The 72089-nt window shown below is 43.2% G+C and overlaps 1 protein-coding gene across 4 annotated transcripts; it reads left to right on the top strand.

Annotated features, from left to right (window-relative positions):
- The first annotated feature begins 15277 nt into the window (after nt 1-15277).
- Nucleotides 15278-59168, top strand: KCNA1 (potassium voltage-gated channel subfamily A member 1). Of its 4 annotated transcripts, none has more exons than XR_016441919.1 (3): nt 15278-15407; nt 16193-20306; nt 59049-59168. XR_016441919.1 is itself a non-coding variant. In XM_090043884.1 (2 exons), exon 2 carries the CDS (start codon nt 16753-16755, stop codon nt 18232-18234), a length of 1482 nt encoding a protein of 493 aa, XP_089900010.1. In that variant the 5' UTR covers nt 15278-15407; nt 16193-16752; the 3' UTR covers nt 18235-24879. The 4 variants fall into 4 exon arrangements, 1 of the variants encoding a protein (XP_089900010.1); XR_016441918.1 differs by lacking the exon at nt 59049-59168 and adding an exon at nt 20415-24879; XR_016441917.1 differs by lacking the exon at nt 59049-59168 and adding an exon at nt 20773-24879 and having other exon boundaries at nt 16193-20570.
- Nucleotides 59169-72089: the final 12921 nt, after the last annotated feature.

Genomic DNA, 72089 nt, shown 5'->3' with positions numbered 1-72089 from the left:
GCTGAGATGAAATCCAGGTCAAGCCTTCTGTTATGAGTGACTAGAAATGTGGGAAGGGTAAGAGACAGTGGAAAATCAGACTCAGTCATAGGATGAGGAAGAGTCTAGCTACTTACTGGCTGAGGTCTCTGGACCAGGGGTGAGCCAGAAGTCAGTCAGCGCGGGCAGACTGAGCCTAGGCTACTAGAAGAGCAGTAACCAAGGCAGCCAGTATTTGCACAGCAACAGGTGCAATCTGTGAGCTGATGATGGTCTCTGAGGGACTTCTTGCTGCCTTCATTTTGGCTAAGACTGTGATATATTTTTGGAACCTAAAGAGCATCCAGGGTGGGGCTAAAAAACATCCAGACCTTTGACTTTGAGTCATATTAACTTCTCAGCATTTCTGTTTATTAAAGATTGGGTTCTCTATGTCTACTTAACCACCTCTACTTCATTTCTACAGTCTTTCGTTTATAAACTGAGCACTCTGGCCAGGCTTAGTCCCAAAAGGCCAAGTCTAATCCCAATGACTAGGGACAGACATTACACATAAACCAATTTAAGTAATCAGAAACTGGTTTAAACCTGTAACAGAACATAAGTTCATTGCACATAATCCAGTTTCAAAATGGCTGAAACTGATTTAAGATAAACCTGGCTGTCAATCTGTTCTCCCCCGGGCTTAGTTGGCTAATTGTATGGTATGTAACCTAGTCGCGTTCCCCTCCTCTCCCCCATCCCTTGATTGTTAGTCCCTCGCTCGGGCGCTTTGTATTTCCATCTCAACTTTGTCATTTTTTTCCTGGATTCCCCATCCAAAACATCTACTAATAAAAGTCAATCAGACTTAACTGATTTGGGTCAAACCAGTTTATGCAATGTCTGTCCCAGCCCCCTTCCTGGTTTAAGCTAAACCAGAGTCCCAAATACTTTGCAGCCCTGGGCTGTGCTGTCTGCTCCAGAGAACAGGGCTGGTCCCACCCCTCTGCTCCCTAGCCAGAGCTCCAGCAGAAACTGCAGGCACAGCAGTCCCCCTCCCCACCTATCTCGCTGCTCACTGCTCAAGCAGGGATCCCCCCTCCCTCTCTCCCATCTCCCACAGCATGGACCCAGGCCCCATGAACCCTAGGCATGTGGCATGATAGTTAATGCTGAGAGGGTGTGTGTGTGTGTGTGTGTGTGTGTGTGTGTGTGTGTCCCCAATTTCACTGGGACAGGCAGACAGAACAGTGTCCTCCTAGGGCTTTTTAGAGATAATCAACAGGTCAGCTGGTAATGTCCCTCCATTTCTTACTTGGAAAAAGCTGTTTAAGAAGAGCTTGAACTAATGAGAGAAGCTTTTGTTTATTGATGGGCTCATAAACACTGCTATCAGTCTCCCCGCTGGCTCCCTCACCTGTCAGGTTTGCAGACAGTATAAAGAAGCAGGGAGAAGGAGACTGAAAAGCTCAGTATCATCAACAGATGCATGACCCCACTGTGCCTCAGAGTGCTATTCTGGGCCTGGGAGCTGGCAACACTCCCACTGCTTGAGCAGTGTGTGGGGAAAAACTGAGTCGGTGAAGGCAGGGTGGGGGTTTACACCCCTCCCTAATCAAAGTGTCCTGCTGGGGCCTGGCCACACTCCCTCCCTCAGCTCAACATTGTGATAGGGAAGGGAGAGCTTCTCTAGCACCCGCCCCCCCCAGCTTCTAGCCTGAGCCACTGCAGGCATGTGACTCATTTCTTCAGTCCAGACAAAATGTCTGTGCAGTTGCAAACCGGTTCAATCTAGGCAGGTTAGACAAACCTGCAAATATTGAATTAATTCAGGCTCAGGTTTTTTTGTAGCTAGCCCAAAAGGGAATGCCAAGGTCCTAAAAAAGTAGGTACAACTTCGCTTTTGTCTTTAGAATAAAATACAAACTTAGATCCAAGTCCTGCAAACACTTATTGCTGGGTGTGTTAAATGACTGCTTCATATTCTGCTGTGTTGGTAACAATGTGAAGAGGATACCAGGTTTCTAACATTTAGTCACTTGGGAGAAGTATATACTGAGATGATGCAACAGGAGCTAGCATTCCAACCTTGTGTACTCAGACTGGCTTCTTGGTGCTTCCTCCAAACCACTAGTATCTCCTCATGCAACCTGCACTTCCTCCTCCAAGTGCCAAGTTGCTACTTCTTTAACAGTATTTGTTGTTAGCGGTGGTTTTTCTGACTAGTAGGGACCAGAGGTCAAAAGAGCTCACTGCCTATTCAAAGGAAGTGGCATTTATTACCTGCCTGCTGCAACCAGTTAGGGCTCATCTCCCTTCAGATATGCTACTCCCCAAACTAATCTCTCATTTTTTGTGTTGTTATTAGTGTTTGTGGATGGCTGGTTTCCATCCTGTAGCTGGCTTCATGTTGTTGTGAGATGTTCTCTCCCAGCCAAAGCTAACAGATGAAACTCTTTCTGTCTTCCTCATTCTGCTTTGGCCCATTTGCCCTAGAGTGCCAGCTGCCTACTAGGGCTGTGCGAAATGGCTGTGTTCTGTTTCAACCAGTGTTTCAATGTTTCAAAAGAACAGCGTTTCATTTTGAATTTTGTTTTGATTCAAAACAGTTGTTCCATTCTGTTCTGTTGAAACAGTTTCGTCATTTTGACCCTGTTTCTATGTTTTGCCCATAGGCTACAATGAGGAAGGTCAAAACAGCCTATAACTTTGTCATTTCTGGCCTGATTTGGATGAAACTTGTGGAAATGGTAGCTCCTTCTGAAGGCATGAAGCTTGCCACGTTTCAGGTGCAGGGGGTTCAGGGAAACTGCACCCCAAGATCTTGAAAGCAAAACTCATGTCATCTGTTAAGCCACAGTGGGGTCAAAGCTGCAGGCCTGCTAGCCCTTGCTGAGGCCACGAAGTCTGCCAAGCTTCAAGAAGATAGGTGCAGGGGTTTGGGGGAAACTGTACCTTAAGCTGCAGAGAAGCAAAACTCATGACATGGGTGACACTGTGTGTGTTAAGACGCAGCAGGGTGAAAACTGCAGGCCTGCTAGTCCCTGCTGAGACCACGAAGCCTGCCAGCTGTCAAGGAGATCAGTGCAGGGGGGTTCTGGGGCCCTGCGCCCCTAGCTGCTCACAGGCAAAACTCATGACATGGGTGCTTGTGCAACTCCTCTCATCAGGCAGCAGGACTGAAGATCCTCCATCACTTTCCACCATAGACCTGGAGGTAATAACTGACCACAGTATGAACATGAGCTGGCAGTGTGGTGCTGTAGCCAGCAGGGCCAACAATACCCTGGCATGCATCAATTGATGCATCTCCAGCAAAACCATTGCAAAGAAGTGATTCTCCTCCTTTACTTGGCACTGGTGAGACTGCAGCTGGGGTAGTGCATCCAGTTCTGGGCTCTGCACTTTAACAAGTGTTGAGAGCAAATTACGATGCTCATGGCTGGCTCATGTTAGGCTATGGGACCAGGACAGTTCAAGTTAGTAAGATCATTCACAGGTGAGACTGTAAGTAGGACAAATGACATCATGCTGGTCCTAAGTTTAGTAATTTTCAATACAACACCCTTAGATATAATGAATAGAGTTCTGTGCACACACCCAAGTGCTGTGTGCAGAGCCCTGGCATGCCAGGTGCACTACCGCTATAAAGGGCTTTGATTGACAGAAACTGAGTGAGTGAGTGGGGCTTGGAGTGTGTGTGTGCCTGGTGTTCTATGTGTTGGCGAGGGTACACTTGTGAGAGGGCCTGTAAGGATTGATGGAGAGACAGTGATTGAGGAGACCAAGAGAGAGTAATAGCTTGTGTGAATGGGTATATCTCCTCCACAGAATCTGGGTCCTCTGTGAGGAGCAAGGATCCCTGGAGCAGTCAGAGGACACTCCTCAGTGCACCACTATACTCAGTCAGAGGTTGGCTCCCTGACATTTTTCCCATCAGGTACATAAGGGCTTTGGTAGCGGCCTCACTGAGTAGTTGGTGAGTATTCCCCCATACCTTGGGAAGGGATACTTTCATGGGCTATACCCTTGTAAAAGACCAGTGACCAGTAATAGGGTAAGCTAAGCCCTGCCACTGGGTCTGAAGAGACAGACAGAGCTGCCAACAGTGGTGGTTCAATAAATATTTCTTGTGATTGCTGTCCCTTTGTTCTGGTTATAGGATTTATAGAATTTATACTTAGTGTTGTAACTGGTGTTACTCTTGTTCTTTATATGTACATTACTAACAAAGCAGTGGCTGTTTTGTGTTTCTTTAATAAACCATTTTATTCATGTACCACAAACCTTCCTCTTAGTGATTATGAATTAAACCGGTGACAGGTATGGACAGGGCCAAGATCCACCTTACCTTTTGGGGAGAAATCTGAGAAGCAGTTGTTCAGGCCAGCTTCAAGATTTGGTTTAAAAAGGCATGGTTTTTCCCCAACACAAGGACGTGGTAAAGCTTGAGAGAGTCCAGAGAAGGGCTACCCGTATGATCAGAGACTTGCATGGCAAGGCATATGAGGAAAGGCTGAGGGACCTGGGACTCTTCAGCCTGAAAAAAAGAAGGCTGATTTGGTAGCAGCTTACTGCTACATCAGAAGCATACATCTAGGGCTCGGTGAACAACTGTTCACCAGGACACCCTTGGGGAAAAGTAGGAGTAATGGTCACAGACTCCTGGAAGATTATTTCAGGTTCAACATTAGGAAACACTGCTTCACAACTAGGGTGTCCAGACTGTGAAATAAGCTCCCTCCAGAGGTGATGCGATCACCTATCCTGGAAATCTTCAAGAAGAGACTAGACAGTCACCTTGCTGGGGTCACCTGATCCCCACTTATCTTTCCTGCTTGGTGCAGGGGGCTGGACCGGATGCTCTTCTGAGGTCCCTTCTAGCCTTACAATCTATGAATCTATGAGTGTCTGGAGCCCCAGAACCCCCCTGCACCTATCTCCTTGACAGCTGGCAGTCTTCTTGGCCTCAGCAGGGGCTAGCAGGCCTGCAGTAGTTCTCCTCACCCCACGTGCCTCAAGACAGACACAGTTGTACAAGCACCCATGTCATGAGTTTTGCCTGTCAGCAGGTAGAGGTGCACAGCCCCAGAACCCAGAACCCCTGCACTGATTTCCTTGATAGCTGGCAGGCTTCATGCCTCAGCAGGGACTAGCACGCCCTGCTGCACCTTAACACACAGTGTCACCCACGTCACGAGTTTTGCTTCTTGGCAGCTAGAGGCAGTTTCCCTCAACCCTTGCACCTATCTCCTTGAAATGGCAGACTTTCTGGCCTCAGCAGGGGTTAGCATACCTGCAGTTTTGACCCTGCTGTGGCTTAACACATACACGTGACACGTTTTATTTTCAAGACTTTGGGGTGCAGTTTCCCCGAACCACTGCACCTATCTCCTTGAAACTTAGCAGGCGTCATGCCCTCTGAAGGGGATACCACTCCTGCAAGTTTCATCAAAATCAGGCCAGAAATGACGAAGTTATAGGCTGTTTTGGCCTCCCCTGTTATAGCATATGGGTGAAATGTTGAAACAGCGCCGAAAGTGAAACATTTTGACTTGCCTTGTTTTGTTTTGAGGCTGTTTCAAGATATCTGTTTTGTTTTGATTTAACTGCTTTGACCTTGAAACAAGTTGAAATAGCGTTGAAACAAAACTGGCGACGATATTTCGCACAGCCCTACCGGCTACTTTTCTGGAGCAGTCTCCAGTTTTTCTTCATCCCTGTCCTTGGTTTGTTACTATTGCATATGTGACCTGTATCTGGACAGCCTTTTGTAGTTGCTTGATGGTTGTATGCAGACCTGCTTACTTGCTACCTGGTCCCAAGTCCTTAGCTCTTCTGGTTGCATGGAGCTGCCTACTGAGCTTAGTGTTTTCTTAACTGCTCCAGTGTCTAGTCTGTTCAGTCTTCCATGGGGCTGCAATGTGGTTTGCACTAAGGGACACAAGTCTTGGTTCTGAAGCCCATCAGTTTCTGACCTGAACTACTCTCTGCCCCCTGAGAGGTGTCTTGCAACAGTCTGATATTACCAAGCAGGGATCCATTTTGTCTGCTTTGCTGTTTCCATCAGTACCTTGGCTGGTTTCACTACCACCTCTGCCTTTCCCTGAATTAATTGCTGAATGGCTTAAATTTTGCTGCAGTGTATTTTAGCCATGGGTAGAGCCTAGCATATCAGGTGCACTCTAGCTTAGGAAAAGTTATTCCTGATCCCTGATTGCAGGTTTTACCTGAATGTCCTCCTCATACCATATTTTTTCTTGACTTCTTTAGTGCATTAGGTGTTGGCTTGTGTTCAGGAGGTGGGTCAAGCAGTGCAGCAAGCACCATAGTTATATGGAACTCACTGGCCTGCATAACTAAGTAGGGACCTAAGGCGACTCAAGGAACTGCCCTTAGCCCCTTACCCTGCTTCAGAAACTACTTCACTGCTAGAGTCTGCATGGTGAGATTAGACAATGCCAGGATGCAAATTCACTTTCCAAACAGCTCAGCCAAAGGCATTTGCTATTTGGGGCCATTCCTCTTTGGGTAGATCTACTTTTTTCTTTTACCAGTCCCTTCTGTGAGTTGGGCTTGCATGCTGCACAAGCAGTCCTTTTCCATAACTGAGGAATCTTCTATGTTTTCAAAGTTGCCTGCAAATGCCAGACCAGTAGCATAACTAAAGGTGGGCAAATGGACTTAAGCCCTGTGTGCTGATGTAGAGGGGGTGCCAGAATGGTGGGCTCCAGAAAGCCTGTGTTGCTATAGCCACCTTGCGGTGACCTGGTGCTACCGCAGCACCAGCCACCATCGTGTAATTTCTGGGGTGAGGGAAGATGCACTGAAATACCCACCTAACTCCCCAGGATGCACGAATACCTAGTTATGCCTCTTTGCCACAGTTCTTGGCTCATGCAATGGATGGATCTATTCCTTCTGCTTCTGGCTTTTGGGTAAAAATACAGTGTCTCTGTACCGTCTGTCTGAAGTCAGTCTTCAACAAATCCCTTTACTAGTTAATCCAGTATTTCAGGCCTGATTCCAGGCAGCAGTCTCTCTCTCATTTCTCATCCTTTCCCACAAAGAGACTGTAAAATAACTTTACTTTGATTTTCCCTGTTTTGTCGCTGCATGGCCAACTTTGTATACATCCCCGCTTCTTGCTTCCACTGCTGCAGTGCTTGGGCAAGGTTTTGGGGCTTAGTGTAAAGAGCACAGAAAGTTAAAAATAAGAGCCTGGGAAGGAATATGTGTTGGTATGTAGGAATAGAGTCAGCTAGCGTAATTGCAAAAAGGAGCTGTTGTTGCAAACTCAGTCAGGGCCTGCCTCTCCAAACACTGCTTTCAGAGTGCAAACTCCTAGGAAGCAGAAACTATTTTTAATGAATCAGTGCATGGCTGGTGACCAAGGATGTTCTCTTTATTTCATAGGAACAATCAGCCTGCATGAGCAGGTTCTTCCATTAATAAAAGATCAGACAGATGAAGCTTCTCAGAAGGAACCTCTGGAGACAAGGAGGTTGAAAGGAGAGGCGGTGGCATTGATTTGCACGCTGTTATTATTTAAGTGGATATTCCTATGTTTAATTCTGCCTCTAAAGAGAAATAGGAGTGATTCCTAAGTGTGAACTTGTGCATGAGTTTGTGATTCTTACTACATTGCTAAATCAGGCAGGTGGATTGGGTTAGCACTTTGCAATCCAGTTCAGGTCAAGAGAAATGTGTGGCTGTGTTACCTGAGGAACAGAGCAAGAAATGGGTCTCTTGGAATTACAGTCTGGTCCCTGCTGCTTCCCCCTTTTCTCTGTGGGGGATGTGAACCGGCATGGCTCTTTTGACTGACACAGCAAACTTTAACTTGTGTGGTCTTAGTTGCATATCAAGACACACTGCAGCATCCATTCTCTATGCAGCAGGGTGAGTGGCAGCCTGGTAGCGTGCAGTCTTCTTCCCATACAGACTGTAATCATGTAGGTGGCTCTTACATGGGAATCAAGGCAGTTCCTAATGCTTTCTTAGCCTTTCACATGGGGGTACAGTCAGGCAATCATTTTAACTCCATGTATTACAATTCATTAAAATGAATGACAGTCTTCCCTCGGCTACTTGCTAATAGCAGATGCTTTAAAATAGTGATTCTCAACCAGAGTATTTCATATGAACCCAGAGGTCTTTCCTGGACTCAATGATCAGTAAGGTCCCTTCCAGCCCCTAACAGCTATGAAACTATGAATACCCTGGGGTACCTTGATATCTTTTCAAAGGTGCCATGAGGTACCATGAAATGTTAACATGGTTGGTGTGCAAACATAATTGATGAAATAGAGATTTCAGATAGTAATCTATGACGTTAAAACCATTCTGACCTCTTGTGTTCTTTCTGAATTCTTTGCAACAGAAGAATTACTCTATTATTTCTCTGTAGTCAAAAATGAGTGAAAACTAAGAAATGGCATTTTCTGAAGGCTGCCTTGAGCCAATTTACGGATACTTCAAGCCAAACAAAGGGTACCTTGAGTCTAAAAGCCTGAAAACCACTGCTTTAAAGGAAGGTAGGTGAATGGTGTGCAATGACAGGGGAAAAATTCACTCTTGGCTCCAACAGGCTATCAGTATGCTCTGAGCATGGGATTTGATTGTCCTTGTCATAACAGCCTCTAATAATATTGGAGGATAGTACAGTGAAATCTCTGTTATCCGGCATTTAACTAACCAGAAATTCTATTAACTGGAATTTCAGGGCAGCCGGCCAGACGCAGGGGGGATTGAGGGGGGAAGTTAGCACCCGGTGGCTGCTACTGCCACCCACCACCCTGTGCTGCTACTGCTTCATATGCAGCTGCCTCTACCTCCCCACCCCCCACTCCATGTTATCTGAAAGCCCCTGCCAGGCTTTTTCAGATAACCAGAATTTTTACATAGTGGGCAATCCCCTTACCTCAGGGATGCCAGATAAGAGAGATTTTACTGTAAAAAGGCACATAAATCAGTGTTACAAGATAAAAAAAAATCCTTGAAAAGTTTTTTTTTAAAGTAAATATGTATAATTTTTGCCCAACAAGCCACACTACAAGCTTACCCAGAGTTATGATAGTCAAGCTGGGTTCCTCCCATGCCAGAGATCATCAGCTGTGTTAGGGGTTAAACTTGCTAAATTAGACTCTTAGCATCTCCCGTACAAAGTCCCTACTGGCGTTTAATATTACAGTTAGGTCTCCCTGCCACACTTGCCCATCCTCTTCATAGACATACACAGGGGTTGCTGAGGCCATGTCCACTCTTACCCAGCTCTGTGGATGCTTCTGGTGGCTCCATGCTTTATCACAAGAGTACAAAGTGCACCTTGGAATATCATGAGCTGCTGAAGGTGACTGTGGGAGTCAGAAAATGGTGCAGGAGTGTCCACAAACATTGTTTGTTGACTGCTGGTTGGAAGAGGTAGAGTAATAGTGCCAGCAGAAACAAGGTTTTTACTACCACAAAGTAACTTCATAGACTAAACTAGGCCTGAAGCATAACCTTAGTACAATGAGGTTTACTGGTGTAGTGGAAGTCCCACAGAATCGGAATCATAAGTGGTTATGCAGAAGATATAAGGATGCCATTTTGAATGCTAGAGGCCCAAGTGAGTTTCTGAGGTTGGCAGTAAGGGTTGAAAAAACCCACTGACAACATTTTCAAACTTGCAAATTAAGCAAATTTAACAATAAAAGGTCAGACAATTTTCACTAGATCACTTTGTAGGGAACAACTGTTACTTAACATGCTTGTGGTCAGCAGTCATTTCAGGTGCTTAACCAACAAAACCTTCAACCAAGCCCTTTGCTATAATTACACGAAAAGCCTCATGGAAACCTAGATGCGGAATGTTGGTCCTAAAACACGCTGGAGGGTCTTTGTGATGAACAAGCCCCGAATTGTGGTCTAATTCACCCCAACTATTTTATCTTCCATATCTATTCAGTGTTTCTGAAATGGCTATTTCAAGGCTGGCAATTATATATATTTAATTTATAAATTGAGCAGCTGTGGTCAGGTAGACAAAATATGTCTAACCTAAAATGACTCTTACAGGATCAGATTTTTGCAGAGGAGGGCCACTCCATTAATGGAGCTTCTATCAGTATTTTGGAAGGCTTGTTTGTAGTTTCCATTATACATGAACTGCTGTTTCAAGGCCAGAAAATGTAACACACCAGGAGTATTATTTAGGACCTTAAAGGAACAGTGATGTTGTGAAAAGTCCTGCTGTCATCCTTCTCAGTTGTAGCTGCTTCTTTGCCTAGTCCTTGCCCCCTAGAAAATAATCCAGCTTTCCACCAGATGATCACTCTTTTAATGGGGAGCAGGTGTTTATTTAAATTGCAACAGAAGTTCAAAGGGCAGGATCTTAAAGACATTTAGGCACCTGAGTACTGTTGATAGGTTAGTGGGAATTTCAGAAGCAGGTGCTTTTGGACATGCTGTAGCGGCCTCCCTGCACCTTCTGTTACTTCAGTATCTTTGACAAATCTGCCCTTAAATCCATAATCTTGTGGACTGAGAGATTTTGTTTCTTTTGAAGTGAATGGCCAGGATTTCTCTTTGTTCCTGAAGGTAAGACTAGGGGACTAATGATGCCTTTCTAAATTTGCTTTCTTTGGGTTCCAGGTGTTACTTTTATGGGCATTACTAGTGTCTAATATGACAACCTGACTTCACAGTGATAGAGGGTCCTGCTTCACTATAGACAATAATAATTGGCCTTGGGAAACATGTTACAGGATCACTTTGCTTTCCACGGCACAGCCTTCTTGTACAGTAATTTATATCCTTTTCTGATAACCCACTTCTAGCATGCTGTTGAAGCAACTATTTTTGAAGACTTTATCAACAAGGTGGTCTTGGAATATGTAGCCTTAAAAAAATCAGCAGGGGTATGACTGCAGAATTCAGAATCAGGAAGGGTCCAGTAAAGAATGATTAATGATTCCTTTGTGTCTGATACTGTTCTATTTATGTAAGGACTACTTGGTGGGCACTTATTACTTTGTTTTCTAGGGGTATCTAGGATCTCAGTTAGCACATGAGCAGAACTCAAATACAAGACAGCTTAAATTATTTTCCTTATTATCTCCATTTCAATTGAAAACCAGAGATATTAAGAACCAGATCCAGATAAACAAACAAACAAACAGTAGGTGCTAAAACTCTTATGCCTGACCTTTCTGATTTTCCCAAGGCCACCCAAGAAGGCTGTGGCAGAATAGGCTCTTGATCCCCAAATTTAAGCATTGTGTCCTAATCACAAGATCCCTCTTGTTCAAAATATAACAAATTATTCAGTATATACACACATACACAAGGACTGTCACTCATATTCAGGTATGACTACTACTGATACTGGAAATCAATTTCCACTTGCCAGGGCAAGTTGGTGTCTACGTTCCCTCCTGCTGTTGGCCAAAGTGGTGTGATGATGTTCTGCTGATTGTTCTGCTACCTTTGCAATGGAGTGCCAAGCTCACCTATCATGGGCCATATCCTCCCGGGACATGAAGTCTAATCCAGCAGACTGTATGTACTGCCTAATGTAGACCTTATAGTGGAGTTTGGGATGGCCAACCTTCCTACTGCTTTTTTCAAATTGACTGTACAGAACTCTTTAGGCAGTTGATTGTTGTCCATACCTATGAGGTAGCCAGCCCGGATCATTTGCCTCTGTGCATGGTTGCCAGTCATAGTACTTTGTTGTTGGTGATTTTGTCCAACCATTTAACTCCCATTATGCTGCATAGGTGGCATTGTTGCACACAGTTAAGTTTTTTGATATGGTGACAATAGGAGGGCAGGTCTCTAACGAGTATAGGAGACAAGGGAGCATAACAGCTCTGAAAACTTGGCATTTTGTAGATACTTGGACCCCCCACCCCCATCTTGTTTATAGTCTTTTTTGTCCATAGTCTTTTATACATTCAGATATACATCATCTCAGTGACAATGATCTCAGTTGCTGTAGTTCTTTCACAATCACCAAATCTGAGTACATGGAAATTGAAGAGGATATGAATAATAGCATAAACAATTTTAGGGAGGCTAATCTCAAAACTGGCAACTGCACCATACTTATGTATGTATGCCTGTGTGTACATAAAAGACTATGGACAAGATGGGGGGATGTCAAAATGTCTACAAAATGACAAGTTTACAGAGCTGTTGTGCTAACTTGTCTACTAGACTCATTAGAGACCTTCTGCCTTTTTTGTCGCTGTATAAAAAAACTTAACTACCTGCAGCAATGCAACCTAACCAGCATAATGGTCATTAAATATGTGTGTGTGTGTATAAATAAAAGACTATGGACAAAAAAGTCTATGGACAAGATAGGGGGGTCTACCAAATGCCACGTTTACAGAGCTGTTGTTCAAGCAGGGGGGCTGGACTGGTGATCTCACTAGGTCCTTTCCAGCCCTAAACTTCTGTGAAGCTGTGAATATGTATGTTGAACTGTCCAGCTTTTGCAGCCATGAGGGGCAATATGCCTGAGTTATTCATGCAAAGGTTGGAATCTGGCAAACTTAATGCAATAATAATCCAATGTATTGAATATATTGTTCCTGGTATATCTTGGAGACAGCTCTGGACAGAGAAACATCAGAGCATGGAATTCACAATGGTAAGAGGAGGTTGAACCTAGTGGCACAGCAGAATTTATATAGAGCACTGAACAGCCTTCTGCTCTTTCATTTTCTGTTGGTTCAGCCCCCAGCACCATGCCATCCTGGTCTGCCATCAGGACTCTCAGGGGAACTAAAACAATATATAGAAGTTACCAGGCACTACTGTCACTTACAAGTAAAGACCATTAGTGAAGGGTTGGTAGTAGATTATAGTGTTTCTCAACACGGCCCAAAAGTGGGTCACAAGAAAGTATGAAAGGGTCACAAACCAATTTTAAAAATGGATTCTCCTTTAAAGCAGAAAAACATGGGAAACCATGGATTTTCCACTGCAGGCTGGTAAACTTCCACCTACCCCCGCCTACACATTGTGGGAGTGGGGGTGGGGGGCACTGGATGAGGACTGGCCATTGATGCTTACAAATGGATCCTGGTACACAAAAGGTTGAGGACCACTGGAGTAGATGATCTCCACCCTCCCTTCTGGGAAGGTAGAATCATCCCATCCCCTGTCTGGGGGATAAACTGCTTGCTGCAGAGAGGGATCTTCCTTTTGCTGTCTCGTGGTGGGGAGAATATGGGATCCCTGAACACCGCCTCATGCTGGATTAGCTTGCTTGGTGGGTTCCTGATAAAGTTGTTTAGCACAGCGCAAGCCAGCAGAGACAGGGGCAAAGTGATGCTAGACTCAAAAAGGCTGCCTGCTCTAGGAGGAAGACAAAGGAAGGAAAGCAAAGGTCCGCAGGGCCATGTGATCAGGTATTTTTACACTGCCAAGGTGGCAACCTTAAATGAACTTAATAGTTTATGCAGTGAAACACCAGCCAAGCTAGGGCTGTTAAACCTTGGCCGGGAATTAACTAACTCCAAGTGCTTCCAATTACACTTCTTCATCCAGTAACGGTGGCAGGAGGAGGGGGAGTGACCCCCTCCCCTCCCCCGGCTCAGCTTGGGGCCTCTGGTGCTCCATGAAGTGGGCAGGAGGCATCTCTACACTGGGCCTAGGGGAGTGACACCGCTCAGGTGGGAGGAGGGAGGTGATGACATGACAGGGCTTCTCCCTCTGCTGTCCCAGGGATGGGATGTGACAGGGCAAGGAGCGCAGGCCATGGTGCTCTGCTACACACTGCCTGCAGCCTCGCTCCTCCCTCCTTTCCTGGGCAGCCCTGGTCCCCTCCACTGCAGGGCCCAGGGGCACACCTGGTGTGTGTGTGTGTGTGTGTGTGTGTGTGTGTGTGTGTGTGTGAGAGAGAGAGAGAGAGAGAGAGAGAGAGCGAGAGAGCAAGCGGGGGGAGGAGGGATAATGTGTGTGTGCGTGTAAGAGGGGCTGTGTGTGTTTAAGAAGATGAGTGTGAGTGTGTGCATGTGAGTGAGGGACAGTTTGTGTAAGAGATACAGTGTGTGTATAAGAAGGAAGTGTGTGTGTGAGAGAGAGGACTGTGTGTGAGTGTAAAAAGGCTCTGTGTGTATAAGAAGGGAGTGTGTGTGTGAGGGAGAGTGTAAGAGGGACAGTGTGTGAAGGGGGGCAGTGTGTGTGAATGTAAGAGGGACTGTGTGAGTGTGTGTGTGAGGGACAGTTTGTGAGAGGCTGTGTGTGTGTACAAGTGTGTGTGTGTGTAAGAGAGAGAGAGAAAGAGAGAGAGGACAGCGGGTGTGAGTATGAAGGGGCTCTGTGTGTGTAAGAAGGGAGTGTGCGTGTGCGTGGCAGAGGGGGCAGCCCCGGGGCGGGCTGAGGCGAGGGCAGGCGCAGCAGAGCGGCCGCAGCGCGGGGTTGGCGGGCGCAGCACCCGGAGGCTGCCGGAGCCCCGCGCCTGGGCGCAGCCGCGCCGGGCCGGGGCCGGGGCCGGGGCCACTCTGCAGGCGCTGCCCTGAGCCCCCCCGTGTTTGCCCCAGCCGGCCGAGCTCCTCCACTCACCTCCACGTGTGGCGGGGGATGAGTTCAGCCGAGCAGAGCCCGCGGGGGAGGAGGGGGTTTGACCTCCAGAGGTGCAGTGTGGGGAGTCACAGAGCGAGGCACATCCCCTGCGCGGCCCCTCTGCTCCCCGGGGGGGGGGGAGTCCCGCCTTGGTGCTCCTGCAGCTGCCCCCCCAGCCCTGCCAGCTGAGGGCGGGAGGGGGCGAGCCAGGCGCTGCATTGCGTCGGGCCCGGCTGCGGGCCACGGGCGGCCCCCGGGGAAGGTCACGCGTGTTGCCAGCGCCCCCCCCGGCGGGGAGCGTGCAACCCCCCGCGATCTGCACCAAGCAGCTCTCAGGTTTCTGCTGAGACTGCAGCGCCCAGAAATGGCTCGAGCCCGCTCCCGGCTCTCGTGCATTCAGCAGCTCCCTCGCCTCTGCCACACGCGCCCCGCTCCTGCCTCCTCCTCCTGCTGCTGCTGCCGTCGCCAGGGCGAGCCAAGGGCTGCTCCGGGGATGCAGCGGCTGCGCGGGCTGCGGCTTTGCTCCTCGCCGCCCGCCGCAGCCTAGTGCCGGGCTCCCTCCTGCCTCGCCGCTCCTCGCTCCGGCCCTGCGGACAAGGGACTTTCTTCCCGCATCCTCCGCCTCCGCCTCCGCCTCCTCCCCGCTCGCTCGCTGGCGATGCAGCCGGAGCCGGGCTATGAATATTTCAGCATCTCGCAGGCAGCGCTGTAAAGCGATCACCGTATTATTGAGAGGGGCGCAGGGGGGTGGGAGGAGGGGAGGGGAGGCGAGGAGGGTGGGGGGGAGTTTGCTTGCTCCTGCCGCTGCGCTTTTTTGGATGCTGCAAGACGAGGCGACTTGACGCATTCCGGCAGGGGCTCCCAGCCCTGCGACTGGCCCGGAGCAGGTAAGACAGAGCCCGGGCTGCGCTCGCCCACCCAGCCTGGCCTTTTCCTTCACTTTCTTCTCCCCCCTCACACACACACACCCCGTTAAGTACTGGGATCACACACACACCTGCCTATACATACCGTTATTATGTACTGGGATCACACGCACACACAATTACGTACTGGGATGACACACACAACATACACAATTATGTGCCGGGATCACTCACACACACACATACATACACACACAGTTGTATGTACTGGTACTATGTTAACTATGTACAGTTATGTACTGGGATCACACACAGACACACGGTGATGTACTGGGATCACACACCGACTAATGTACTCGGATCTGACACACACACTTCTGTAGTGGGATCTTACACACACACACAGTTATGTATTAGGATCTCTTGCACATACAGAGTTATGTAGTGGGACACCACACACACGCACACACGCTGCACTCGGGGATGGTCCCGCTGGGAGCAGGGCCGGGCTAGGTGCGCTCCTGTGGTCCCTTCCACCCCTCCTTACCCGAGTCCCTGCAGCTGCTGCACAGATGGGGGGGGGGTCCCATGCTCTCCCCTTCCCTCTGCACCCTGTCCCCAGGGAGGGAGTCTCGTGGCCCGGCCAGCAGCCCAGCCCCGGGAGGCTCCAGTGGGCGCTGGGGCTCTCCTCAGCTGCCCCCTTCCCCTCAGAGCAGGGAGACGCGACGCGCACACAGCGCGATGCTCCTTGCTGCCCCCGAGCGCGTCGCGTGTGTGTTTTTATGGACTTTTCCCCTCCCCTGCAGCCTCCGCCGCCTGCCCCGGAGCGAGCTTTGCCCCTTCCCCAGCACTGCGCACACACGCAGCCGAAGAGGAGGAGCGGGAGCCGGAGGGGGCCGCAGGAAGAGGCAGTGGAAAGTGCTGAGTCGGCACATCCCGGCCTCCCTTGGTGTCTTGCTTTTGGTGGCAACTCAGCGCCGGCCGCAGCCATGGTGGAGGCGGGGAGCGGAGGAGCAGCGTCGAGTTAAAGGCCAAAGGCAAGGGCTGGGGAGGGGAGCTCGGCCTGGGGTGTGTGGCAGGGACCCCTCGCCCTTCCCTCCCCTCTGCCCACTCTGCATTTCTCCCCCTCATCCCCCTTTCCCCTCATCCATCTTTCCCTTCCCTCTCCAGGGTTTTCCCTCCCTGATCCTTGGTTTCTGCCCCCCCACTAGAGCCCTCAATCCCAGCTCCACCATCCACCTCTAGGCTTTCTGAGGTTTCCCTCCCTTGCCTTGGCGCTCTCTGCCTCAGACCCCTGTCTCCCTCCCACCGCCTCCAGGGTGTCCCTCTAACCCTCGCATACCTCCCCACCATCACTTGTGCCACCATGACTGTCATGGCTGGAGACAACGTGGATGAGACCTCTGCCCTGCCTGGCCACCCCCAAGACAGCTACCAACCAGGTGCCCATGACGACCATGAGTGCTGTGAGAGGGTTGTGATAAACATTGCTGGGTTGCGCTTTGAGACCCAACTGAAGACCCTAGCCCAGTTTCCCAACACGCTGCTGGGCAACCCCAAAAAGCGCATGCGGTATTTCGACCCCTTGCGCAATGAGTACTTCTTTGACCGCAACCGGCCTAGCTTTGATGCTATCCTCTATTACTACCAGTCTGGAGGCCGGCTCCGCAGGCCGGTCAACGTGCCTCTAGACATGTTCTCTGAGGAGATCAAGTTCTACGAGCTGGGTGAGGAAGCCATGGAGAAATTCCGGGAAGACGAAGGGTTCATCAAGGAGGAGGAGAGACCCTTGCCTGAGAAGGAATACCAGCGCCAAGTGTGGCTCCTCTTTGAGTATCCAGAGAGCTCCGGGCCAGCCAGGGTCATTGCAATAATCTCTGTCATGGTGATCCTCATCTCCATAGTGATCTTCTGTCTAGAGACTTTACCGGATCTGAAGGAGGACAAAGACTTCACAGGGACCCTGCACCGCATTGACAACACCACCGTGATCTACAAGTCCAACATTTTCACCGACCCCTTCTTCATCGTGGAGACCTTGTGCATCATCTGGTTTTCCTTCGAGCTGGTGGTGCGCTTCTTTGCTTGTCCGAGCAAAGCTGAGTTCTTCAAGAACATCATGAACTTCATTGACATAGTGGCCATCATCCCCTACTTCATCACCCTGGGAACTGAGATGGCTGAACAAGAAGGAACCCAAAAAGGGGAGCAGGCCACCTCTCTGGCTATTCTGCGAGTCATCAGACTGGTAAGAGTCTTTAGAATCTTCAAACTCTCCCGGCATTCTAAGGGCCTCCAGATTTTGGGACAGACCCTCAAAGCCAGTATGAGAGAGCTAGGTTTACTAATCTTCTTCCTCTTCATTGGGGTGATCTTGTTCTCCAGCGCGGTGTTTTTTGCTGAGGCTGAAGAACCTGACTCTCATTTCTCAAGTATCCCCGATGCTTTCTGGTGGGCAGTGGTATCCATGACCACTGTGGGCTATGGTGACATGTACCCTGTGACAATTGGAGGCAAAATCGTAGGCTCCTTGTGTGCCATCGCTGGTGTGCTGACAATTGCCCTGCCTGTACCTGTCATCGTATCCAACTTCAACTACTTCTACCACCGAGAAACAGAAGGGGAAGAACAGGCTCAGTTACTTCATGTTAGCTCCCCCAATTTAGCATCTGACAGTGATCTCAGTTGCCGTAGTTCTTCCACAATCAGCAAATCTGAGTACATGGAAATCGAAGAGGATATGAATAATAGCATAGACAATTTTAGAGAGGCTAATCTCAGAACTGGCAACTGCACCGTAGCCAACCAAAACTGCGTTAATAAAAACAAGTTGCTGACTGATGTGTAAAAAAAAAAGCAAAAATAAAACAAAATGAAAAATAAACCCCACTCACAGCTTGAAGACTTTAAGTGACATGGTCACACTTTGTAGATGCTTTACTAATAGTCTTTGAATGCTTTATTTACCTCGTAAATGCATTGTTGCATTGCGAATTTTTGCTCAGCGATAAAGAAGCTTTCAGGATCCATGAAAGAGATAATGTTCTGTTTCTTTTACAAATGGTATTTTCCAACTGGTTAACAATGATAATTATTTGAACTAGTCTAGTTGTAAGTCATATGCTTCTAAACCTCAACTTTTTTTCCTAATTTTTTTTTTTTTGTTCATTTAAATTATTTTTACAGCAAAAGACAGTTTTTAGTGACATGCATGGATTCCAGTAAAAAACAAAATTTCTGCAAAACTGCACAATGCATCCAAAAAAGTACATCCAATAAAAAGTTCAGTAGAGACATGCAGCAAGCATCTGCTGCTATTTTGCTCAAGAAGTGTATATTTCCCATCCTCCTTTGCGAGGAATTATGTAGTTCTGCTCTACAGATCCACACAGCACCTTATTATGAATAAACTTAAGCCCGGTGTTTTGGCTGTTTGTACCCTTAATGCAGACAAATTATTATTCTATAAGGAAAATAACGGACAAAACATCTGCAATGCTGCTAAGTTTTCTTAACTGCAGATGGTTAAACACACTTTTCTCCCTTTATCTCCCCTGCCCTCCAGAACTGGATGCAAAATTTTTCACCCTGTGTTGCAAGATAGCACAATGGAGTTTAATATATGCATGTTTGAATTTGATACTATTTATTTTGTAATCGCATGCCTGAAAAGTTACCTCAGACAATAGGGGATAAGCTTTCGTTTGAACCGAATCTTCTAAATATAGTCCTTTTTGGTTTTTGTTTTCTTTTTTGTTTTCTTTCTTTTATTTTTGATTTGCATTCACCAAAAGTGCACTCCTTAATTTATTAAATATTTGATTAGTAATTTAAAGTACTGTATTTAAGTGCATATGTTAGTCAAATGGGAACAATAACTTTTGGAGATCAAAGCATGTTCAAATATTCAGCATTATGGCCTACTTGATTAAGGTGTAACTTGAATTAATTAATGCATGAATTCAGTAATAATAAGAATATTTTTTAAAAAGCACTTGTTAGATTGAGGGCACAAAGGGACTGACTAGAGAGATCTGATGCTTTTCCTGCATCATTCAGGGAAATGTGTTGGCTTCTCTCCAGGCATGGTCAGAAAGGAACATATCCCATCCCTTAAAGGGAAAACTATAAGGAAAATTAAGAAGTCAAGTTATATATAACAACACCTAAGAAGCACTATCCTTCCTAGCTGCAGAGGTGCCGATGCATGTCTTTTGGTGCATTCTCTGAATGTAAATGAAATGTATCTATCGTATGCATCCAAATTGCAGCGGCTGGTTTTCTTTTGCCATCATGATTTGAGCTCTATAGACTTTTGTACTTCTCTAGAACTCACTGAAGAGACTCAACAGATTGATTTAGGTAGTTGCTTAGTGCCTTTTTATCCTTTATTCACTGATTTGCTGGAAGTGCCTCCACGAATAGAGCCAATCAGACGTAGTGAAGGAAGGGGCAAGATACCACCACACAATCAGGATTGTTTCATGGTGCTCCCAGGCATGGCATGCAGAGAGAGAGCAAGTGTGTGTGTGTGTGTGTGTGTGTGTGTGTGTGTGTGTGTGTGTGTGTGTGTGTGTGTGTGACAGACAGACAGACAGACAGAGAAGAGGAGGGCAATGACCACCAGCGCCCATGGACACCTTCCTTCCCTTGGCAGCGCAATGCTGCGGGGCTCAGCGTTTTGCCTCTGCCAAATAAGTCACAATCGTGTTTATGCAAGACTCAGAATTTCCCCAGATGGTTTATAGACATTGCCGCCCTCATCGTTTTTGCCTTTCCTTCCCCCGAGATGGCTCTTGGGCAGCCTGCCCCAGAATGGCAGAACATGAGGAACTAAAGACCATCACTTACTGCAGCATCCACCAGGCAGGCAACCAGACTGGAGGGCTGCACATTTTTTTCTCTTGGACTTCCCAAGAGGTAGGTGAGAGAGAGGCTCCCCATTTCCCAGTTGAGCATCTACCCCTTCCTCCCTCCCCTTTCCCCCACACTCCCTCAGGAACCTTTCAGATCTTAAATCCAATACAGGTCCTTCAAGGAATCCTTTCCCATTCAGTCCCACCTCCTTTCCTTGCTCCCACCCTGATCTGTGGAAGGAAGCACTGCTGGGAGAAGGCATCTTCTGCAATATGCAAGCCTTGACTGCTAGGTCCAGGAAGACGACAGCTTTCCATCCTGACCAACGTAGGCACTAATCTTTATTTTTCTAAAGGACCAAGTTGAGAATCTTCATTATGCACTTAGCATGTGGCCATCTGCTGTCGAAACCCCTCTCCCTTCCACACTGTACAGACCCCTTTCCCCCACTCCCATCTTATATCTATCTATCTGTCTATATATATGTATATAGTGAGACATTTATGGTCTAAAAAAATTCACTCTGCAGTTAACGCACAAGCCCGACCTGCTGGGTTTACAGAAAGACTTGACTTCTCGCTTGTTTGGCATCTGTGAATCTTTAATGATGGGAAAGTGATCAAGGACAGAGGGAACCTCTCCACTCAAAACAGCTGCAAAATGTCTGGTAAAACAGGGCATTCAGTTCTCCAGGTAGATGACATCAAGCTTCTTTCCTGGCCCCTATCTCTTCACACCCCCCACGACACACCTGTCCCACCAAAAATTAAAATCTGGTGGTCCTGATCTTTCCAAACTCTGAATTCTAGGATACAACTTCCCATGTTGAAACTGACTTGAATGCTGCACTCCATTAAAAACAGCAATAATCAGTTCAGTGCTGTGGGACTGATGATCAGAAAGTCGCACCTGAGAGATGAGGCCTCACTTTGGTAACTTGGTTTCTATAGCAGTTGGGGGTCCGCATCTTAGTTTAACTAACAGACTGATTATTCTGCATGTGTAAAGAGACAAGTGCATGCAGTGGTTCTTATTTGGCAGGGGCTTGGGTGAATCAGGGTGGGGTGGCTTGGGGAGTCTGAATGTTGCTTACCCATTTATAGCTCATTACAAAGGAACTAATAAATATGGAGTACAGGGATTTAACCTCATGTAGCATAGGCATGTGTTTCTGGCAAGTTTGACAAAAAAGCTCTTACCCCTTGCACTAAATGTGCTGAAATGTCTTTGTAGGCCTGAAGGTGCACTTAACAACTGCCTGTTCTTACCAATAAATGTATTTTTCTTTTTTACATTTTGTTTTCTACTGTATTTCTTTTGGTGGATGGCTCAAGCTCAAAATGATTGTTTACTCCTGTGGAAGAGGACTGGAAAAAATGGCCTGATGGCCAATTTATCATTTTCCTAAAGGAAAGGAAGATGCCTTAGTTCAATAGGGTGGTTTAGGGAGACCAGGCTGTGTCAGAGTTGTCTGAATTATCAGCTGTTGCTGAAATTATAATCATAAATCTATGGTGTGCCAGAGAACCATAACTCACCTAAAAAATGGTGGTGGAGGGAAGGGTCTGGGGGGCAGTCATCTTCCTTATTAGAAGAACCAATGGAATGAAAAATGTTACCAAAAAAAAGAGAAAAAGTGCTACCAGATTTCTCTGTCATGTAACTCAGCTGAAGTCAATGAATCGGATCTCTGCAGGGCTTGTCTGCACAGAGTGGTTAGTGGGCACTAGCTACTCCAGACTAACTCCCAGTTAAAACTGCAAGACTTTTCTCCATTGGGACAGTCAGAAAAGTTCATTCAGATTAATTAATGGTATGAGTTGGCAGTGAATTAAAACTGTTTAAAAACCTATGTGATGCTTGTATCCAGAATTGAAGTTTTAATTTTTAATTAGGTTCATGAAGAGCACAAGTACCACACTGGGTCAGGCCACAGGTCCCTCCAGCCCTGTCGCTTACCTCTCACCATGGCAAAGAGCAGATGCTGAGTAAGAGTTTTTATGCATGACCTGTCCACACTGATCTATTCCTTGCCCCTCTCTCCCTACAGCTTCCAGCATTTAGAAGCTAGTCCTAATCTGAAGGTTGAACCTTTTACAATAATGTTTAATATCTGCTCCTAGATTTATTCTGTATGAATTTGTCTAATCTTCTTTTGAACCTGGTGAAATGTGGTAATGAGTTCTGCAAGTTAATCATGTGCAGCATGAAAAAATTCCTTTTGCTAATTTTAAACCTTCTTCCTAATAATTTCATTGTATGTCTCCTAGTTCAGTTTGGAACTGAAGCAAGCTAACTTGAATTTAGACCGCTCCTATTCTGAATATGAGTGTCCGTGGAGGGATTTAAAGTTGTTTGACTTATCTACTTTAAAAGTTAATTCCAATTAATTATCTTCAGTGACTTCATATAGATAAGCCCCTTGCCTGCACGAAGTGCAAGGCCACTTATCCCACTTTAAAAGTGGAGCAAGCACTCAACACAAGGAGTTAATGTGGAGTAATTCATGTGTTGTTGTAAATTCACCCCAGAGCTTACTGTGCTGTATTGTAGACAAGCTCTTGCTGGCTCAACCCAGTTGCCTCTAGTGCAACTCCTTTGACTTTGTTGATTTACTTCTGATTTATACAGGCGTGATGAAAAAGTGAATCAACCCCCTGATTTTAGCGTCAGAGTTAGGGATGAATATGACCCAGGGTAATTAACTTCTGGTCACACATTCTTGTAAATATGTGTGTCTTCAACTGTATTCTTATACACAAAGTTAAATACATCTGTAAATATTTGAAGGTTAGAAGACTGTGCCCAACTCTACAGTCCCAACTTAAGCAAAAGTCCTGTTGGCTGAAGTAGCAATTTTGCCCAAGGAGAAATTTCAAGGATCAGATCAGGATCTTCTTAGGAAATCAGTTATATATAATTAATTAGGGATGGCATTGGATAAATAGATGAATGAACCAATGGCAACTTTGTTCTCCTTGAGTTTTGGCTAGGGGACAATTGTTTAATTAAATGAATGTACAGAGTGTTTGCTTCTCTGATACAGCTGGAACACAAGAGAAATATAAAGCATAACATGTTTTAAATGTAAGGCACTGAGGGCCAGTTTCACCATTTAATATCTCAGTCTTTGGGCAATGCAGAATATCTTTCATGTATATCTGTGCATTGTGTTATAATTGAAATAGTCACATTTTGGGAAGGGGAAAAGGAAAAATAATATGGTTTAATAAAGCAGGCTGGAAAGTCTTATTTAGAAACATGCTTAATGTATTATCCTTCCTTTGACTTTAAATTGACTACTTCTATTTAGCAGGATGACAGTCAGGGTTTATTTCATGCAGAAAGCAGAAAAGAGTTATATCACAGATTCTAGGTGCTTACTCAGGAAGGGCCTGATTTCATATTTTTTCCATGCTTAATATTTCCATTGATTTCCATGGTAATTTTGGGTTAATAGGAAATACAGAATTGGTTCCAAATTGTGATTCACCATTTTTAGTCATGAGGCTAGGTAGAATTGGCAAGCTGTCTTTAGCAATTGCGCGACATTATTATAAAGAATGGAAACTACAAAACAGACTTTTTTTTGGAATTGCCTAAAACAGGAATCTGCATTTCAACAGTTTTGTCAGGTGAAGATTTTTTTTAAATTTAGGAATAGCAAATGTTGTCTTTCAGCATCCTAGCTTCATCAGAAGTGTTAGTATTTATCACCATCATAAAACTTCAGGGTATTGTAACTTTTTCTTCCTTGCAGGTGAAGTATACACAAAAAAGGCCAGCAGTTTGTATTATCAAGGCATACTATACCTTGATATTTTTTAAAGAAATAAAATGAAGCTGAGGTCTTAATTAAGAATTGTTTGAAAATATCCTATTTGTATCTGTGTAGCTCTGTTCATTTCACCTGTTTTCAGAGTCTAGTGAATATTATCCAAGGCTATAAAAATATATCCCTTTCCCTTTATGTTCTCTCTGATAACTAAGTGAGTATATGTTGCATTAAATTCCTTCAGGTGCATTAGTCGTTAATTACTGTTATTGTTTCAATGACATTTCTACAATGTAATTGGAATCAAATGTATATTTTACTTTTGTACAAAAGTAAAAATAATATTTTTATGACTTCAGCAAAAAACCCTTATACCTATACCTTCTTAAAATTATATATATATATTTTCCTTTCCATGACATGTAAACCACTTTTTCTTTTCATTGCATTGGTTTGAAAATGTGTAAATTACCGCTGTAGGTAGAACTGTATAAGGACTTTCTGACATACCTCTGATTTTAAAGATCACGTATTACCAATGTTAAATATAGAAACTGAATAGTGTTCATATAAAGTGCACCATCAGGGCAACAAGCCATTTAAGCTGAGATAGCTCTCTTTATTTCCACAGTTTACAAACTGCGTACACTTTGAGTCAAGTATGTACCTCACTGTTACATTACTGCTCGTTTTACTTTTGGTAATTAGCTAGTTTGATTTGTCAGTTTCAGGACATCTAATGTGATGAGTTTCTAACCTATTTAAAGTGCATAGTTTTCATCTATGCAATTTTTCTTGCTTCTGTCACTTGATCATCTGTTCATACTTGGCATCAATTAAAGAAAATTTTTAAGGATCTTACCCAGGAATATTTTGTCTGGTTATTTTCTGGAGTCCAATTTCTCTGCTGTCCCCACGAGGCAGTTGTGTCAGAAGTAAATGGTTAGTTCATCCCTGCTTTGGTTGAATGTCATAATGAATAACAAACTGCAAGGTATTCCGTGGGAAATGAGTTTCACTGTGACAGATGTTGTCATCGATGTTGTAAGCCTTTTGAATTTAGATTTAAACTTTAAAATATGATGAAGTTCACAGACTTGATTCATTAACTTGATTGACCTCAAAGGACGTTGCATCTCATTCCAAATGAGTAAAGCCAATATAATTATAGGACCATTGGCACTGAAGGTGGTAGGAATCTTACCACTGACTTCAATGGAAGTAAAGACTGGGTTTACAGAATCTTGCATCTGAATAATCTCTGGTGACTTTGCTATATGAATGCTTACTTTAACAAAAACATTAACAATGGTATAAGTCATTATGGTCTTGAGCTTGGGGAAATACAAGAGGCTTGAATTAATCATGATTTGTTTTCTTTGAATACCCCTTCTTAGGCAGGTATTCCTGACATGCTGTGGCTTCTTCGAGTAGATGTGATGGAGTTCTGGGCATTTCATTTTGATAGGTCAGCAGTCTTAAAGATTGTTTCATTACTTCTTTGTGAACATGACATTTTATCCTAATTTTTATGCTATATGTAAATAAGGAAATGAGATCAGAGGTGAAGTATCTGGTGTTTTTTTAATGCTAATGGTAAAGACAGGCAATATCAGTAGCCATGCTTATGGCTTGTGATAGTGGGTTACAACAATGACTGGATACTGACTGTGTTTATATTTTATTGGCCCTATACAGGAAATAACATCAATGATCATGTATACTTTGGAACATGTTTTACTAGAGTAGCAGTTTTACTAAAGTTTGTATAATAATATCTTTGGAGATATATAAACCTACTTGTATTGAATCTTGGGTGTGAACTGACACAGGTTTATTTGGTTGAACCAGTGGTAAAAGCTTTCAGGTAATATTTTTGAATGGGCCTATTCTGCAAACCTTCAGTCACCAAACTCACATTGATTTTGGCCCTAACTCAGCAAGATGTTCAGCCTTGTGTCTGTCTTTAAGGACATGAGTATCTTTATTGACTTATGTTGATTTCTGATCATCACATTTAAATCTCGCTGTTTCTTTCAGCATAGTGTCAGTAAGCTTCTGCCTTTCCTCTTCATGTACACAACTAAAATTTTTGCTCGGACCTTCATCATCTTGTGTCTCAACCTTTTCTATTTTGGCCTTGAGAAATCCTATGGTGCCCTGCACAGAGGCGGTCAGAAAACGGTGGCAAAGAGCATTTTCCGAGATCCTGGATCTTGTTTCTTTTCACACCTCCTGTTCCACCCCCACCCATGCCCAAACTGTCAACTTGCTTTCCCTTTGATGGCTATTCTGGGCCTGTCTCATCATGTCTTTCATCTCTTATGGGGTACCTGGACATCAGTCTCTGCCTGCATTCTGCCAGGGTTGTCAGGCTTCATTGCTTATGAAGCCTATGTTGCCCCTGGACTTTACTGTAATATAAATATTGTTATTTAATTACTCAGCATCTTGCTGAATTGGAGCCTTCAGCGGGAGTTTCCTACATGTAAGCCTTGCTGTATCAATCCCTCAAAGTGGGTCTACTTTGCAAAGTGACTCTGTTAAAATGTTATGGTTTGGACTCTGTGTTTATCCTGTATTTGTTCCTCTGTGTTATATTTGCTCATTATACAAAATGATGAGGGGAGGAAGTTCTAGCTGCCAATCCTGAAAACTTCCCTTTCAGTCATCCTTATCAATTGTAAGAACTCTTCTGGCCGAATTTAGCCTTTGGTTGTACTTCTGCAAGCTCGTTGTCCTCCACAGTTTTCACTGAGGTTTAGGTGTGGCTTAAGGCAAAAAAAGAAAAGAGAAAGAAAGAAAAAGTGAGCCTTGGTAAATAAATCAACAACTAATTTGTTAATTAACAGTTAACAAATTTTGGCAGAGTATAGATTGCTGCCACTCTCTCTCCGCACTCCATCATGCCTCTCCTGGCTCCAAAGTACGAAGAGGGGAGAAACTAAACAAACATACACACAAGTTTTGAATTCAGGCATGAAGTTGGTTTGTTCCATAAATAAATGCCATTTCATTACATGGTGGCCTCCCTGAAAATCCCTGGCATTCGAATATGCATTGAAATCCTACAGAAATACCAGTTATAAGTAACCACATGAGGTATTTGATTGCGACATCAGGATGATAAACCAAATGTTAACTTGTTGAGACTAGAACAATTTCTTTTCCTAGGCATGCTGCTACATTAAGGGGATTTTGTACCTTCCTCAAAAGTATCTGATCAAGTGTGGTACTAATTGGGTGCATCTACACGTGCAATTAATGTGACACAATAAACTCCAGAGCTGGTTGAGCTGGACTAAACTGCTCCTGGGTGCAGCATCTAAACATACTCCTGGGACACCAGCAATTTGAGGCTCCTGGGACACCAGCAATTTGAGGCAGGGTGGAACAGGCCTCTGGCTGGCTGAGCTGACGGGGTGCAATTTATTCCTGTGGTCAACTCCACATATATGTTTCAGTGCCGTCAAGTACTCCCCAACAGTACTATATTATTGTGGAGTTAATTAATTTACTGTGCCCTAATACGGCTGCATGTGTAGATGGTGATGCTTTACTGGGGTGCTAATTAATCTATTCCAGAGTAAAATGCATGTGTATATGCTCCCATTATGTCTGAGAGAGGATTCTGTAGCAGACAGTATGAGCTGGCACAGAAAAATACTATCAACAATATTCTAAATGTTGTACTATGAATTCCTATATTCCTTCAGGGCAGGATCCAAAGCTCACGGAAATAAATGGCAATCTTTCTGTTTACTTCAGGGGGTCATAGAGCAGCTCCGTGTATTTTTGTTTCTTATCCTCGTGCTTAAGAGAAGTGCATGCATCTGGTACTCAGCTAAGTGAATTTAAATGAGAAGAAAAATAAGAAATGAACGGTTCTCAAAACCTGCAACACTTGCCTTTCATGGTATGCTATATGCCAAGTCTAGTTTTTCCCAAAAATGCTCATTTTCCAGTGGTTTTCAATGTAAGTGTTTGGAAATCAAAGTAACTTTAATTAGTGCAACAGTGCTTCAATCCATCCAACTTTTCTAACAGCTTCTTAAAATGCCTGACATTTTATTCCAGCAGAAAGACAATAATTACATGTGAATAGAAACCTTTTATAGCTAGCAATGAAAATGTAATATGAGGTGCTATATTTGGTGTCCTCCTCTCACTAGGTGGGAATGTTAGTACATTAGGTTTTGAATTCTAGAATTCATGTATTTCCAGAGAACCGCCTCATTACCATTCCTGCCATTTCTCTCTGAGTGCAAAACTCTCATCAATTTCAGCGCAAGAAAAGTATATAGGAAAAGATGCAAAGAGCAGAGGATGTGGCCTCATCTGACAAGATTTGCTTATGAGTGTTGTGATTCTGCTAGTCTAGCAGCAGTCTCACTCTTTCTATGAGAGAGTCCAGCTGCATATGATTGAGGCTGCAGGTTGATACTTGTCAAACAGGAGCCATGTAAACTAAGAGTAACAACACTAAGATGTAACAGGTAGGAGAATTGGGCCTTCAGTCCCTACATGAGGCCTGGTTTGAAAACTTAGCGTATACAGGAACGATCAAGGAATCAACAGTACTTCTCTGATACAGCTGGTAATTGCAAAGAGTGTCCTCTGCCATTTTGTTCTTAGTTAGCATGTGGAATATTTATCATAAATGGTTCTGGTGTTCAGGGCTTTTTTACTGTTCATATTGATAGTCATATGGCCTAATTCTCTTTTCAGCAGTTTAAATCCATGGAGTTTAGTGGAGTTGCTTCTGATTGACTGTTGTGTAAATGAAAACAGAATCAAACCCACAGCTCAATGCAGTTCAAACTTTGTTCAAAATGGCTGAGGGATGAGATAGAAGAACCAGCTACCCAGAAAAACAGCCATCCAAACAAAGTCCTGGAAGGATTCTTTGTGCTATGCCTCTATGAGCAATCAAAAGAATCTAGATAAAACTCCATTTCTTCTTAGGCAATCAATGTGATCAGTTAACTATTCCCAGAAGAAATGGAATAGAAATACCTGGGTGAAATCTGCACTAAATTCTTCACAAAGTTTCACTGTGGGGTCCGGAATCCACCAAGAGATTCTTCCATGTATTTATTGAATGGAATCACTTAGGCTGTGTTAGTTGTTTCATCTTCTTTTTCCTGTGTTTAACATGCTGCTATTTTGCTGTCAGTGTGAAGTATTCATCTCCAGTCCATTGAAGACCATAGGAACTGATTAAACACGTGCACTACCATAACTACGAAACTACAAGGGAGGTAGCTGCATGTCTTTCCTTTCTTTGGTATCTGTTTTGCTGACTGCTCAAGTCATAATGGCTTCTAAGAGTATAAACTGTCTGAAAATGAATACTCTTGAAATGTCTTGGGATGTCTACATTTATTATTACAGTGATTTATACAACTTCGATTAATGTATGTTAAGTTGTGTTGTTTGTGTCACTAACCTCTCTTTTTAGGGGATTGAAAACCTGGATGAAAAAACTAACTTTCTGCTGACAATTCTCCCAAGAACCACTTTTTTGCTCCAGTTGACTGGTATAAGCTTTTTTCATTTGGGTGAGAGTAAGAAAGGATGGTTACTAGTTTGCTCAGTATTTTCCTGATCTGATTTGCTAAATGATAAAATGTCTTTTGTTTCAAATGAATGAGGTTTGACTCTTCCTGGGTTTTTAATACAGTGTAAACTCTTTTGATATTTAATTTTTAAATTGCAAAATGGCTAAGATATTAATATTGCAGTAGCAGCTACTGAGTATGCACTGTAACTGCGTAGTGCCTGGAAAATCTTTAGAGCATCATAGGTGAACTGATTGGTGGGAAGATAGCTGTGGCTTAAAGGCAGTGCATGGTTAGTGGAAATGAGGATCTGACAGAGTTGTATTGTGGCTATTGTGTTGTGCATCTAGGAAAGTCTGAAAGTTGCTGGATCATTGCTTCAGGGAGAGGAGTCCAGGAACACAAATTAAAGGTTTTACAAGAAGAGTGTTGGAAATTCGGTCTTTTGAGTCCGTACTAAGCTAGTCTCTACTCATGCATTAGGGGTCTAAAGTTAAACATGATTATGGCAATGTGGGTCATTAAAGGATCCATAGTATTGTCTGGTGTTGTGATGAAACTTGATTTCTGCCTGCTTCCTTCTGCCATTTTTTTTCTGTTCTAATATTGGATTGTGCTGCTGCCATTAAAAAGCTGCCATGTTTCATCTCAGAATTAGCTGCATTTCAGGGGTGGCGCTAGCTTGTTCCTCAGTATATAAAATTTGTAAAATGCTTTGGGAACATGCAAGATGAAATATGCTATATATTAATACAAGATAGTATAATGCATATTTGGGAGAACACTCAAAAGAAATCCAAAACTCTATGGTATGGAGTAGGTTCAATTATTAATTAAGAATAGTAGACGGAAGCTGGCTAATGCTGTATATTATACAACTGCAATCCCTAATGCATATTCAAAGTATACACTCCATTGACATTAATATGATGTATTCTTTTTTACTGGATCCAAATGTCTCTGTTCAAATCCATTTTATAGTGCTTTAAAGGCTCTGTTGAAATGCACCAGCCCACAGTGCACTTCAAAGTAGATCAATATGTCCACACAAGACTACTGTATTGGGGTGCAATATAGATAACTAGGAAAAGGCAACAGAACAGGGGTTTTTTTCAATTTTTTTCTTTTCATTTTCAGGGTCTCCTTGTAATATTTTGAGCTTCTTCCCCCAGGAAATAATACAAATATGAATGGTAAAATCTAAGGCTTGCTTCTTTCCTGTTTTCCTCTGTAGTCATTTGCATCTGTGGAAAATGCAGAACACTATAAGCCAGAAGTCAGGCGGATGATGCTGAAGTGAACCAGCGGACAGTCTAGCTCTCCTGTTTAGGCACAGTAGTATTTTACACCTACTTTGCTCATGTGTTTATGAACATTCAGTCAGCATACTGGAGAACCTAGCCCTGCAGATTGGGTTGCATGAGTTAAAATTGCTTTAACCTGCTTTTTCCTGCATCAGGATTTTATATGTCTGACAACACAGTGTGATCATATATGAATGCATACTCAGTAAATAATGGAGTATGTAATGAGGAATGCAGTGATATGCGCACACAGATGCCATAAACTAGCAAAATGTTATACATTCTTTCTCTCTTTCCTTGTACTTTGGTGGAAACCGTTCATAGTCATTTCATAGATTTCATAGACATTACGGCTGGAAGGGACCTCGGGAGCTCATCGAGTCCAGCCCCCTGCCCAAAGGGCAGGAAGTCAGCTGGGGTCATAGGATCCCAGCAAGATAAGCATCCAATTTACTCTTGAAGGTGTTCAATGTAGGTGCTTGAACCACCTCCGATGGCAGACTGCCCCAGACCTTGGGGGCTCGGACAGTAAAGAAATTCTTCCTTCTGTCCAGCCTGAAACGGTCTTGCAGGAGTTTGTGACCGTTCGACCTCGTCATCCCTTGGGGCGCTCTGGTGAACAGACATTCTCCCAGATCACCCCTGGTGTTCACCCCTGATAAACTTATAGGTGGCCATCAGATCACCCCTGAGCCTGCGCTTTTCCAGGCTAAAGAGTCCCATGGCTCTCAGCCTGTCATCGTAAGGTCTGTTTTCCTGACCTCTGATCATGCGCGTGGCTCTCCTCTGGACTCTCTCAAGCTTCTCCACATCCTTTTTGAATTGTGGAGCCCAAAACTGGACGCAGTACTCCAGCTGCGGCCTCACCAAGGCCGAGTACAAGGGGAGAATGACGTCCCGGGATTTGCTCGAGAAGCATCTATGGATGCACGCCAGCATTTTGGTCGCTTTACTAGCCGCAGCATCGCATTGGAGGCTCATGTTCATCTTGTGGTCAATGATGACCCTCAGGTCTTTTTCTTCTGTAGTGCTAACCAACGTAGCACTGCTGAGCCTATAAGGGTGCTGCAGGTTTTTCCTCCCAAGGTGGAGAACCTTGCATTTTTCGGTGTTAAACACCATGAGGTTCTCGTCTGCCCATTTGCTGAGCTTGTCCAGGTCAGCCTGGATCACCCGCCTATCTTCTGGCGTGGATGCTTTGCCCCAAAGTTTGGTGTCATCGGCAAACTTGGCCAGTCCACTCCTGACTCCAATGTCCACATCGTTAATGAAGATGTTGAACAGTATGGGTCCCAGGACAGAGCCTTGAGGGACCCCACTGGTCACAGGGCACCATGATGAGTGACTGCCATCAATCACAACACTCTGGGTCCGACCACGAAGCCAATTTCCCAGCCAGCGGATCGTGGTGGAGCCAAAGCCACAACTGGGCAGTTTGGCCAAGAGGTGATCATGGGATACCAGATCAAAAGCTTTTTTGAAGTCAAGATATATGACTTGTGAGGCAAGATATATTAATAAAGTTCAGAATGATTAGTAGAGAAATGAACTTGATGTGATCTGAGGTTTGGAGGAAAACTAACTGTAATTGTGTTCAGAAAAATTAACTTGTAAATCACCTCACCTTCTCTTAAAGAATTACTTTTTGCACCTCTCTTGTAAATTTAGCTTAGTAGGATCAAAGGGTGTTATGTACTGTAGTAGAAGTGAGCACAGCTTAGGTCTGATTTGAATTCATAGGAAGGTTACTTTATACTGTTTTGGTATAATGTGTATACAAGGCCAGGATGACCCTGGAAAAATGTGCTGATGTAATAATGCCTATTAGAGGTGCTATTTTTCCTTCTCAGATATTTTTATATCAGCAAATGTCCTAATGTCATAAAAGAGTCCATTTTGCCCATGCATTTTATTTCATGTAGAGAACTGGTTTCAGCTATACTGAGGAGAGATTGTATTTTTCTTGTAGAATTTGTCTTTCCGCTATAGTAGCAGCTATTTTAGTGGAAATCAGACTGGGGCATAATTGAGGGCATTTTCACCCCTTTTATGCTGCAAGGTTGATGTAGAACAGTCTGGGTGTAAATGAGAATCAGACCCTCTAGTGTCCATTAATTGTGTGATCATTTTGCATCAAGTGAAATGGTCAGCTGTTTTCATGGCATCACATATCTTAAGGAGTGAATCTATTATCTTACATGTGGACTTTAATGATAAATAAGCAGGAAGCTATTACATACATCTTATTTCCCCCCCCCTCCCCCCCCCAACTGTCTCAAGACACAAAACTTGCAAACCTGGCCATGGCCTTAGAAATGAATTCATTAAATTTTTAAAAGGAAGAAGTGCAGTGAAATCCTAATAGTCCCGAGGGAGGGGGGAGGGGGTTGCAAGAGAGAGTGCATATAGCTACCTCTCATAGGCTTCTAGATGACCGTCATCAGTGGATTTGCTCAGAGAATTTTATGACCATGAAAGATTTCAGGTTTTGAAAAGGAGCCTTGCCTCACAAGATTGTAAGAACATTATAGGCTGTACTCCGTACTCCTTCCTGGTGTTACTCCATCAAAGCCCAGAGGATTTACAGCAGGGATTAATTTAGCTCATTGTCTTTCTGCCTTCATGAGGTAGCCCCAGCCTGATACAGTGTTGCCTTCTTGATTTTAGGCTTGCTCCAGGTGCTGCTTTAGAAGTGATGAAATAAATTCTGTATTTCTGGGAGGGAGGAGTAGAACTGAGCAACTTCTCAGATTTGATGTAGTTTCGTTGGCAGTGAGTGGCCCAGTGAGATAACTGGTGTGAAGAAAACTAGGAGGCTTCAAGCCCCTCATTTGGAGAACAAAGGCAGCTTACCTCTGCAGAGAGTGATGGAAGATGTTAAAATGAGGCTATTCATCCATTTCTGGCTGATCCTTCAAGCTGCTGAGGGCCTTTGATTCCCATTGAATCACTGGGAGTGGAGGTAATGTAGTATATCTGAGTCTAAGAAGTTTCTGAGTGATAATAGAACTAATGCCAGACAGGCAAGCAGGAGGTTGTGTGGTTCAAATGGTACTTCGCAGGCAATTGATCAACCTGCACACATTCTTCAGTCACAGTAGGAATATTTTTTTGCCATGGTAAGATCTATGTCAGCACAAAGGGGTCCTTGTTGATTGAGGTCAATGGGTACGACCACGGTGAAATACTAATTAAAAACAGTGAACAATCTTTTCTTTTTTAGATGGTTTAATGATTATTTCTATACAATAGCTTAAAGGGAGGCAGATGTTGTAGGGGAAAATGCAAAGACAGGACCCTCCCTTCCAGTGTGGGGATTGAAGGAGAGGGTTGTAGGGAACTGTGTAGTGGTAAATGTGTCTAATTAGTTACTTGAGCTTTTATAGGTTAACTTGCTTTTCCGGAAAAACAGCAGAGAGGTTCCCTCTCTGCTTTACTTGTTCTTGCTGTGTTTGGGTTGGGTAGCACAGCTATGATGCTTAGAAGACTCAGGGAGATGCTGTTAGGTTTTTTTATGAATATTCTAGGAAATGGATTTAATAGCTCTCTCCCTCACTGTCTCTCTGCTCATAAATATTGCACACGCTCTAAGCTATTGATATCATTTGACTAAATTACAGCCTACCAAGTAATTGTTTTAGCTCCAGTCTTTATGATGCCCAGCTAGGTAAAACAGCATGTCTACAAATATGCAGTCCAACACATGAGACTAGTTTCCCTTGTTTTCAGATAACTTTTGCAGGAGTCTTCCAAAGTGGTAAGAACTACTTGCCACAGTGAGACACAGCAGGTTTTTCCTTCTCGGCTCCTGGCAGAGGGTGTTGATTGCAGTTGGCTGCCTCTCTACCTCTGAGAGATTCTTGGAGAGGGAAGAATGCACAATCACCATGCAGAGACACGAGGGGAATTTTTTCCTGTAATCTACTTAATCCAGAATAAACGGTTCAGATGCAGTTCTGTGCTCCTAGCCTGAGCCTGTATGCCTAGAGTATCAGTGGGCTCACTTAGCAGCTACAGTACCAGCTATAGGAATAGAGAAACTCTCTCAGTTCTTGCACATATGTCCCAAGTTTGTGGAGCAGGTGGGTAATACATACATGCAGTAGTAGTTCTAAACTGCCTTTCTCCCTGCCCTGACACCACAGAGCCAGTGCACGTGAAGCCGTTGAAGGCTTCAGGGAACACAAGCAGACTCAGTGCCTTGGGGGCTCCTGCAGTCCAGTCCTCTGTTTTCAGTGGGATGTGCAGGGCTGAGGTGCAGGGACTCCTATTGGGCTTAGAGTTTGGGGACCTTTTAAAGCTAAAGAAGTGTCTTAACATGAATGTGTAGGTTCAGGGCCTGGAAAATCCCTGCTGCATATCTGTGGAGTGGTGAGCCTAGCACAGTCCCTATAGGACACTGGAAGAATTATGCTTACTCTTCTTCAGCTGAGGTACAGCATCATGCTTGCCAACAGCCACAGTTGGTATTAGGGCTGCTTGCTGTGTAGCTCACCTCTGGCCAATTGAGGTCATTTGTTTGACATTGAGGAGTGCAAGGTAGGTAGAAGGGGAACAGGGAGTGTGAGCCACAGCCTGGAAGCAAGGAGAGAGGTAGGGGAGGATGGAGAGAACAAGAAAGAAGCTGAGCAAACTTGACTCTCATCCCTCACCTTGGGATTCTAAGGGCAAGGACAACTGTACTTATGGGAGACTGGTGCCTCCAGAGTCTGGGGGGGGGCACCAGCAGCTGATCGTGGACTGGGAGAGGGTGGTCCCCCAGGGGCTGATCGCAGTGCCAGTGGCAAAACCAGAAGTGCCAGCCAGAGCCAATCTCGTGGGGAGGGGTGCCAAGCCGGCCAGCACCCCCACTCCCCAGCTGGCAAAGGCCAAATTTCAGGGGGGGCATGTGCCCCCCACCCCGGCCTCCCCTATGCATCACTTATGACTGTACTTAAGGTTCTGTGGCACAGTGGGAATTAGATACGCAGTCCCCTTCTCATTATAAATATATTCCCTATTGTTTGCTGTCCTGAAAAAAAAAAAGCAAGTGCTGTTAGCTCCCAAGGAATCCAGGCATCTGGGATTGTGTTCTGTTCCCACTGGGCCAAACTTTTCTATACCTAAATAATGGGCCACAATTGACTGCAAATTCTAACAGTAGCATTTGGATATCTATCTGTGCACTCATAAATCAGGCGTTTAATCTCACCTTTGTGTGTATGTAAGACCAATAGTTTAAGATTCTGTTTTCTGACAGCAGCCAGGACCTTTCTTTGAAAGAAATATGAATGAGCCCTGCATTTGGTATATAGGGGATCATCTGTGCCCCTGTTAATTGTCATGCTCTTCCCTAATGGCAAGATGCCAGCTTAAACCCAGAAGCATGAGATTAATTTTTGGTAATTATGAGAACTCTGGATATTTCTGAAATATATATGGCCATTCCTTTTCAGAATTATCCTTTGTTGGAAGGCCCAACTAAAGAGACAAGACACAAACTTTGGGATAAATTCTTAGTAGCCTTCCCCATAAGCAATCTGTACTCATACAGACAATCTTATTGGATGATTTCTGATCCCAGTTCAACTTTAGACAGGTGTTATTCTATGAACTTCAGTCAAGTTCCTTCTGATTTACTATGATTGGCTTAAGAGCAGAGTTAGGGTCAAAAGAGAGCTATGTTTGGGAATAAGGGTTGTTTAGGTCTCATCAAACTTGATAAATCCTGTACCCTGGTGTATGTAGATGTGGGACCTCTGTTGATGAAAATCACTGTAGGCCCTCCAACTTCAGTTTAGCTGTACCAGTTTACAGCAGGTGAACATTTCATCCAGCAAATTTGATGGCAAAAATGTTGATGAGACAGATTTTTAAATAATTTAGCCACCTCTGTCACCCTTTCAGTGCATACACCAATTAGGGTACAGACACATTGCACATTTACTCCAGCATATTCTCAACTGACTGCAGAAGAAAAGTGGAGTGAACTAATGACATGGGTCTTTTACTCTGATGGAAATGCTTTTCTTCAGTGTAAAATTACTGATGAGGAAGTTGTGAGTAAATTTACTCAGAAAAGTTACTTTGGTACATGTGTCCTGCATCTGCTACCATTGCCCATATCACTCCGATATAGCTATTTACTCTGTACTAACCAGCTCCATGCCGCATACTGATTGGGTGATACTTGTTTATACAAGTACCAAATGACTACACAGTAATGACTGTGGTCAGTGTCTCATGTAGACACAGACTAGCATATATAAAAACACTCACTTAATTCTTCCTCTGGCTACATATCTCTCAGTATCACCTCAACTCATCCAATCAGAAAGCAGTAGGTACTTAATTCAGAAAAAGTGGGCACGTCTACACGAGATGCTACTGTGCAGTTGTTACTGCACATTTATTTAGTGCCTGTATTAGTAAGTACTAAATAAGGGTGCAGTACCCATAGTTACTGTGCAGTAGCACTGGCAAACATATTTTGGATAACGTTACTCTCAGTAGCCTAATAATTCTGTGCAGTAGTGTATTAGCACTGTCCATGTTGTGACGTGCTACTGTGCAGTATTATTAGGCTACTGCACAGTCAGCATTTCAGGTAGATGCTCCCAGAGTGGACAAAGTAGCTACCCATTTCCAGAAATATTGGACATGAGCAAATACAGCAATTTACCAAGTAATATACACTTCTGTGCTGAAGACTGCGGCACAGTGAAGAGATACATGAGCTTTCAGCTACCTAGCTAAGGTACTGTTGGTGGTCTAGCTATGCCACTGTGGAACTTTGTGTGGGATATTTTACTATGCCCACAAGCAAACACATTCTGCTGCAGGTGCCCCATATGTCCTGGCATTCTTGGCTATAGTTAGAAAAGGTCTTCCTAGAAAGTCATGAATATAGGAGAAAATAGCAACATGTGGCATCAGAACTACATGGCCAGTAAGACATCACAGTGACATTTTAGAAACAAAATAGTTAAAATTTTAATTTTTGGTCAATATTTTTAAGGGGCAGAAAAAGGAAGGGAAGAAAAAAATGTTTCATGATCAGTTGTGGTAAAATGTAGCATCAGATTCTAATCTTGGTTATACTGTTGTACAACCAGAGTAATACCACTGCTTGCAGTTATTGCTGACATACAAAAATGTAAAATAAAAGCTGAATTGAGCATGTAATTTGTATTCCCCACCCCCCATTTCCTTTGCAGACACCAATCAAATGTTGCAGACACTGTCCAAACAGTCTTAGCCAGAGGCCTTTCAGGAACTGCTCAGTTTTTCTTTCTGTTGTGATGTGAGACGTATGATGCAAAATGTGCCCCTAAGGCACTTCAGGGACCTACACACCTCCAGCGATAGACCAAATTCTGTCTTCCTGTCTGTTGCAATAAGTCAGGGGTATCCTCATTGCAGTGCAGAGGTGTAACAGCATGCCCGGACACCTGGGGCAGCAGCCACACACAGGACAGCTTCCAGTCGCTGCCACAACTTGCAATCACACAGCTTCTGTAGCAGCCTTTGTAGCACTGTCTCCCCCAAGTTAGTGCTTGTGACACCGGCCCGTCACCCCACCCTAGCTAGGCTACTGTTGTGATAGGTAGTTATCTTGTGTAAAGAAGAGGCTAGCCAAGCCCAGACCTCAGAATTTGGTCCTGATCAGGAGCTAGAAATCTCTGAGTTGACAGTATTAGAAAAAGGAACCTTAGCTTTCCTGACTCAGAAAAGCCTGTTGAACTGACATCTGATTTCCAGGGGATTTGGAATGAATTTTTGCTAGTCTCAGATGGTTATTGCTAGTGCAAGAATATAAGAAAGTACAGAAAGGATCAAATTGATCTGGAGTAGCACAAAAAAGGACTGCTAAATCATGGCAGCTAGTTCGACCTAATCAGCAGACAGAGGCAGGAAAAGGGAAAAGAGAAAATTGAAGTTTTTTTTTTCCTGAAGTGGTGATGGGCTTCTAATTAAACAATTTTAACAAACAGGTAAAATAGGTTTTCGGGGTCAGATTTTTATTCTCACAGCGTTTTTAATCATCCCCAATTTTCGGTTAAACAAAAGTAACCCCAAATCCACATTTTTCCATGATTAAACTAAAACACCACTAAATATATATGCATATATGAATGGCGTTTCATTTAACTCTCAGAAAAATGTGGATTTGGGGTTACTTTTTTAACTGAAAAGTGGGGATTTTTTTAAATCAGAGAAAACCAGGATCCCCGATGATGACCAAGAAGCTGGGTGAACAAATGTAGTGTTAGGAAGGGGAGTTGATCAGAAAAGCATTGTTTTTCCCCTCAGAAGTTCTAATATTCAATATTTAAATTCCATGTGCAATGATTTTATATGGGGTAACTCCTATATGACCGATTTGTTCCTCATCAAGACAAATTGCTGTCTTGACCCTGAGTGAGGGATCTTCAGCTTCGTGGGCAAATTTGGGAAATGACAAAATCCTTTCCGCTGATGCAAACAGTATCTACACAGCTATATGATAGCCTATGACAATTGAGTCCTGCCTGTGCGGGCAAGTGAACCTGCCTTGTCGCAGACTCACTGGCCTTGCCCTTCCCCACTGCTGGAAAACATGGTAAGGGAGTTCACGTTTCCAGTGTGACTTCTTTTGCATCAGCCATCAGCCCGTTCAACAGAATTGTGACCACTCCACCTAAGACTTTCTGTACTCCCAAAGGGGAAAAGTTATGGTGTTATCCTGTAAAGCAGTGGTTCTCACCTGTATTAGACTTGAGGCACCCCTTGTTAGATTCAAGGCACCCAATAGAAAATGTTAGCTTTTAGTTTACAAAAAAAATAAAAATAGGGGAAGTATTCTGATGGACGAGCACAGCAAAACCACAGCAAATCAGAATGCTTTTAACACTATGAATTCCTATTTGAAAACTCTGGGTTTATCTTGTGAATTATGTTTGCATACCTAGCAGTGCAAACATTGTGTGGCACCCTGCAGCACCCTTGAAAGGATCTCAAGGCACCCCAAGGTGATGCAGCACCCTGGCTGAGAACGACTACTGTACATATAAGAAACCTACATAATGGATTATCAGAAACATGGATAATGTTATTAAAAATTGATCAAGACAGTTTGAACAATTCAGCTGAGATGCACCATTTTAAAACTAGGGTTGGTCAGAGGAGACCCTATGGCTGAGTTATAGGTTGGGAAAGTAGACAATTACTCATGGATACTGAATCTCAATCATTTTAAGTGACAATTGGAGTCCATTAACCTATAAATTTAAGTATATTTATAGTTAAGGTGATAACTTACCTTCATCCCAGTCAGTTGCATTTACTGTATGTTCTTTCCAAAACATCCAAAGATGGAACTAGACACTCTTTAATGATGTATTATAAGAGATACTCAAAAATGGGATCTGTGACAGTCCTTCTTCATAGAAAGCTCTTTCTAACATGGACTGTTGGGCAGGATTGTTGTGGTTAAGCATGGAATTTTATCATGGAATAATTTTATTTTGTGGCATTCAAGGTGTGATCATTAATAATAATTAGTTTTGATATTTTAATGCAGCAGGATGTAAAAACCAGGGCCCCACTGAGTTGAGTGCTATGCAAACATAAACCCTGCCTCAAGGAACAACCTGGTACCTACCAAAGCCTTTCTCAATGGGAATATTTTTGACCATCTGTACTCAGAATGTACTCACTGCTATTTTGATGTTTTCAAAGATTTGCATGGCACTTGGCCACACAATATCCAATAACACAAATCACAGCATCAGAGCAATTACAGATGAAAAAGACCTCTCCTCCAGGATTTGTTACAAGCTTGTCCCTTGTGTGTTGTGTCCAATATAGGAATTACTCCTTACTCATACCACTTGGGAGATCCAAAATAGTCTGTATAATACCCTTATCTGACGAGCCAATCCTTTGAGGATTGTGCTGCTTTTACAGAGGACGAAGAAATGGTAATAAGGGATTTCCGATTCCCTCCAAGAGGATTTCACTCTTGGAATATTTTCTTTCCTAAATTTGCCCTTCCCCCAATATTATCTCATCTTTTCAATTTATTACCTCCATTTTGTACCAGTCTTCTTTATGGTTGCTATTTACTTCTTTCATATGCTTGGTATATGCAAGCATCTTATACTTTAACATGTGAATTACCTTTAAGTACCTTTAACATGTGAATTACATTGAATTATATTGGCAAACTGGCAGGAATTTAGAGAAGGGTTACTAAAATAGTGAAAGGGTTTTTGAAGTTGATTTGTAAGGATTCACTCCAGTGAGCTGACATCTTTTTTTGGTACAGAAATATCTAGAACTCAGTATGTATTTAAGGTACAGTCTCTCAAAGACCATGGACACATTGTTCCCTTGGCCATTACACATTGCAGGGTTTTCATGCAGTTTGGTGAACAATATCAACTGAGGTCTCTGTTGAGATTTGCAAAGCTTGTTCCTGTTCTCACAGATAGCATTAGACCTGACTCTCAGTTGCTTTGGGCCTTTTATAGTCAAATAATACCTGTGTAATGTGGGTTTAAAATGACCCTTCTGGTTTGGTAATATTGCACACTCTTATTGCAAAGGAGTCTCTGGCCCAAAGTGCATGTTGGTGTTGACTTCCCAAACAAGTTCTACGTACAGCTCTCCTCTCAAATTCAAATGAATACTCCCTTGAGGCCTAATTTTTTTCATCTGTATGTGATGCCACATTATGCCAAACCATCTGGAAAACAATGAATTTGCTTTAGCAGTAGTGGATCATTGACTGCAGTAGTATAAGACACCTGGGGTACACGCTAGTTAGGTGGAACTAAGTGTAATATGTACATGTACACCTGAGTATCTTGCAGGTTTTCCAGGTTGGATTTCATGTTTATTTCCTTGCACCTGCCTGTCTTTCAGGCTTTTCTGGATCTGGCTCTGTCTGACAGAACTGCCCTACAGTTCTGCAAAACCAAAGGAATTGCTTTGGTGTAACTAAGAGCTGAGGGAGCTCTCTGTGCCTCACTCCAATTCGATACAATACTGTGTATTTTCACCCTTTGTTTATGCACCTTCTTCTAGTGTCCCGTCCAGGTGGAAGTTACTTTTTCAGCACCATTTTTGAGATGTGGGCAGACAAGCTTCTTTGGGGAGATGTGATATCTTTTATTAGAACAACTAAATAGTTGGAAAAATTGTTCTTTGCAAGCTTTGGGGCACAAACACCCTTCTTCAGGCATAGGGGAAGTCTGTTATTGAGATGTTGCATTAAATGCTTTCCTAGAATCCAGGTCTATTACACTGATGGTTTTGTCCATTAATTTTGTAATTCTGCTGGAGTGGAAGATTGGGTTTCTCTAGCATGCATCTGGGTTTCTTTTTTAAAACTATGGTCTGCATGGTGCTGTTATCCAGTAAATTCCGTGCATACAACTGCCACTGATCGCTTTGGGGATCACAGGAGGGCAGTCATGCCCTGCAGGTTTGCTGTTTTCCTTTTATGATGCGATTTGACTAGGAACAGAAGCAGGACTTGCCTGATTGTAATTACTAGGATCACTCCTTTTTAATTTCCTGAAGATTAATACCATGTTGACCTCTCCCTGCCCCCAAAGTCCTCTTTCATCACCATTTCTCCCTCACCAATTCTCCATGACTTTCCCCAGACAGCTGCTAGTGGTTGAGGATGTTCACTTGCTGTTTCTGTTAACAAGTGTATGGGATGCAAGCCTACCAGACTTACCCATCTGCATTACCGTGAGGCAGCCAAATATTCCTTGTGACTGTCAGATATCTTCCATCCTTTGAGGTTTGGGCTAAAAATGATGCATGCAAATTGCTAACAGTTTATTAAAAGAGCAAGTTTGCAGAACCACAAACCCAGGAGACCTCTGCCCCCAGGCCATTTTTCAGAAGTTTTCACCTTAGAGCTAGAATGTATTCAATTCAATGAGAGAGGCAGAAAGCCTCATACGAGTGTTTAAAAATGTACGGGTCTGCCATGTTTTACAGATATGAGTTGGATAAGGGAGGTTGGGAGCTAGCTGGGGAGGGGGTGAGAAGATCTGGGTGTGAGGAAGATCCAGAGATAATGCTTAGTGCATAATATTAATGGAACTCATGAGAATAAATGGAGTGAATAAATATGGAGAGCATGCACCTGGTCCCTAACAGAACACAGTGGAGCTGCAGGAGATGAGCAGGTCAACTTTCATATTTGTTGTGTGCCAAGAAGCACAGCTCTGCAGCAGCCTCTGCAGCTGACTCACAGGAAGAGGATTTGGCTGAGGGACAGGCTAGTGTGATCATCATAACTGCAACTAGCAGTGAACGAAGCAGTGGCAGTGGAGGAAGGGACATACAATTGTTCTGGTCACAAACTGAGCAAGAGCAAGAGGTTCCATTTTCTTATACCTGCTGTGGGATTCCCCTGAGCACAGGTGATGTTGCTGTGCTGAGAAGTAGGATCCTCGTTTGGTCCCATTTATTTCCATGTAACATGGTAGTGTAAGTGCATGCAGTTTAATTTCCTGGCTGGTGAGGATTTTATATTTGGTATTTGTACCGAATATGAGAAACAAGTAGGAAAAAATGAAATGATGCTGAAAATATGCCACAGTTAAGAGGCATAGGGGACCAGATACTATTCTACCTTTTATGTTCTTGAATCCACTTAGATGCCTAAGTGTGGTCTTATTCTACCCTATTTAAGTCATGGAAAAACAACTATGACAAAACATGGACCCCTTCCCACCTCCTCCTTCTCACTATTTATGGTTTACTTTTAAGGCTCAGATGATGATATGATACTCTTGGCTCAGTGATGAGTCCAAACCTTGAGCCACAGAACTTTTCTCAAAAGTTGCAGGTCTTTCCTCAGGTGAAAGTAGGCTGCAGGCTGGATTCCTCTCCATTTCCTTCCTCCACTCTTTTTTCTCTGCTTCAAGGGCAAGATGCTTTACTTCAAAGCAGGCTGCTGCTTGGTTGAGGTTGCAGCACCATTAATCAGTTGGTCTCCAGCTCCTTCAAACTCTTGATGTTGGCATCCATTTTCTTGAGGTATGCTTTCAATCTGTCACATTGAAAGAATAGGAGCATTTAGGGGTCCAGTAGACAGAATAGGATTTGGCCCATAAGGTCAAGACTTGGTTCTAAAACCCAACCATACTAGCTGTACTTGGTGGTCTGTGCAAGAATTTAGGGACGAGCTCCTTTCGCTCCCAGTATACAAGGACTGTGCGGCTCTTCTGTAGCTACTATTCCATGCCCTGGATGGCAGAATTGCCTACAGTAGAGCTCAGTTCTACAACAGGTCCTTGTTCAGGGCATCACTTAAACCCTTGAATGGAGTAGGGCTTAAACTTGGTCTTAAGTACAACATCAAAATGAGGCTAGGTTAGGGTTGATTTCATATACCTTGCTCCATACTTACTCAGCCTTTCACTTGCCTCAAAATGCCTGGATAGACAGAGGATTATTTCTAAAGTGCAGATCTTTTCAGCATCACCCTACATCCTTCCACTGGGATTTCCAGCTTTCTCACTGGAGTGACACCAGTTTTGCTCTTCAGGTGAATGGGAAAAAAGGGTATAGATGGTAGTTATATCTCTGAGTAGGCTACATGTGCTCCCGCCTAATGTGCTGAGGTGCTAAGGTGATGGGTATGGACCTAACAGAATTCTGCAGCTATGACTTGAAGAGGAGAGAAGTTAGCCCCAAGATAATTGCAAGCAGTATATAGTGGTATTGAGCCAATATACTTTATTGATTCTTTTGGATAATTATCATGTGAATTAATTTATTTCATTTATATGTAGAGTTCAACAGAGCTCTGTTGGAATAGTCCTGAGCCCCAAATGGACATTTATAAATCCATGTCTCACAAATTACATAAAAAATGTTGTTTCCAAAGTTCTAATTCACTTCCAAGATTCCCCTGATCCATACTCTGGGCCTGAGTTGGATCTTACATTGATGTGAGGCTTCATTTAAATCAGTGATAATATACAAGTTTGTGAGAACAGGATTGGGCCCTATATTGTTAATAGGCACTTACCGTAAAGTTACAAGTTACACTTAGACTACAGTAAGAGCACTTAAAATACAAGCTTCTGCACATTAAATCTCAAGAACTTGTGCTAAATGCCCTCTGTGCATCTTAAAATTATGCTTTGGGGGTTAACTCTGAGCCTTGCTACCTAGCTCATGTCAACTTCGGTCTGCTCCACAGATGTAAAACAAGCAATTTGCAGTCTTCCAGCATCCTAGGATACACCACTTCCAGCCTCTCCCCCACCCACCTACCCAGAGTAGGGATAGAGCCCAGGTGTCCTGGCTCCTAGTCATACCTGGCTCACCAGCCCTCTAGTGGCATGTCAGAGCAGTGCAGGCAAGAAATGATACTTTTTATGTGCAGCTAATTGCTAATAAAGAAAAAAAATTGCAACTAGTTGGTCTAATAAAAGATATCACCTCTAGCACACCTCTAGCACAATTTCTCAAAGCATATTCTAACTTCAGCATTGCTTAACTTTCCACAGGTGAGTATGGTTTAAGTGTAACATGAACTTCACCCTATTAGTGGCTCCTTAGCATGGAGATTAGTAACATGCAGAGAAAGAAGGCTGTGTACCAGATTTTCTGTTTTCTGGGAAACAAAATTTTGAGTTCTCTTTGTGTTCTGAAACTGAACATTTCTTGTGAAACAAGATTCTGGAAAACAAATAGCTTTGGGTCGTTGGTTCCCAATCTGTGTTACAGGTACCACCAGTGGTACGCAGACAACCTGTCAGTGGTGTGCGTTAACAGATTTATTATAATCAGTTTATATGACAAAAAAATGATACATGGGTTAAGCTGAAAAATTTGCTGGTGGTACTTAAGGTTGTATTGTTTTAAATTGGTGGTGCACAATCTGTCAGAGTTTGGGAACAACTGCTTTGGGTCATTCAAAATGCAATTTTTGGGGGGGGTGGGTTGCCTTTTATTTTATTTTATTTTTGTTTTGTTTTGTTTTAATTTAAATGGAAATTAACAATTGTTTCAAAATGGAAAATCAAAATATTCTGTCCTTTAAAGATTGAAATTAAATATTCTGACCTCCTAAGAATTCTTTTCTTCTCCCTTTTTTTTTTCAAATTTGAACATAATTTCAATGAAAAAGAATCATTTCCCTTTCAACAAGTAGTATTTTCCAGCAAAAGTGAGTGCCGGGGCAGATAATTTCTGGTCACATGACACACAGAAAACAACTCTTTGGTTTGTGCTATTAGGGCTGCTATTGGTATGGACTATGTGGAGGGGGGTTTGTCTTCCCCTTTAGTGGGGAGTATGGCCCTCTTCATGGGATCTCTTGTACATATATAAACAACTTTAAAGAAGCAGGACATTTTCTCCTTGGTCCTCTTGCTTTACCTGTGGCAGATTAGGGTGTAATGTCATGTGTTACATTAGAGTTGACTGTGTAGTTTTGTTGAGAGGCTACACAATGGATTTGCATGGGATGGCTTGGATGGGAGTTCTCTTGCTTCAGGCAAGGGTTTGGACCAGATGATGGAGGACCTACCAAAATTATGATTTCACAATTTCTGCAGAAATGGCGATTTTGGGCAGGGGTCTGGAAAAAAGCATCATGTCCATGCTTTTGGCAGGCTTCCTGAAAAAAAAAAATCAACAAAAATAAAATGATGGCTCCCCAATCCTTTTGGCCATTGTGGCCCAGATACACAGCCCGTTCTGGGGGAAGTGATCTAGTTGGAGATGGTCCCACTTTGAGCAGGGGGTTGGACTAGGTGACCCCCTGAGGGTCCCCAGTTGGCGGTGAGGAGCAGAGCCACATAATGGATAGCCCTCACAGCTAATCAGCAGCAAGGGGCAGGGCCACCGGGGTCACTCAGCCAATCAGAGGCTTGGGAGGGGCCCGCTGTGCTCCACCTGTGAAAATGGCTGCCAGACGTGTGGTCTCCCTGCATAATCAGCCAGCAGCCACCTTGCCTTTGGTAGACCCCTACAGATAACCTATGGAGGCCTCTGCCAGCTCTCCTTCTCTATGATTAGGGACCTACCAATTTTGGGGTGGCTGCCCACCAATTTTGTGGGCAGAATCTGGGCTATTTTGTGGATGGAGTGTGGCACCCCCCCCCCCATGCCTCTGATTGTCTGAGTGCTCTGGTGGCCCCACCCCTCACCACTGATTGGCTGTAAAGGCTGTTATGTGGTCCTGTGGTCCTGCCCATCTCCACCAATTAGCAGCAAGGGGTGGGGGTGGCAGCCATCTCGCCGGCCGCCCTTTGAGCAGGCAGATCCCTCTGCCACCTTCCTGCCTCCAGTGGGCTGGGGAACGGCATTTTATTTCTGTAAGTTTTTTTTTACTGCGGATTTTCTGGGCATTGTGGTAGGTCTCTATCTATGGTTTCAGTAATTTCCTATCTATAATTCAGTATATTTGCTTGCTAAAAACCTTTGCTGAGGTTTTGTTGAAAACAGTTACTAGTTCTGCAACACACAGCTTCTGTTTGCTAAGTAAAATGTGTTGGGGACAAAACCTCTGGTTATGGCAACAAATAATTTAGCCCTGGTTATATTAAATATTTTCTCAGTGCCAGACTAGAAGGTGCGCGGCCTTCAACTGAAATTACAGAGTAGTTTTAATGAGCAAAATACAGGCCCTGCTCAAGAAGAGGATCAGAGTAAGGCCATTGGTGGAGCCGTTGCAGGCATCAACACTGGAGAGCCTCAGAATTCAATGGCAGTTTTGGTGACACACTCCTTCCATCTTAATCTAAGATTCTCTCTGTAGTAACTCAATTAAAAGTTTGCAAAACAGGGCAAAAGCTACTGCTGAAGTGTACTGGCACCCTGCTGTAACAACTCCAACAACAGATTCTCCTACTCCTGCATGCAGCTGCTGTCAGAACCATTGACATAATTAATTCCATATGAATTAATTAATTTTAATTACCTTTCCTTCTAATTATCTCTAATTAATATGTTAATTCTACATTCATTCTATACCTTTCCTTCTTAGTACACAGGCCTACTCTTGCTTATATCTATCATGCAGTATTGCCAACTCTCATGACTTCTGGTGTTGTTCTTAAAGTCTACACTTCTGGAATGTGAAAATCTTCATATAGATATATAAAATAAAGAGCTAAGCTTTTTCACATTCCCGAAGCACAGACTTTAAGAACAATGCCAAAAAACATGAGATTTGGCAACACTGATCTTGTGGTCCTAGTACTCACAGCCTGCCTCTGATCATGTTTCTGTGGACTCTCATGATTTTATTGTGAGGTTCATGGTACTTAGCATGTTGCTTAAAGCCCCAACTCCTGTGGGTAGACAGGAATCTCAGCTTTTATTTATATTTTAAAACATACAGGCATGTTTACACCATTACAGGACTGCTTGAAGGAGCAACGTAGTGATGCACAACACCTCTACTCTTTTCATACTGCACCATAAGGGTAATATAACATGGCGACCATTACTGCAGCATTGGCCCCAGACCAGTTCTCTGTCTTGGGCATGCTTCTTGGCAGGTACCCAGTGCAGTGCTAACAGCAACTATGTTACACCCTTTTGAACATAGCATGCACAGAGCAGGTATGTTTCAGTTGCATGTCCCACTGACAGTATAAGTATACCCTCAGTATTTAGCTCTTGCAGGGGAAGAGAAAACTTAAAATGGTCCTAATGTTGTCCCCTCTGGCTCAGAAATTAGAAGACTCCAGTGACAGCACCAAATGTGGTGGTGTTGGTGGTGGTATTGTTTTTATAAATTATGTGATTTTTTGGAGTCCAACTTATATTTTTTAATATTTGAGGCTGGCAATACTGTTTAGATTTTGCACCCTCCAAAACAACCATCTTTTGCTCTTGGTACAAAGAGCTAATAAAAAGCATATGGAAACCCACAGAATGGAGCTTGGACGTTTGTTTTGTAAAGTCTTTTACCTCATGTCAAACTGCACAAAGTAAAATGATAGCAATATGAGACAAAACCCTGTTCCTGTACAGGACTACAAGATACTTTTCTCTCTGGTCAATCTGATTTTTACAGTATATGAAATAGAGAGACCTACTGGGGTTTCTGCTGATATCCATAACATTTGACTTTTTTAACATTTGGCTTTTTTCTACTGTCAGGGAGTAGAAATCTGCTTTTCAGGAGCTTAAGCCCAAGTCCATTTAACTCAGCATGGGTCCTTAAGCTGTCTTCACAGGGTTTTGGATTGGGCTATGAAGAGAGCCTGGTAAACTCTGTCCAAAGTAAACAGGAATGTAAGAACTAAACATACTCATTATCATTATGCTCTGCAGAGTGCTTGATCAAGCAAACTAAACAGTCGGCACTCACCTGGGAGGCTTTCAAAGAAGGTCCAGGAATGGGAAAGTTGTATGATTTTGGTGACCAAGTAGCTGTGTTTGATTGAGAACTACTGCAAAGTCCCATGGTGGTAGCAGAAGCCAAGGTCTGGGATCGACAGGCTGGAAAATGAATGGTCTGGCTGCTTGTAATTTATTAAAGGCCTTTTAAAGAGGAAGAATAGGTATTTTAAGATGGGGAATATTGGTTAGTTTCTAGTGTCTGTACTGTCACCTCCCTGTAATTCCCATTCCACATCTCATTTTCTCCTTTAAGTCTCCTGTGTTGTTTAGCAATATGGTGAATAATTAAACAGTTGCCCAAATCATCAGACGTGTGGTTGGATTTCAGAGGTGGGTGGGATTAAGCCTGCATGAATGTTTGCAAAGCATTGTGGGACTCCCTCCCCTTTTTTTAAGGAAAGCTATATTTAAGAGTCAAATACATTACTCTCTCTATATTCTTCAGTACATGAACAATATCTCACTCACTTCTGTCCAACAAGACATTATTATCACCTGACTAACCACTACTTACTGCTTGGAAGTCTGTAGCTTACGGGGCCATCAAAGGAACAGTTTCCTACTGGTAGTGTTGATGTGTGTGGACAGGTGCAGTGGATTGCAAACCAGCTTTGCCCAGCTGCACAATGTGACAAACTTTTCTTTGCTGGCCTGCAGGAACACAGAGCCTGGCAGCCCTTCCCCGGTGAGCATGCATCATTTACAACATGCTCTCCAACTGTGATTGTGAATGCTTTGCTGTTGCTGGTTTTACATCTGTGCTGTACGCTGTCAGTAAACACACCAATTAAGCTCAAATCTGTTGTTGGTCAGAGTAGAGCGCCTTCATTTTTTTGATTATTTACTGCTGCTGAGTTGAAAATGACACATTTAATCCCTATGAAGATAGCAGGAGCTTTTTACATTGCCAGTGTATCACGCTGGGGTGGCACGAATGGGAAGAATATTTTAATATGAAAGATGCTTTGGTTTTTTTGTGCTATATTGAGGCACAGCATACAATAGAAGACACTAAATTTGGAATTGTTGGAGCATATGGGGGCATTGATATGTTATATTTAGCTTGATCTGTCAATCATGCAGACATCTGTCACAGAGGTAGCAGATGGTAGAATGTTCTAATAGAGTTCACGGGGAAATAGAACCAAAGATTGCATGTGCTGAGGGCCAGGACATACTTAGAAATGCAACGTGCCAGTGAAATGCATGTACATTTTTTCTGGGAGGAGTAAGGTGCTCCAGTGTAACATCTAGAGCAATCTGAGTAGGTGAAGATTTCTGCGATTAAACAATAGGAACACAAGGCCCTAGAAAAGATCAAGGCCTTACGGTTCTTAGAGCTGCACAGATATAGCTTGATATAGGCACTGTCTGGGACTACTTACAAATGACTGTCTGTCATAGCTGTCTTTCCACGTAAGTGTATAAGAACTACCATACTAGGTCAGACCATAGGTCCATCTAACCCAGCATCCTGTCCCTGGTAGTAGCAAACAGCGGACACTTTAGATGAAGGACACAAGAGAGGGGGCATGCGTAGAGTGATCATAGTCTCCCAGTTACCAGCAGTCATAGGCTTAGGAATACTGTGAACCTGAAGTGACATTCTTATATAGCTTTAATAGCTTTTTCTGTGCTTATCCAATGTAAATGTGTTTAATCCCTTTTTGAACCCAGTAATACCACTGGCTTCCACAGCACACAGGGGCAATGAGTTAATTATGCATTGTGTAAAAAGAAAAAAAAGAAGTGTCTTGTATCGCATGTGTTAAACCCCAAGCAGTTTAAATTGTGAAAGTGAACAGAAATGTTTGATACAGACTAGTGCACTGAAGCAGCAGGCCTTCCTTGTTTTGCTGTGATCATGACAGCTGCTAAGGAATTACTTTCTTGCTTTCTCTGAAAGTGATTTATTGTGGATGTCTCATATTCCTAGTCAGATACACATGCCTCTTAAAACTCTTGCTATTATATGTTTGAAGGTAGATAAGCTAAAAAATCTGATTTTCCTTTTTCCTTAATTGTTATGTGATACTGGGGTAATTCCTGGCAATTTTCTTCCCCAAGTAAATACTTTGATTTTTTTCTAGTTCGTTATTATTTTCATTATTTTAAGCAATTGGTCCAAGGGGTCCAGTACACAGAAATAAACATACGAAGTGTTGCTAGGGTTTGAGACCATCAGTAGCATGAGGGGAGGTAACTAGACCAGGAGCCCTGGGCACTGCCTTTAAGGGACAAGCTATCACTTTAGCAGTGGTTGCCCATGTTGCTGCCAAAGGATGTCTTTGTGGCTCATGTCAATGCTTTGCACTCAAGAGGTCTGGGGTCTAATTATGGTTCTGCCACATTTTTCTGCATAATATTACCTATACTAATATGGGGGCAAAGGGGAAGGGAGGGTGTGGTGCTTCTTGTTACATTTATGTTGAAGGATGAGGGTAAATTGAGTAGAAAACTCAATTAAATTCTCTCTTATACAAGTTAAATTCAGGAAGAGGTGCATGAGATTCAGAGATTTAACTAAATTCTGATTCTGACAAATGCCTTTGATTTTAACTGGCATTTTCTTGATTAAAGACTGAGAATTATAAGGACCAGGTGATGTTCATGCATAAATAGCATTCAAAATAACATTATTTAGACTAGAATCCACTGCGAGTTATGTTGGAGGTAAATTTAAAAGAACCCCATTTATTTCAGCTGTGTTAATTCTGGTATAGGGCCTGATCAATCAATAGATCTGACTTAAATGGGCATTTGATTTACTGTTGGAATCAGGCCATTTGCATTTAAGATTCCTTTGTAAATAATGCACTAAATGGCTTTTCTTCCTCGATATTTAAAAGTGCATTTGGCATTTTTTTCACTGCAGAGGTAACAAAAAAGACAGTTATGCGAAGCTGTCAGGTTTATTGGTGATCAATAATGCTGCATCAGTGGCTGTGCAATTGTTTATGGTTGGATTTTGCAAATAATACATTTGGTTTTCCTCCTAAAGGCATTAGTCTTCTATGTACATTTGCAAGCAGGTACAAAGGAATGCATTTATTTATACTGATGCAGGGTTCAGCTGTAATTTGCTGATTCAGACTCCTGATACAAGTATTGAAAGTGTGTAACATTGGATTTTCAAAATGCATTAAAATGTGCTGTCACTTACTGTAAACTTGACTTACTAATATTATGTATTCAAGACATAGCTAATCATCATCCGTTCTGCTCTGTTTGCATCAGGTTCACCATCTAGACAGATAACTTTAAATTAAAAGGCCTCACTGAGAACAAATATTGTACCAGATTCTCTTCTTATCATACCTAATATTTTATTTTTTGTTTATTTGTTTTTTGGGATTTTTTGTGTGCAGAACGCAAATGGTTCAGTCAAAAAAAAATCATAAATTTTAAATAAAAAAAAAATCAAACATTAATTTTCTTACACTGATTTTTTTTAAAAGAACAATTTAATATCTAAAAAGATTGTTACAAGAATGGAGGAGTTGAAGGACAAAGAAATACAGTTAATTTTGCTAGCTGATTTTATTATTGGAATCCAGTTGTCAGTGAACTGTGAAAATGATTTGGAAGGAAAAATGACCAGAGAGAAAAGGCACTTTTTTTCTTTGTTATAGTTACAAACCTCAGGAGCACTTAAATGACAGAGCTCAGATCTTGCAGAAGGGAATAAGAGTTTAGTTTCTTTAATTCATTGACTAAAATGCTGTTCTTCATCCAGCTATTTTGTTCTTCATCCAGCTATTTTGTTTCACATTATCAAATTGTTTCCACATAGTTCAGTCCTGTCCAGAACTTCTATCTGCCTGTCTAACCTCATCTGTGATACAGGAGTGTCTTACCTGAAGTCCCCATTTTGTCTCTGTTCTTATGTGACTAGGGTTATGCAGATAATGGTTGCTCTACAAGGACATAATTCATCCTGTATATTGATCATTTACAGCCTTGCCACAGGCTATCAGACTGGGACTTACATAGTCCCATATAAGGCACAGGACTTATTCTGGGTTTTATACAGGACAGAAGATTCATGCCCCTCCCCCACTTTTCATGAACCTCTGTCTAGGAGCTACACATAACTCAAGCCCTTGAATACAAAATAAAAGGAGAGTTGTGTTTTTTCCTTTACATTTATATAATAAATATGAGCCAATGGATTTCTTTCCAATTTAATATGAAAAAGGTCCTTTGGGTATAGACTTGCAGCCCATAGTTAAACATAATTTTATGTCCAACTTTTGAATTCCTTCAAAATAAGAATTTAACACAGCCCTTGGAAGTTGTGGTAGAAAGGGCCAGTCTGGTCTTCCTGGTACTGGGGCAGGGGCTTCAAAGATGTGTAGTGGAAATACTGACAAGTCAGAGGCTTCACTTGAATAATATGTGCATTACTGTATTAAGCAGATCTTTTTCATCCCTATTTCTTTAGGGCACAGTTACTGTGTTTTAGCTTGTTTTTATTCCAAAGTGAACAGCAACTAATTCAGATCTAAGGACTGAGAGGTCTGGGCTGAAAAATTCCTGGCAGCTCTTAAGTTAGACTTTGATTAATTCATTGACATTTGTGTCTTCTTTTGGAAGTACCAGTTAAGGAAGGGACTGGGGAGATGCCTCCATGACAAAACTGCAGTGTACAATGGATTCTGACAGACAGACCCATGGACAAGCTGAATACCTCTAGTGGCACTGGGGAGCCATCAGAAGCTGGTGAGAAGGAGAATGGCCAGCCATCTCTCTCTCTTTGCTATCTCCTCTCCCTCACTTCTAAGCTATCTAACCCTGCAGGTTATGCTGCATTTCCCCTAGTCTTCTTTCAAGGCAGCACAATAAGGTTCACACCTGTTCCTTGTACAGACCTGCATTCTCTCATTTCCCTTGTGTACAAGCTATTAGGCTCACTTCAGTCAGATACCCAATAGGGATTTCTGTGAAATTTGGCTGGTTCTAAGAATTAAAGTCATACAGCTATGAATATTCCTTCTGCCACTTCCTAGCAGCAGCTGACTTTATGCAGTGCTTGAGAGAGAGAAATGTTGAATCATAACATCATATCAGTGAGAAATGGAAAAGGCCTATTATATCTCTCAGCCCATCTCTCAGTCAATAAGGAACCATGCAACATATTGTCCACTCATCACTCTAGTTTTTTAATGATTCAAGTGATGATACTTTTCGCACTTGTGAGAGATTATTCTACAGATCAAAAAATCGGGCAATTTTCTTGATACTTGGCCTAAAGTACTATTACATCCAATCATTCTTAGGTTTATTTCTGTTTTTCACTCCAGATAATTTATTTATATCTTGACTATCCCAAATACTTAGAGGCAGTTATTGTATCTTTCCTCAAATGTGGTCTTGCCAGGGTGTATCTACATTCATATCTATGTCTATGTCCATGTCTATATGTAATATGCTTGTTTTAATATTTCCTCATCAGACGATTCATTTAATCCAGTTATGGTTTTTGCTGCTCTTCTCTGAAGGTTACCTAATTTGCAGAAAGCTCTCCAGTTTTAAGGGGATCATAACTAAGAGCACTATTTCAGTTTCCTAGAACTTAATGAAGAGGGTTGCAGGCAACCCCAGCAACACACTAGCAGTTTTGAAATTACATAATGACATTAGAAGCTCACACTTAATTTTCTTTGCACTAACACTGAGTCTCCTTCAGCATTAGTGCTTTCCAGTTTTTCCTGTTTCTCTGTGTATCTATTTTTTTAAATAGTCAACAGAATTACTATCCTTCCCATTACAGTTTTGAAATATTTCAGGATAGAGTAATGTTGCTGTATATGGTTTTCGAACCCTCTACAAGTTCTCACTGGAAGACGTGGGTTTGAACTCTTTCAGACAGACAATAAACATTGTGAGCTACTATATAAAGGGTGGGTAAGGCATTCAAACTTTCTCTGGTTGCCACTTCATTTTGCAGGTAGGGCAATGCTCTCTCTGGCTAGGGACAGCAATTACACATAAACTGGAATAAGTGATCAGAAACAAGTTCAAATATGTAACACAATAGAACTTCAGTGCACATAAACTGCTTTCAAAATCACCAAAACCAGTTTAAGATGCATCTGGATGGAAGCAGTATCATACTTGACTGATTTAGGTTAAATAAGTTTTATTGAAGTTCTGTCCCAGACCCTCTCCAGATTCAAATTAACTCACAGTCCCCCTAGGATACTTTGCATTTTTCTTACAACTTCCTTCTCACAGGGAGGGTGGGCTAGCCTTGGCCCAAGCTGTCTGCTCTAGCAGAGCACGGAGGCATGCTCTAGCACCTCCCAGCTTTTGGCCAGGGCCAGTGCAGACATATGGCTGCATTTCTGGAATCAAAAGTGTATGTCTGTTCACTTGCCTATCAGTTCAATCTATGCAGCTTAATAGGGCGGTGCAAAATTTCACCCGATGTTTTGTTTCAAAGCTGTTTTGATGTGTTTTGAGCTCAAAACAGCAAAATCAAAATGAAACAAAAGCCTCTGAAACAGCTTGGAAATGAAACAAGGTCACTCAGAATGTTTCAAAACTTTCTAAATATTTGAAGTTTCAAAGCCAGGCTTGGCTTCAGCACTGGCCCCAGCTGGCAGCCTCCTGTCATCCAGCAGGCAGACTGGGGGCTCGCCTATACCCCTAGGAGGGCTGCAAGGGCTGTGCCAAACTGCTCCTAGTGGTGTGGGCCCCTGATCTGCCTCCCAGATCACAGGAGGCTGGTGTTGCACCAGGAAGATCGGCGCTGGGAAGATCGGTGCTGCCACTGGCCCCAGCTGGCAGCATCAGCCTCCTGTGATCTGGCAGGCAGATTGGGAGCCTGCACCCCTGGAAGCAGTCTGGCATAGCCCCCACAGCCTCCCGGGGGTGCAGGCAAGCCCCCAGTGTGCCTGTTGGATCACAGGATGCTGCTGCTGCCTGCTGGGGCCAGTGGCAGCACCAATCTTCCTGGTGCTGGCTGCGGAATAGCCTTTGGGCGAAACGTCAAACAGCATCAAAACAGCAAAACAGGTTCTCCAAAATGAAACAGAACAGTGCTTTCGAAACAAAACCCAAAACAAAACACTGTTCCATTGAAAGGTCAAAATGGAAGCTGAAGCAGAATGTTGCCATTTCGTACAGCCCTACAACTAAGACTAACCTGCAAAGATTGATCATTCAGCCTCGGCCTTTTTTTCACTGTTTGTGCCTATCTTGTGTATTAGTGGTGCTCTCCAAATACCCACACAGAACTAAGAGGGATGGCTAAATTTTGGATCTTAGTTGGACTTTGGCATGCGTGAGGTACCAAGGCAGGGGAAATTCTGGGCACATAGGGCACTTCGTCATCAAACACCTGACCCCTTTGAGTTTAGTAGCCTCCAGAGGTTAGGTAGCAGCTGAGCAGAGGCTTCCATCCCACTTTAAACATCTAACACTGTACTGCAGTTTTCCAGCTGTAAAATAGGGTAATACATCTCTACCTCATGGTGTGTTGTAAGGATGAATACATGTAGTGATAAGAAGCAAGGGTAGAGGTGGGAGTTGGTATATAACAAATGGAGAGATAATTGGTAGTGAGATTGAGTAGATGACCAGGTAGCTGACCACTCTTGTCTATGCATTTTCCAGTTCCATAGCACTGAGTCCATTGCTATTTGGTCAAAGTTAGCATATCACTGAGATTGCTGCAGAGTTCTTCACAGGCAATTATTATCTGGCCTACAAAGGTACAGAGAAAGGAGAAAGAAAATGCAGAAGAAAGCATGCATAGCAGATTCAGACGGGGAAGGAAAACTGGAAGGAATATCTGCAGTCAAACTTTCAGAGGGGTCTGCATAGAAGGGTACCCCAAAGACAGCAGGAGGGATAAGAAGATGACCGTCTCTTCATCACTGCTATTCCCGGGTCTGAAGGAAAAGGGCAAATCTTTTTTAATCAGTCAAAGGGATGCTTTGTTACACTGTCAGTTTTGAGACATGCACTGGTGCTATCAGATCTAATAGTAACAAGCCTTCACATTAGTGAACATATCTGGTAATTTGAGGGTCTGTATATGTACAAAAGGAGGACGTGTGTAGGGAGGGGTGCATGTAGGGAGTATATAAAGAGAATACCCTGTTTCTGTGAGGGGGTTATGCAAGAAAATGTTTTCTAGTACCTTCATTAGGGGCTAAATGACTACTATTTCACTTCCACTTCTCTCAGGGAAAGAATGTGCATACAGCAGTTACTGCAGAGCAGCTGTCATACAGTAAAGCTGCACCTCTGTTTACTCTTCAGTAAGCTGTTAGTATGCCTGTGTCCTCTGTGACCCAACTGTCCCACTCCTCCTTGCAGCCGGGAGAACAGTGCTCAAGGCAAAAGCCCACAAATTTCAATGGGACAGTATTATAATAATTAATTTGCTCAGTCTGAATGAGGGTATAAACATACAAATAATTTATCATGGGTATACGGGGATGGGGACTGATTGCACATTAGCTGCTTTGCGGTAATTGCTGTACGCACACTCTTATCATGGGATAAGTGGATGCCTGAATGAAGATGCAGGTGTGGGCCAGCTCATTCAAGTTTTAATGAATGGATGTCCATGTCCAGCTGTCTAGTCCAACTATCATTTCCTGGCCAAGAAAGTTATGAGGTATGAGCCCTACTATTTAAAATTACTTGAAGTGGTGCAACTGTTGCAGCAAATTCCACTGCTGCATATTATTTAATAACCTGAGAGAGATGGGTCAGCTTCTGACTAGCAGTGCCTGTGGCTTGGACGTTGTTGTCATGCAAAATGAGTTTCCAGCAAATATATTTGTGATGTGCAATCTGTCTCCCCCTCTCTTTCTCTATACATACCCAAACTGCCCTTTCTTCACCACCTAAGTATTTGGTACTACTTGTCCAATACATCCCCTGGGGCCTAAATCTAGCTGTGCCTGAACTTCAGTAGCAGGCTTGTTGACGCAGGGCCCTGTGTTTTTTCATGGCCTCAGTGAATGCAAGTTAACACCATTCCTTTAACCTTGTATTGTTTCTGGGCTTGAGGCTTTGTTGTATCTGATGTGAAGCTGGTTGGATATCTTGCTATTTCTGGATCTGTTCTTGAGATTATGGGGAGTACTGATGTAGTGCAGCAAGATGTTGTACAATAAATGACTTCCTCTGTTTAGATTGAAATGCCAGTGTACAGAAGGGTGTCAGAAACCTACGAAGTAGGAACTCATGCCTACTGGGGTAGCATACTGCTGCCTCTGAAGACCAGAGTGTAGGCTTCTCTGCCCTTCATCTGTCACATTAACAGACTTTGATATGAAGCCCACTGGAGTCAACGGAAGCCTTTCCATTTACACCAGTAACTCTGGATGTGGTGACTTCATATGTTTGACTGGCAGAATAGGCAGGAGTGAAGGAGAGGATGTGCTGGGGGTTAAAGAGACATAGATGCTATAGGGCCCAAGGTGATCATCTGACTATTAAGAGCATTTTCCTATGCCTGTGTAAGACAGACTAAAACACTTTGCTCTTCTTTAGCTTTCCAGTGTGAACAGCAGAGGGAAGACATGTGGCAGGTTCTCAGTCAAGGAACGGTTTTCTTTATGGAACAGCCTCCTTCACTGAACTGATGCAGTTCCTACTGCCTCCTCCTTCAGACTGAATTCAGGCCCACCTCTGTCCAGCACAAATCAGCCACCAGGTCTTGATAGGCTTAGTTCGCACATACTGCATACAATGATGGGGAAGAGAAGGGCTGGGATTTTCCAATACATTATGTATATAAATGCAAAAAATGTGCCTTTTATTTTACCCTCTGTGACTGCAGGTTGATCACTCATGGAGCATCAAGTTAAAGAATTGCCTAAGTCTTTGCAGGATGGAAACCTTGGATGGTAAAGTCTTTGGGGACAGGCACTGGAGCCGTTTCTCGAGTTGTATGGCTGCTAGCGCAACAGGGTGCTGATTCTGAGTGGAGTCTCTGGATGCTACCTCACTGCAAATGTTAACTTTCAGCTCTTACGATGATTGCAATGATCCACAAGTACTACCCTTGCTTCAAGTGTGCGGAGTGAAATTGTTAGTTGAGGACTGCCAGCATTTTGCTGGAAGCTGAGCCACTGCCCCTTACATTTAATAGTCGCCGGATACAAATGGATGTGGAGCAGTGCAGTGGGGAACTTCTGTCCCTGTGGAGGCAAGGGTCCAGGCTACAACCCAGTGTCTGCTCCTTGCTAGAGCACCAGCCAGATCACTGAGCCAAACACTCCCTGGCTTATTCTTCCTCCTGGCCCAATACATCTCTCCCTCTCTTGGCTAATCTGTCTTCTGGTGGTTAGAGCACTGTGTTGGGAAGTCAAAGCAATGTTTGTTCAAACTCCCACTGGGTGAGAAGGACCTGGGTCCCCTGCTCTCATGGCATGTGCCCAAATCACTTGGCTCTTGGGGCTAAAATATGGGAAGGCCGTCCTTTTCTAGGATCTAACACTCCTTATTTAGGTGCTTTTTCCTGGCTACGTTTTCATGACTCACAATGTTCAGAATGGGCATATATGCATGTCTGGGCACATTTTCTGCCAGTGTACAGGCAACTGCACATGGTCAGTCTGCACAGACATGTCCACAGTGCAGGCACAATAATTTATAGGCATTGCCTTTCAGAAATTCACTCCAGAAAGCTCCACACTGACATGCAACAGCTACTGTTTCTTCAGCTGGCAACACAGCACTTTTCATTATGGAGGTATTGAGATCATGCCAAAAGCAGACTCCTGTGAGGAAAGTGTCTAGAAAACTATTGGTTATTATTTGTCTGCTCCTTTATTTTGATTGAGAAAGATTGGTCTCTGCCTCATTTATGTACAGTGGTATGCTGAGAGTGGCTGCTTCTGTTCAGACCTGTTCTGATGTTGTGAATGCATATTTAAATGCATGTGTCTAAATGTTACCATTGCAAATATCTATTTCTGCCACGTTTCTGTTGCTAATCTTGAACAACTGCAGTCTTAACTTTTATGTCTAACTTACACACACGCATATTTTCTTGTCTCTCTCTGTCAGTTGATTGATCTATCTATCTGTACCATCATTCTGTCCCATCATTATCTGACCTGCCATCTATCTGTCTGTCCCATCATTAGATGCTTAACTGCTGTGTGCACAATCTAAAGAGCAACAATCATGTTGCACAAGTGCTTACACAGACTGATTTTTTTTTCATTGATTTTGCTACCTGCTAAGCATAGTTATATTAGCACAGTGTTTTCTGACCAGTAGTTTGAATCCAATAATACATCAACATTTGGTCCCTCTGGTAGCTCTGGCTTTGTATCTGTGGTGCTTCAAATGAACAGTGACTTATTTTATACAAAATTTGATGCAGAAATATTGAAGGAAGGTAGTTATACCCAGTTGTTTGTTTTTTTAAATCTTTGATTACCTTCAAACTTATTCTTGTCTTTGATATTTAGGAAAAACCTCCCCTGAAGGCAAAGCAAAGGTAGGAAGGTGAGACTGTAGGGTTCAGTGTAATTTTCAAGATGGTCTGAAGTACCGGTAAACCAAGTGTCAGTACTAGTATTGGACCCTGATCTTGAAAGCATGGGACTTCTGTCTGGCAGGGAGTCCCATTAACTTTGGTGCTCATCCCTTGGTGTCTACATGAGGATTAAGGTAGGAACCAAGATTTATTAATTTTGCCCTTAAATTAGATGGACTAGGTAGATAAGGTCCTCATTACTTCTGCTTTTCCTTGTAGTCTAGAGTGCCTCTGTTATGTGACCTATCATATGAACATTACTGTGGTGCTTTCAAAGATGCTTCTAACATGAATGTCAGCTACCTTTTTGGTCCCATTGCTAAATAAAATGTAATGAATGAATGCATACTATTTAACATATTATAATCTCTCCAGTCTTTTACTAGAGGATAATGTCTGCGTGCTTATAAGTCTTCTTGTGGTAGATATTGACCTTTCACCCTTAGCTATATGTATATAGCCTTCACTTGGAAAAAAAATTTATGCACTTCCATCCTAGGATAAATAGGAGCGAAATAAATCAATAAAAGAGGAAAGGATCCAAAGAAAATGCTTAAACTGAAAGTGAAAATCCTAGTTTACTATTAATATGAGTAAATTTATGTTTCAACTGGTACTGCTAAAATAAAGTAAATGAACTCACTAATTAGTACATTTGTACTGTATGGTTTGCAAATTTCTCTTGTAATTGAATGGTGTAAAAATAAATAGATATTTTAAGTCTAAATAGTCTAAAGATAATATACCCTATATTGCCACTAACCGATTGTAGAAGTACTTTGGAGATTGGAGTGCACTATAACAGAACAAAAGATTAGACAGGAGTTTGTAATGTACTGGGGTTGAAAATATGCCAGTATAATACTGGGCTACATGTTGTGTATTAATTTCCTGTAACAGATGAATTGGGAATAATGAAGGCAAGATGAGTATTAGTAGAAATTCCCTTTTGAACTACTTCTTGTTTGGCAGAGGGGCTGATTCTCCACGGGCTATTATTTGTGTAGTCATTTGTAGCTGTGCAAAGGGAGTGCTTACACACACACACACACACACACACACACACACACACACACACACACACACACACACACACGTCTGAATTCAAAGGGAGTGAAAACAAAGTAATGATGTTAGTATTTGGCCATATGATTAATTGCATGTAGGATCCAGATAGCACAGCAAGTTAAATAAGAGAAACAGTTGCAAGGAACCAGTTAACTTGAATATCAGGGAGCTGAAATTTCCCAGATTTAAAATGCTGGATTCCTGTGCTCCACGGTGTCCCTGAACACCTAAAGCAAAATCTTTTTTTGTTTGTTTGTTTTTAAACAACCAGTGCTGCTTGAGATTCTGGTGGGAAGATAAGGGAATACATCTGCAGCGTTGCTGAGTCATAGAGATTAGACTGCATGCAGTCTGCAGAGAAGTGCAAGGGCCTCAGCTATTGACAAGTGCCAGTGCAGATGGCCAAGCTGCAGTCAAGCAGCTTGCAAATACTGCTGGTGGTTGGGGGATGGGAGGGAAGGGCAGGGGAATAGCCTCTGTCTGAATATGCCCTGTCATGAGGCACCAGGCTCAGGGAGAAGAAACTGAAAAGAATTTGTGTTTAGTTTGGAAACTTGCAGGGGAGTTTGTTAATGGAATTTTTCTGCATGAAGCCTTGTGTCAGTCAGTGGAAACTGAGGTCCAGCCACTGGGTGTGTTATGTTTGTAAAATATCAAAAATAATTATGTCAATATAGACCTGGTTGTTGCTTTTGGAATAGGAGGCTCTGGCTGTAATGTACCCAACTCATTTTCAGTGCTTCTCTAGATCCTGTTTCATACCCTCACCTTCCTGAGAGCTGAATAATAGTGCACTGACCAGTTGAAAAAAAATGTATCCTAAAATTCTCAAGTAATATTATCTACAGTGCAATGGATAATTTTGCAGGGAGAACTACATTGCATGAGCTGGTACCATATTGAAGCTGTGTTTACTTAGGTCACCACAAAGTAGCGTATCACCATACGATGTGCTACAGTGACATAACAATCACATGGGTCTACACATGATCTGCAGCTATATTACCATAATGGCGTGCTCTACTGGTATAGCACACTGCTATGGTGATGTAGCACTGAAATCTAACTGTGAGCTATGCATATGGTGCAATATGGGCAGGTACTGCACTGTGCTTTAGTACTTCCAAAAGGCAGTACTGAAGCACAGCGCTGTAGCAACGTTGCTGTATGGTGATGTGTAGATGCACCCATAGTGGAAGAATAGCTACCTAAAAAGTAGATTTAGAACATTTTAAAATAGAAATTGCTTGAGCTCCAATCCTTGGACTCGTGTAAATTGGGGTATTGCATCTGCTGAAACTGGTTTCTCTACTGAAGTAACAGGCCTCACTGGAGCTCCATTAATTTACAAGCATCTGGCTCTTCATGTTGCAACACACAGTTCTGAATAAGAATAATTCCTAGGAGTAAAACAGGACAACAGGACAACTAGGAATGTTCTAAGATCCTTCTTGTTTTCAGCACTAAGTCTTATGCTTTGTCTGTCTCAGGAATGTACATGGTAAATGCTTCATTACCTGTGACTTACTGGCCAGAGAGAAAGGGTATGGTTTTCCCTAGGATGTATAAACTATGGAAACTGGCAAGGGGCCAGAAGCATAACCAGGACCTCAAGAAATGAGAAAACAGGATCATTCCAGTTTAGCATTCTTCAAGAGCATACGTTACAGACCACTGCTGGAGACACTCTTCTGATCCAAAATAGCAACTTCTGTGCAACTTCTACGCGTTGAATTGATGGGGGCTTCCCCTTCGTAAAAGTGATTTTGAGGTGCATTGCCCCATGGTTTCAGCTGAGACAGCGCTGTGCTAGGGGGGAGTGGTGAAAATTGCAGTGATAATTGGAAGCATTGATATCAGAGATGATGGATTAATGGACAAATTTGGGCAAGCCACTTAGTTTCTCTGTGTCAGACCCTCACCTGTAAAATGGGGACAGTATTAAAGGTTGAATGAGAGGCACTTGGATACTACGGTGATGAGGCCAATAATAGTAAAGCAGGTAGAAAGTTGAGGAAGTGCAAAAGAAATATTAGTGAATGTGAAGAGGTTTACTGGCAAGACTGCCTAAGGAGAATGCTCCAGGGTTGCTGACCCCTGAGAATACATTGCAGTGATGTTGGGGGAAGCTTGGAAGAACACTGAGAAAGTGCTGGAGTCATGTTCGAGGAATGCTGATAAGATGTTGGAAAAGAAATTGGGCAGGAGAAGAAATGTGACCACAGATTATGCAGCATATGCCAACTCAGCACACAACAAATGGGGCCTTGGTTTTAAAGCCCAGCTGAAGAGACCCATGAAGAACAAACTAAGCAGAACCTCAGTCTACCGCACAAAGATGAAGAATGGCATTCAGCCTTCTGGAAGCCAGTGGAAAGGAGGTATTTCAAACCAAACTGGGGAATGCTGTGGGTGTGGGACAGAGGGAAAGGCCTACAGAGAAAACACACGATTGTTATGGTATTCCTAATGCACCTGTTACCAGTCTGTAGCATTTAGGGGTGCATCCCCACATGTAGGGGGATGTGGTTGCCATGGCAAAAATAGAAGTGCCACAAATCTGCCACTGCTTTTTGCTGTTGTGTGTGCCCCTGCATAGGGTGGGTGGTTGGTGCAGGGCAGATTGTCCTGGGTGAAGTAGAGGGAGCTGGGGCCAGCTCCTGTGCTGGCCTCAACAGTCTTATCTAGGATCCTGGGGGCCTCCCAGGACAGCAGCAGCAGCGATCTGCTGCTTGGAGCTTGGCCGGCAACCAGAGCATGGCTCTGGCTGGCCAGTCTCCCTTTCTGGTGGCACATACTGCTGCCACATGAGCCACATAGCTTTTTTCAGTGGCAGGTTTTTTTTTGACACTGGGATCTCCCAGTATCAAACCCCCCCCCCCCACTGCACTGCTTATTGGCAGCATGGCAAATGCTTTGAAGCAGTACAAACTGCATGTGTATGCTCGTGGGGATGACCCCTAGGAGTGAATGCTAGATGTCACGTCTTCTTTTCTGGATACTGAATGCAGGATTTCTACACAGCAATGTGTTACCATATTTTCTGATATACAACACATATGCTTTCCCTCAAAATCAGGGTGCTGATGTTAAGCAGGGAATCTGATTTTCTGCCCTGGATGGGAACACCCTGCTTTGATTCCTACTCCACAGTGCAGCAGTTGTAGCGTTACTGTTCAGGTAACTGAGGGAATCCGTTGACTTAATGGCTCATTGTTCTCCACTCCACAAGTGTTAACAACCTTGTTTCCTTTTTAACAGTCTTGTTGTTACACAAATCAAGCTAAATTTTCTTAGAGCAATTTGGTGTCTCCTAGCTGGTCTTCTCCTATTTCAGAGTCTAAGCAGAAAAAGGAGGGTGAGTCAGCTGAAGATTAGGCACTGTCCATGCTTTGTACAGCCACAACTCTGGAAAAATCTTTTCTTCTTCATTCTGCCTTTCAAAAACAAGGTGTATGTTATATTCTGGGCCTTGTTGTGTGCAAGAAAGTATGGTATTTTCATTATTCACATTACTGAATCACCTCAGTTCCCTAGTCACAGGCCAGACTTCCCATGCCACTCAGTGCTTTGCAAAATGGAACCGAAAGACAATCTTCTACTCCAGTGATATTTTAATCAAGAGACAATGGGTGGACAGGAGTTCAAGTCAGCTGGCCCTGACAACCTGCACCCCAGGGTACTCAAGGAGCTGGCGAGCGTCATAGCCCAGCCCCTGGCACGGATCTTTGAAAACTCCTGGCACTCTGGTGTAGTGCCCGAAGACTGGAAGAAGGCCAATGTGGTGCCGATCTTCAAGAAAGGGAGGAGAGTGGATCCGGCTAACTACAGGCCCATTAGCCTGAATTCTATCCTGGGGAAGATCTTAGAAAAGTTTATTAAGGAGGCCATCCTTGAAGGACTGGCCCAGGCTAACATCCTAAGGGACAGCCAGCATGGGTTTGTTGCAGGTAGGTCTTGTTTGACCAATCTCATTTCCTTCTATGACCAGGTGACCTATCACCTGGACAAGGGAGAAGAGATTGATGTCATATATCTTGACTTCAAAAAAGCTTTTGATCTGGTATCCCATGATCACCTCTTGGCCAAACTGCCCAGTTGTGGCTTTGGCTCCACCACGATCCGCTGGCTGGGAAATTGGCTTCGTGGTCGGACCCAGAGGGTTGTGATTGATGGCAGTCACTCATCGTGGTGCCCTGTGACCAGTGGGGTCCCTCAAGGCTCTGTCCTGGGACCCATACTGTTCAACATCTTCATTAACGATGTGGACATTGGAGTCAAGAGTGGACTGGCCAAGTTCGCCGATGACACCAAACTTTGGGGCAAAGCATCCATGCCAGAAGATAGGCGGGTGATCCAGGCTGACCTGGACAAGCTCAGCAAATGGGCAGACGAGAACCTCATGGTGTTTAACACCGAAAAATGCAAGGTTCTCCACCTTGGGAGGAAAAACCTGCAGCACCCTTATAGGCTCAGCAGTGCTACGTTGGTTAGCACTACAGAAGAAAAAGACTTGGGGGTCATCATTGACCACAAGATGAACATGAGCCTCCAATGCGATGCTGCGGCTAGTAAAGTGACCAAAATGCTGGCGTGCATCCATAGATGCTTCTCGAGCAAATCCCAGGATGTCATTCTCCCCTTGTACTCGGCCTTGGTGAGGCCGCAGCTGGAGTACTGCGTCCAGTTTTGGGCTCCACAATTCAAAAAGGATGTGGAGAAGCTTGAGAGAGTCCAGAGGAGAGCCACGCGCATGATCAGAGGTCAGGAAAACAGATCTTACGATGACAGGCTGAGAGCCATGGGACTCTTTAGCCTGGAAAAGCGCAGGCTCAGGGGTGATCTGATGGCCACCTATAAGTTTATCAGGGGTGACCACCAGGATCTGGGGGAACATCTGTTCACCAGAGCGCCCCATGGGATGACGAGGTCGAACGGTCACAAACTCCTGCAAGACTGTTTCAGGCTGGACATAAGGAAGAATTTCTTTACTGTCCGAGCCCCCAAGGTCTGGAACAGTCTGCCAGCGGAGGTGGTTCAAGCGCCTACATTGAACACCTTCAAGAGTAAATTGGATGCTTATCTTGCTGGGATCCTATGACCCCAGCTGACTTCCTGCCCTTTGGGCAGGGGGCTGGACTCGATGATCTCCCGAGGTCCCTTCCAGCCCTAATGTCTATGAAATCTATGAAATCTATGAAGGAGACAATGAGAAGGTATTTAGTGCCTAAGCCCTAGAAGACTGCTAGGGCTTACAAAGATTTCAGGGAGGGAGAGGATGAAAGAAAGATGCTATAGGAAGGTTAGGGAAGCACTTTTAGGAGTGTAAGGTTATAATATAGAAAACCCTACAAGATTAGGAGGGAGTCCTTGGGCTTCTGTGGACCTTCCCCAGAAAGGCAGAGTCGAATCTGTGGAGAGTGGAACTTGACTATCCACAGAATTTAGCTTTTCTGTATCTGATCTTTTTTAATTCTAAGGTAAAACTTGGATAATGCAAGAAATGGTGGGAACATGATGAGAGAATGCAGGGAGCTTGCTGGCAGTATGCTAAAGGAATGAGGAATGATGGAAGAAATGGTGAACCCCCTTTAGAGCAGGAAACCATTTGTAGAATGCTGTGAGAACGCTGATAAAAAAATACTGGGGGATTTCTGCAGGATACTGGGGAAATGTTAAAGAAACACTGAAGGAGAGCAAGGGAATGGGGGAAAAGCTTGAGGGAAGGGACGTACTCATTTGGCAGTCTTAATGGATGCTTGAGGAAAGCAGCAGGAGTATTGGGAAAATGGGGGAAGCTTATGGAATTTCAGGAGGAATAAAAGCCACTGCTTGGGGAATTGCTGGGAAATATAGAGCACTGGCATGTAATTCTAGGTATAAGCTGGGGGCAGTGCTTGGGAAAGGATACTAAAAGATTACTGAGAGCACTGATAGGAGAATGTATGAAAAAATGAATAATTTTGGAGATGGTGCATCAGTCCAAAGGGAGTGCAGGTGGTGGGATGCTGGGAAAAGACATTTTTCATGATAGATAACAGCTTTCAACTTGAATGATCCCAGAACACTTCAGAAGGTCTCTGCCTACAGAAATTGCCTCAGGACTGAAATGAAGCCAGATGCAGCTTCTAAAACAAATGACTGGTGCACTTGGCATGGTGCACAACAGTGCAGAGAGGAAAACACTGGCCAAGAACAAGAGGAAAAACACCTACTCCTGAGAAAACTACTGTAGAATCTTTAACTCTTACTCAGAACAGACAAGGCCTCACATTTTTTAAGGTCCCAACTAGAATAACTCCAAGCACAAAGTTTCCCTGACATTGTCTGACCCTCCTCGGAAGGACAAAGCATTGGGCTGACCTTGTGGGGATGCAATCTTCTGTTGCAGGATTTTTAGGTATTTTATCCCTGATGCAGACACTTTGGGCACGTCTAAATGAGCATGCACATATGGTTTGCAGCACTTAAAAGGCATTTGAGGTACTGCAAAATGTATCCCATGCATGTGATTTGGTTCTCTATGCTGCATATTTGCAATATGGAGCCCAGCTTAGCTCAGGTGCTTGTCCCAGCCTCCCTTACCCCAGCCAGGGCAATTTGCCCTGTGCCAGAGCACACAAGCCCCTAGGGGCATTCCCCAGGGACCACGAGCAGCAGTGCAACAATTTGATGCTGCTAGTTGTCTTTGTGGAAATGCATGTGTATGCTCATCTGAATTGGAAGAGTCCTGGGGAAACATGGAAATTCTACAAAAGAGAAATGGGTTCCATAGTGTGCGTGCATGCATGTGTGCATTTGTGAGGGGTTCTGAAAAGAACACTGGGGGAATGTGGAAGCAAAGAGGGGAAAGTTTGAATGGCCATTAACATTGGCAAAGGAAAGGGAAACCCTTACTTTGGACTGGATGTTCTTAATAGGTAGGAAAAGTTGACTTTTTAAGCGGTATCATTGGAACTTGGCTTGTTATCCATCTGCGGTTATTTGCAGCCTGAAGTCTGATGACATGTCATTTATGTTGTGCAAAGTAAGTGCAAAATAGATGTGAATTTCCAGCATTTCCTGCTATTCTACTCTAGGGGGAAATATTTTAAGCACTTGCACAGGTTATGACTGTGGGCATGCCTAACTGGAGCATCTAAGTGCTACAATCCTGATGCTACTGAGCGTGCTTCTGCCCTCTTCCACGTGCATATCACTAATTCAAAAAATGTGCCAGCAAAGCTACTCTGGGGGTCCTCCTCAGTTGCTGATTTCAAGTATGGTGGAGATTGAGATCAGACAGAAAGAGGCACCCCATAGCATCCAAAGTAAGTTTGGAGTATGAGAGGGGGAGCAGGTATGCAGAGCATGCTGAGGAATGGCCTGGTCAGGATACACACCCTAAGTGAAGAGACACCCTATGGGCTTCTTACTGGGGAATCAAGACCTTATCAACTTAACTTGATCATTTGGAACCTGATTCTGATTCTGTAATTCTCATGGATATCTATATTAAAGACTTCAGTGGGACATGGCGAGCTTCATACCTCTCCAACTCCCACCTTTTTGGGTGGATAAATTATGCAGATTTAGCATGGATTACTTGGAATCTGAACTTTCAAGCCTTACTGGTGCAAACACTACTTACTTGTGTAAGTACTCACTCTGGTTAACTTCAATAGAAAGAATCAAGCAATTAGGGGCACCTTGTGTGAATAAGTTTTTTCAGGATTGGGCCCTGACTGACAGTTGTAGGTGTACATGAATGGATGCATGACAGACAGGATACAAGAAGTAAAGACTTGGGGAAAAAGTCTGATCTCAGTGGCATTCATGTAAACTGAAGAGACGCAGATGGACCAGATCAGCAGCCAACATGAATTGGCCTAGCTGTACTGGCTTCATTACACCTATTCCAATTCCTGAAGATTTAGATAAAAAACATGTGTCACATTTGGCTTTAGACAGGTATAACTAAAGCCATAACATGCCTTTCTTTCTCTAGAAAGTTCAGTAACCTTGACCCTTTTCACACTTTGGAAAACAGCAAAGATAAAGTCAGTCATGGTTAAAACACCTGGTGTGCCCTTCAGCTCAGTTTTACATCAGTATAAATCTATAGACAGTAACTGAGCAGCTCCTGATTCACACCACTGCACAGAAGGGGAGGGTCAGGTCTTTATTTTGGAAATAGCCATTGGGTTTTCAGAACAGCTTTGTCTGTGAGATGACTCTTGAGACTAATGGATTAAAGGTGCATATGAGTTGCTAAATTTGGATCTAGTTTCAGTCTCCCAAACTTCAGGGTGCTTTGGGTAATGGGCCATTAAGAGAGACATCTGGTACCCCAGACACTTAAGTCTCTCCCAACCATGCAAATGGTCCATTAAAAGATATCCACAAAAATCCATCTCTCTCACCTAGATTTTATTTATTTGATTTTATTTATATGCTGCACTTCCTGAAAAAGGCTCAGGGGAACTTAAAATAAAAACTAGATGGATTATAAAAAACAGGTAAAATATTATAATAAAATAATAATTAATGAAACAGCTCCCTAAATATTGTCCCAAATAATATTCAAAATAGGAAAAAAAAATGTTGGCAATATAAACATGGGACAGCAAAGCAGGTTAGTTCAATAGCTGATAGGTTAAGGGGAGAAGGAGGCAGGGAAGAGACATAACCATTAACTCCCTAGTATTTAAAGGAAACTTACTCTCCATGGTTAAGTTATTCCACAGTTGTGCATTATACAGTCTCTTGAACCTTCCTGTGAAACATCAAGTATTAGCTACTGTCAGAGACAGGTTACTGGACTATGTAGACGCAAAAAAAGCAATTCCTATGTGATTTTTATTCTCCAAGCTGATATATATAAAATGGACAAATACAGTAAAAAGCAAAATCATGAGTAGTAATCTATGAAGTAAGTAGTATACAGCAGTGTGTATTTGCAAAGTGCTTTTTTATGATAGCGTCCTTTAAAAATATCTACAGCATTCATAAGTGTTAAGTTTTGGTAAGTTTTCAGGAGACAAGTCGAAATAATTATTTTACTTTACTCACAAGAAGCTCCAGTCTAGCAATACACTTAGGCATGTGAGCAGTCCACTAAATTCATTGGCACTATTCATATTCTAGTGGGTACTCAAGGGTACAAATGTACTTCATATTCTAGTGGGTACTCAAGGGTACAAATGTACTTAAGTACTTTAGCAGAACTGGTGTCTATTATCAGATATCCTGATTTAGTTTAAAATTTCCATGCATTTTCCCCATATGTTCAGTCCTGTACTGGAGGCAATCATAGCTCACACTATGCCATGGCAGCCTTGGGCTTTAAGGGGAAAAAAGTATGTGGAATTAGTCAAGGAAAACAATATCAATTTCAACATTCCACCCTCTGCAGAAGAACTTTGTTTCTCCATTTCCAAGTTAAAAACTGAAGTTTCTAGGGGATCTAATTTTGGACTTGCTTCTGCTGTATCACAAAATATTTTTCTTTAAAGTAGGAAAGAGAGGGGATTATGTTTATCCTGCTTATTTATGGATAAACTTCTAAGGGCAGTAAGAAACTTGCAGTTTCTGAGCTAATTAGTTACAAAGCATTCCCTGAACTACAAAGGGGCTTATCTATAGCTTGGCAATGGTGAGTCTAAGGGAGAGCCTAACTGAGCATGCCCTACTCACACCTCATGCACCCTAGTTGCCTAACCTGCTCCAGAGCTAGAAATTTATTTCTGAAGCTGTTTCAAGCTCATCTCCAGCACCTTTTTTCCACTCCATCAGAGACCAAGGGCTCAAGTGTGGACACTGGGGACAAGCCTAGAGCATTCTCCCCAGGTCTGTACAGGCCACCAAGCTTTGATAGGGGGGGCAGGCTCTTTACATTCCTCACTGAATACAGACAGGGATCTTTGGGTGAATCTGATATCTTTTATTAGACCAACTTAAGTATTTGGGAAAAAAATTAAACAAGCTTTTGGGTTCAAAAACCCTTCGTCGGGCTGAGGAAGTTTCAGCAGTTGATGTGTGCTCTTTCGGGATGGAATGAAAAGTAAAGAAGCCAGAGGCTGGGCTGGTCTGCATACAAGACAGGCAGTCAGTGAAGATGTAGATTGAGGAGTCAATGGGTGAGTGACAGGCTGGGTTGTGGGGAAAGAGAAGGGGGATGAATAGTGGAGAAGTACCTGGGGAGTCAGATGTCGGCAGGTTATAATGTGTCATAAATCCAATGTCTATATGTAGTCCAATGTCTATATTTAGTGAATTTTAGTA

Source organism: Crocodylus siamensis, chromosome 4 (assembly GCF_052110815.1).
Source record: "Crocodylus siamensis isolate JL-2025a chromosome 4, ASM5211081v1, whole genome shotgun sequence".
In the NCBI taxonomy this organism is placed as follows: domain Eukaryota; kingdom Metazoa; phylum Chordata; order Crocodylia; family Crocodylidae; genus Crocodylus; species Crocodylus siamensis.
The sequence above is the reverse complement of the archived record's forward strand: the minus strand, read 5'-3'. Positions and strand labels throughout refer to the sequence as shown.

Coding starts and splice junctions, on each gene's coding strand:
- KCNA1 (XM_090043884.1), top strand. CDS start 16,753: ATGACTGTCATGGCTGGAGACAACGTGGATGAGACCTCTGCCCTGCCT.